Raw genomic sequence first — 72,089 nt, 5'->3', positions numbered from 1 at the left:
CCACATTGTAAAAATGAGTCTGCGTACTTTAAAGAGTACATTAAAAAGTCTTTCATTATCAAGTAAAAAAAACTACTCCCCTCTGGCTAATGTTCGTGCTGCCATTCAAGAGGAGGTAAATGGACCTGGCCAGCATTACGGTTACCGCTCGATGTGTCAGACATTGCGGCAAAAGCACTCCCTTACTGTAAAAAGGGATGAGGTCATGAACTTGACGAGAGAGCTTGATCCCTCTGGAGTTCAACTTCGCAGTCATAGAAGATTTGTACGAAGAACATACAGCTGTGAAGGACCCAACCACGTCTGGCATGTTGATGGCTATGATAAGCTAAAGCCCTATGGTTTGGCCATCAGCGGATGTATTGATGGCTACTCCAGAAAAGTATTGTGGTTGAAGTGTGGAGCAACAAACGTCATTGCTCAAAATTACATACGTTGTGTCACAGAGCATGGAGTCATACCTACAAATGTAGCGATTCATTTCAGACAGTTTGTAACGCGAGGGCCGTGATTGGTACGTGATCTGCTCTCGCTGAAGGGAAAACCTCCAGCTTGACTTGAGACCGCCCCCGTGATAGATAAATGTAATTATAATGAAGCCAGCTGCAATGGATCATTGATCCACCAGGGGGTGCAGTGGGGTTCCACACTGGAGCTCATGTGAAATAAAGTCAGATACAGTATGCTGGATGTACAGCGGAACTTTGTTAAGATCCATATGTCACGGATATCATACTCTGTGCTAAATAAGAGACATGTAATCATTTACAAAACATCACCATGTTGTTATTTAACAGAATAATGTTGTTTAGTCGAAAAAAACGAACGGGAGGAAATGCAGCCCGGCTCTCGATTTGTAATCCTAATTTAATCATCATCTTCAACACGATCATTTATGTTTATGTTCGCCGAATTGACATGAAATCACTGACACATATGAATATACTGTATTCAACTTCATTAAAACGTTATTAACGTGCCTAAACTCAGTAATTCACTAAAAATATTTACATTTTAATGGAGCCTCGTCGGCAGTTCAGGATCCCAACGCGCAGCGGAGGGATCTTGGTCTGCATGACGGGTGTTTTTCCCCATAAGGAACAATTCACTGCAAATTATCCCGCTTATTACATGGCCACATTCTCAACAAAGTAACGACATGACTCCCAATATTAATTTAAATGCTTTTATGGATTTAGAAAATGTTTTTATTGATTTAAAAAATAGTTGTATGTATTGATTTAAATTGACATGCACCTGCTAAGAAAAATAGTCCGTTGTTACCGTTTTTTAAACAGTGTGAATGAAACGGCAGCTCTCAGCTGTGTATTTACACAACTAATGGCCCATCAACCACAGCTCTCTCCCCCCTCCCCCCCTGATCTTTCTTCTCCAGCAGCTAAATTAACTGTAGGTTACTCTGAGTGACCATAGACTGTATGTGACAAGCTTACAGTTAGTGACGTAACAACACCATAAAAGCTGGTGGGTTGAAAGCAATACGGGAGGTAAAAATAACTAGAATAATTGTGATTTATTTATTGTGGCTTTTATGTTTTTAGGTATAAGATGTTATGTAAGTCAGGCTTATAGTTCATCCTTCTCTAAAAACCTTCAACAATGACAATATTCATAGTAATTTAATAAATCCTTCCAACACACATTGTAAAAAATAGCCTACTGTAAGTTAAGAAATCATTCCAATATGTACATCTTCTGATGTAACAACAATAACATTATAAATAGTAACATAGCTGAACATGATATTGCACATTTAGCTTTGAGTGTTACTGATCTGAGATGTTTTTATTACATGAATTAAGGTGACTGAGGCTTTGGGATGCAAACTCATCTGTATGAAAAGGGTGACAAGGATCCGAGCCCCCGGCTCCCCCGCCCCACGGAATATCGACTTTAAAATGAGGAATAACAGAGGATTTCAGCAGTCAGAACAACTAAAGCAGCAGTGTTAATAATAACAGAAACGCCAAAGAGTCACATCTAATAGAAATATATAAAAGCATTTATTTTAATTGTGTAGCAGTCAGTTTATAATTTTGGCAGCACTGTTGAGCATTTGGAAAATGTATTTTCATTCCTCTGTGCAAGGCTTAGTCTTTCTATCTTTATAGCCACATGCTGTAAAGTAACTAAGTTCATAAACTCAACAAGTACTATACTTGGGCACAATTTTGAGATACTTGTACTTTATTTAAGTATTTCAATGTTTTAATACTTTGTTCTTCTACTCCACTACAGTTCAGAGGTACATGGTGTACTTCTACTCCACTCCATGTATTTAATACCTTTAGTTATTTTACAGATGTGGATGAATGATGTGAAATATAATCAAGTGTTAAATCAGACTTTAGTTCCACCTGGAGTAAATCCACAAGCTACCCTGCAGTATACAGTCATTCAAACTAGCTGCACCTTTACCAGCTTTGAGAACACTTTCATGATCAATCATTATAAAACATATCATATCTATTATTCTGAAATGGACCAATCTGCACAAAGACTACTTTTACTGTCGCTACTTTCACTATATTTTGATGAGAATACTTTTCTACTTTCAATTGAGGAACATTTTGAATGCAGGACTTTTACTGTAACAGAGTATTCCTACACTCTGGAACTTCTACTTTTACTCAAGTACAAGATCTGAGTACTTCTACTTTTACTCAAGTACAAGACCTGAGTACTTCTACTTTTAATCAAGAACAAGATCTGAGTACTTCTACTTTTACTCTACAAGATCTGTGTGCTTCTACTTTTACTCAAGTACAAGACCTGAGTGCTGCTACTTTTACTCAAGTACAAGATCTGAGTACTTCTACTTTTATTCTAGTACAAGATCTGAGTTTAAATCAAGTACAATATATATATATATATATATATATATACTTATACCACCTCTGTTTATAGCCTATGAAAAAAACTATTAGAAATAGAAGGCTAAAGCTAACGTTAGCAGATAGTGACAATATATGCTAGCTAGCTAGCTCAACGATTCCTTAAATAATATTGCCACAGAAAAACTTTTCAGTTCACATCACGCTCTGCCGCTCCGACAGGGAGCTCTGCTCTGAACACCTGAACGGCCCGTTCTAACAGCTGTTCACCAGCGGTCCAGTCTGTGCCACAGTGACTCGGGACGCGCAGTTAATATTAACGAACGCACCCGTAGGTAATGTAGCTGCTGAAGCTAGACCATCATCTCGGAGCAGTAGAGTCTTATTATACATCCATGAGCAGAGCCGACAGGCAGGAAGACTCGAGCACACAGCTCGCACTTCATTATAATATATAAAAAAAGAACACCATGCGTGTCATGATGGCACATAACAGCTCACGGGCGCAGATTACTCCGGGTCCCAGACCCCCCCATACCTCAAAAATATTTTTATTGCAGATCTACATGAAATGACATGAAATCCCTGACAAATATGAATATACTGTTTTCAACTTCATTAATACGTTATTAACGTGCCTAAACTCAGTAATTCACTAAAAATATTTATATTTTAATGGAGCCTCGTCAGATCAGGATCCCAAAGCGTAGCGGAGGGATCTTGATCTTGAAAAATAGTCCGTCGTTATCGTTTTTTAAAGAGTCTGAATGAAACGGCAGCTCTCAGCTGTGTATTTACACAACTAATGGCCCATCAACCACAGCTCTCTCCCCCCCTCCCCCCTGATCTTTCTTCTCCAGCAGCTAAATTAACTGTAGGTTACTCTGAGTGACAAGCTTACAATAGACACAACACTGTCATTGCAAGTGACCCTCGGTTAGTTGACTTTTATGTTCAACTGCTAAATTCGTTACTGATAAAAAAGGGCTTCTACTGTACCTAATTACCTTAAAACTAGAACCGCCAGAGGTTTTTGTATAGGCCTACCTAAAACCGTCAAATCCCGCTATTAGAATGCAATTTTTAACAACATAGGGTGCTACATAACACACTTTCAGGAAAAGTCACGGACTGGGAGACTTTAATATTTTATTGAAAAAAAGTTACATTGCACAAACAAAACACACATCACACAAATTGACCCGATTGGTGGTTCTAGTGTTAAATAAACTCACTAATTAATGAAACTAGTTCAATACGCATTATTCTTATTCTTATCATTCTTTATGAGCGCAGAAATAGTCTTAAAATCAGATCTGTTTTTTAAATGAAATCTGACGGCAGGCAGTTAGTTCTGATCACCTATGATAAATGCGCCGCACCTAATCGCTGGACATTCAGCCAGAGACACTGTTCGAAATGGGGGGGAGCTAGGGGGAGCTTGGCTCCCCCGAAGAGGGAGGGAGCTCCCCTGAAGGCTGACTTTGAGATAAATAGGGGGAGCCCAAAACAATCGCTGGCCATTCAGTCAAAGAGCTCCCTCTATACCAGGGGTAGCCAACACGGTGCCCGCGGGCACTTAGTCGCCCGCAGGGGCAACGTGAGTCGCCCGCGGGGCATGTTCTAAATATAGCTCGCCAAGCAAGTCCATGTATAAAATACACAAAACAAAAAAGGAAATGTAATTAAAAGAATCTACCCTATGCATAAACGAAACCTAAATCATAGCGAACTCTATCTACTTAATATAACTCTATATCTATCTAACACCCCTCCTCCCGCCACCCCCACAATGAATATCGACCAATCACGTTCTTGCTTGATTTGCGGGTCCAGAGTTGCAGTCGGGAAGAAAAGCAATGTGGCACCTCAACTGCTGATTTTCCTTCTGGCAGAATCTACATAACACATCAGCCCCATTGAACAGCCTAGTCGTGCCAGCCTACACAGCACATGAGGGGCAGAGATTTACTCTGTGTGTTGCAACTTGCATATATATTTATTGCACTTGACGCACACACACGCATGGCGTAATTTCCACTGGGTACAGGGGGACATGTCCCCCGCTCTTTTCGAAATCCCGTTTGTGTCCCCCCACTTTACAAATATGTGTATTATTATTTTTTAACGCAAGCCGTCATCGCCACGGAGGAGCACACAGCCTCTGTGAGCGAGCGAGACAGAGGGAGAGAGAGAGCGAGCTAGGGAGGGAGGGAGGGGGGAGAGAGAGCGAGCGAGAGAGCTGGGAGAGCACACCTTTATCTATTTAATATAGATAAATTAAGAAATCATTCCAATGTGTACTATAGGACAGTAAAAAAAAAAAAAAACTGTTTAAAAAGGGAGTGATTAGTAAAATATGCATAAATAGAAAGAAAGAATGCTAACTAGGTAACATAAGATAAGAATAAACCAATTTAAATGATTTGTTATTGGTTGTGATCATATTCTAAAGATGATTGGATTATTGAAAGTATAAAGCTCCCTTTAGTATGAGTGTTGAAAGCTGTATCCACAAATTCACCAGAATTTATACACCAGAGTGCACCAGCATTTCACTTCAACATTTTAAAAAACATCTTCCTGGGGGAGCACGCCCCCGGACCCCCCTAGAGGAGCTGAGGCCCGTCCACCCCCAAATAAAGCAGGTTAAAATAATTAGATTGCAAACATGTTCTTTTAGTAAACACTGAAAACGGGTCCCACAGACCCAAACAGCACACAAAGGTTAAAGGTAAGCATATTAACGTTAAAATGTGCTAAATATATACACTGCAAAAAACAAAAAAAGAGGAGTAAAAGTAGCCCCCGACTTGTTTTATTTTTTTTACAGTTTTTCTCAATTGCTAAACCCACTATTTAGAATCAAAATTCATTTCTTCAAAACAAGAACATAGCCATCTAAACAGAAACACACTTGCCATAACTCTGAATATCTTTTGCAAAATGCACTTACATGACCAAAACTGAAAATACTGGTCACAAAAAAGAATAAGTCGATCGAAACAGAACAAATTGTCCTCTAATGAGACAAATGTGTTTTCATAACTGAAACTCCGGTCACCATAATAACCCATTCTACCATAACAATATACATTTCTTGCAAAGTGCTCTAAGGCACTCAAAACTAAAAATACCCCTTCCAAAACCAGATACCTTCTCCAAAAACAAACATTTGTCAGCTCATTAGAAGACTATTTGAATAGTCATTACTAAGTGGCACACTAAATACTGACTACAATCATCAATACACAAACCTCAAGCTATCGATATTGGAAACTGAACGGAAAACTGACAAGTTGGGAGAAACAAACTTACATATAGGAAAAACAGTGTGTTACTGTAACTATGTCATTGTTTGTATGTCTCATTTTCAGTAGAGCACCGTAACAGAAACAAAAGATGAATAGCAATACACTGGAAAAAAAAGATGTAAATCATTAGTAAAGCAGACAATGAGATCTATATAGCTTTACTGATCTGCTCTTTGCCGTCTGTCTGGCCACATAGCCTCATCTACGTCACAGCGTATGTCTTCCCTTGCAAGGCAGCGTGGGAAATATCTCCTTGCGTGTCGACACCACCCTTGAAAAACATCTTACTGAAGTGAGGGAGGTCTTTTATAGGATTCTCACTAATTACAATTACTATAGGAAATGCATTGATGTCAGCTGTGAGCAATTCATTTACATGGAAGTGAAGTACTCAATTCACCCCAATACAAAAAAAAACATTTCTCAATGTGCAAAAAGGAAAAGACCACAATTACTGACTGTAAAAATGTTGGATCAGCTATAGCTAATCCTCCCCATATGAACATCTCAAAGAGCTATGCAAGTCATATCAACACTATTATAGCTTTACCGGCACCATTTAAAAAAATATTTTAAGTACAGTCATGCAAATTCTATCATGTAAATGTTTTCAATGTAACATCATTACTGTAAGGTATACAGTACATTCCATGTAGTTACCTTTTTCAATGGGGTGATTGACTGATAACAAGTGTTAATATTTTGCACATCAAGTGTCAATTAGTGTAGCTATGGTCTAAGTTTATGAGGAAGTGTTATCCACTGTGAGAAGATTATTTTTGTTTTGTAGACATGAGTTACACAAAAGATTTTTGATCTTTGTATAGAGAATTGTAACTTCAGTTAGAGAATTGTGTGATCTGTTATGCAAAACACTGCTTAGCATCTGCATTTTGTGTGATATCAATGATAAATGGTATACTGTTGTAGAGAAATGGTTTACTGTTTCGATGGCTGTGCTGTTGGTTTGATGAAAGGAATTTTGATCCTAAATAGTGGGTTTAGCGATTGAGAAAAACTGTAAGTAGCCCTCACCCTAAAAAAGGTTGGTGACCCCTGCTCTATACAAATCAAACTGTAGACGGTGTGAAAGCACCTATTGTTTTAAATAATGGTCGGAATGTCACCTGTGAGCCTTCTGAATTACCGTGGGACAGACAGCACATTCTAAACTAAAATGTTCAATCAATAAAGTAACATCTTATCTTATCTTAATAATATCTTCATATTAATAATAATAATAAATCATACAGTATGTGTCCGAAAGGGAGCAGGAGGAAGCAAACACAAAAATATACAAAAAATATACTGCATATTAAAGCAAACGATTGTAAAGGTAAAAGTATGAGCATAACAAATAAAGAAGTGTAATGTAAACATTTACATTATTATTATGATTATTTATTATATAGACTATATGTTATTGAATTACAAGATTAGATATACTTTAGTATAGTATCTAAAATATTGATGTGTTCAAATGCTCTTCAAAACACAACTGAAAGTCCATGAAACGTGTCTTTCTGTATTTGTGATTGAAGCGCCATCTCCTGGTTAAAACCTGAAATTGAAAATCTGGCAACGCCCTCTTGGAAAATATTGGGAGGGCTTAACATTCCTCTATACTGGTCTTAGGCAGGTCGTAGGCAGGAAGCTGTAAGCTGGAGTCTGAAATGAAGTGCTACATCGGTATGAGGCTGCGTACAGACTGCGGCACTGAAAAGGGCACAATGGCAGCCATCCAGTGTGCTTTAAGATCAAGACACACTGACCATTTTGCTGGGGCTGCCAGTCACATGTATGGCTCTTCAACAGCAAATCAAATAATTGAAAGCTGGTGGTCGTACTTCAGAAAACAGAGGTGTGGTGCTTCTTTCTTTTTATTTTACATCCTTGACAGTGAACATAGTATATCTATAAAAAGTAATGTAATTATATTTTCAGTGTATTAGTTCCGATCTCCTACAATAGTTGTTTTACAACTAAACTCTGCACCACAGGCACAGCCAAAACATGGTATGCCTAGTGTGGTTGCTGATTTCCTTTTAATTTAATTGATCGGAATCATCAGTTAAAACACAGATTACCCCTTTATCTCTGTTCCTTAATACAGTTCTTATAAATATGACTATTTGATACCACAGGTTTACTGTTATTTGTTATATTTATTTTGAATCCCTTTACATGGAAATCATCAATGTATTAAAAAAAAGCTCTCATTTGAATCTGTTTCTTCAGGTCTCAATTTTGGATGGATCTCATGAATGACCTGAGAGAAAAACATCACTTCAGTGGCAGTCATGCGCACACATGCCTAGTGCGGTTTGTCTTCATGGGTGTGCTACAGAGGGACCTTGACGAATGCAGGGAAAAGTGGAACACGCATATTATCAGACCTGTAAACCAGTCTCGTTGTCCATCCAGGAAACCAGATGTCATGTACAACCTGCCACACAGGTTTGTTTCTATCAATTAAACATATTTCTCAATTTTGTTCAGATTTATTTTTAGTAACTGCCTAAAATTCTAAGAAAAAATCAGTTGCCCCAAAGTACATTTTTCACTATAAATTAAGATTGTGTCATAATCTGTTCACCTCAGTCAGTCAGTTATTACTCAAATAATGTCTACTATTTAATTTTCAAAGAAGTTCAACAACAAAACAACATTTCAAGAACAATTTTGTACATGTGAATAATAAACTGTTGAACATATTGCACATCCAGGTACGGTGGAACTGACTGTGGGTTCCCAGTCCCACAAGACGACTTGTCTATGTGGAGACCACCACTTCCAGGAACACTTTGAGAACCTTCAAAGAACAAGTGGTCTAATGCAACCCTTGACCCTTGAGTCTTGTGTTGCGAACTAAATAACTATGAAGAACATGGCTAATTTGTAAATTGTAAGCCCAGCTTTCAATAAATTCCAAAACCAGGCGAATTTTGGATTCCAAAGTCCATGTTGCTTTCAAACTGTTCGTAGGTGCTTGACATTGGTATTCTTATTGTGTTTGAGCAGGTTCTGCCGATTGGAAAGCGAGATGTCCGGTGAAAAAACAATTGGGGTCTAGGCTGGATTCCAGACGGTGGCAGGGTGTTTCATCCTGTTGAGAACATCAGGATGTCACTGAGGAGCAGTCCTGTTCGTTTTTCTGAGAAGAAAAAGTAGTATTACGGTTTTTTGTTTTTTTTAAATATCAAGATTGATAGAACTGCCATTAATTGCTAATTATTTTAAGATGTGAACAGTTTTGGAACTCAAATAAACCTTCTTTTTCAAGGAGATAGTCTCTCCAAAATCCCAGCAACCTGGTATCCTCATGGCGTCTTGAGCTTCCTTTTTCGCTGCTGTGCTGAACCTCAAAGACTTCCTCCAATGTGGCAGAAGTCAGCTCTACCACACTTGAGCACATAAAAGCTCTGAAAACACTTCCATGCTGCTCCAAATCATGAATCACATCCAAGGCTTCAAGTCCGTCTTTGATTCTCGGAAACATTAGACACAAAGACCCATCAATCTACTATCACCAATCGCCAGGTTAGTAACAATATCTGAAAAAAGTATTAGAACCAATTTTAGATCTACTTCATTTCTTAATGACCTCTGGGTAAGTAAATCAATCAATAATCTTTACATATTTCTGTTTCATATTTTACTTTTTGACCAAGACCAATAACATATATTAAATAAAGTCAGAATAACTTCTGTGAAAGTAACTAAACTAATAATAAAATTATCTCCAAATGCAGGATTGTCCAGTGAATCGATAGATGCAACTCTACCCTTGTAAACCCTCAATCGCCTTGGTTTCACAATTGGTCATAGAACGCTTGATTTAGGCTTTTCTTATCTTTAAATGTTTGTTCCGAGCTTCAATACACGTTAAACTGCTTTTAATAATTTTAATGATGTTTTAGATGCAATTTTTGTATTTTCTGAAAGTGTAAAGCACTTGGAATTGCTTTGTGTCTGAATGGTGCTAATATAAATTATAACCTTGCTTTAACATCTAAATGGTGATGTGTTTGACTCGATAATAATTCAAATATATTGAACTTAGGTTAAATAGTGCAGAAACATTGCCTTTGTATGGCAAAATGGTTGCGGTAAATGATGTACCACTTCTTCTTATCGTGTCCACAAGGCAGTCAGTTACAGGGCTTGGTTAGATGTGGTTCAGCCACAGCTGAACACATTGCTGTCCCTTCTCATTAAACTCTACCAAGTCCGATGTTGTGCAGGGTTGCTCCAGCAGGGGGCATATCAGGAGGTGTTGCATGGTTTGCGGTTCAATGCCGCAGTCACACACAACGTCCCCGTCATTTAGGTATCCCCATTTGGCGAGAGTGGCTTTTGCACGTCCAACACCAGATCTTATTCTGTTTAGGCATTTCCACACTGCGTAGTTGGTGTCTGCTCCAGGGGGCAGTGCCTCGCTCGCCTTAAGCTCCATTGTTGTTGCTGATGGGAGGTTGTCAAGTCGTTCTTCCCACCGAGTGACTCTTTCACTGCTTGTGCTCAGTGTTCCGAGGGGTGGGACGCTCTTCAGGAAACTTTTCCTGGATTTAAGGCGGCTTTTGGCTGGCACATGGCCAAAGAGAGGATGTCTTTGGTCAGTAGACTGTTGTTGGCGCTCTTTCTTGCTTGCTGCATTTCGTCGTATCTCTGGTGGGGCTATGCCTGCCAGGATGTACAGACGTTCTGTAGGTGTTGATTTCAGGCAGCCTGTGATAATGCGGCAGCTAGCATTGAGGGCGGGATCCAGCTTCTTGGCATGGGCAGCTCGTTCCCATACTGGGCAGGCATACTCGGCAGCTGAGTAGCAGAGGGCTAGTGCGGTTGACTTCAGAGTCTGTGGGTTTGCACCGCAGGTCGTGCCGGTGAGCTTGCGGATGATGTTATTCCTCGCACTCACTTTACACTTGGTCTTTTCAGTGTGGGTCTTAAAAGAGAGGCATCTGTCCAGGGTTACCCCTAGGTAGACTGGGTGCTCACAGTGTTCAAGGGAGGTTCCTGACCAGCTGACCTTCGGTTGGCGCTTGGCTTCACGGTTTCTCAGGTGGAAGGCGCACACCTGTGTCTTAGATGGGTTTGCACGTAGGTGGTTCTCTTCATAATAAGGTGTTAGCTCTGCCAGAGCGTTAGAGAGTCTTTCTTCCACAGTTTTGAAATCAGTGGCTATGCCAAGATCGTCTGCAAGATCGTCTGAATAGATGAAGCGGCGGGTGTCTACACTTTTTGGTTGGTCGTTGGTGTAGATGTTAAAGAGAAGCGGTGCAAGCACACTTCCCTGTGGAAGGCCATTCCTGAGTCTTCGCCACCTGCTTTTCTTTCCTCCTAGCTCAACGAAGAAGTGCCTATTTTCAAGCATGCTTTCAATCAGCTCTGTCAGGCGGGTGTCTCTTGTGGTCTCCAGGATCTTACTGAGGAGACGTCTGTGGTTGACTGTGTCATAGGCAGCTGAGAGGTCGACAAACACCGCACCAGTTACCATCCCTTCCTCATATCCGTCTTCGATGTACTGGGTGAGGTTGAGTACTTGGCTAGTTGTCGATTTGCCAGGGCGGAAACCTGCTTGTTCAGGGATGAGGTGTTCGTCAACAAAGGCACCAATTCTGTTGAGGATCAGACGTTCAAAGAGTTTGTAGGTGTGGCTCAAAAGTGAGATTGGTCTGAAGTTCTTGGGAGCGGATGGATCTTTCCCAGGTTTCAGCAGTGCTATAATGTGGGCTTTCTTCCAGATGTTAGGGAGCTTGTGTGTTGTTAAGCACTCATTGTAGAGCTGTAGGAGCCACGTCTTTGCCTTGTGACCGAAGTGCTTGATCTGTTCCGTTGCGATATTATCCAGTCCAATTGCCTTTCCTGGTTTGAGGATAGAGATTCCCCCTTCCAGCTCTTCCATAGTGAGCTGTCTTGTAAAAGCAGGGTCCTCGATGTATTTCTTGCGGTTCAGCTTGGTCTTTTTGCCTCTCTTTCTACTCTTTCCATTTTCGAGCAATTGGTTGGCAACTTGGTTGGCCGTGACTTTTGGGTGCTGAGGAGCTGCTTTAGGGTCACCTCGTAGCTTGTGAATAAGTGCCCATGTTTTCTTGCTGTTTTTTGACATGTCTGTGGACTCTATAAGAGCATTCCAGGTCTTGCTTCGCTCTTGGGCAATGCTTTCCATCACCTTCTCGTCTTGGGTAGTTGTTTCATCTGAGAAGGGATCTGCTTCAAACATGCTGACGTAGTTGTTATAGAGTCCTGCACAGTCCTTTGAAAGTCCCGGTATATATTCAACTCTACATCCTCGTGGGATATGTTTCCGAGCAGTTTTCAGCACCAGGTTAGCAAATTGGTCGTAGTTCTTGCTAGCTGGTATTATGTTTGTGATCTTTTCTTCCAGCTCGTTGGTGAAACCTTTCCAGTCTTCTTTCTTGTAGTTGAAGCGCCTTTTAAAGGGCATGATGGTTGAGACTACAGCCGCATTGATTAGGATTCCAATGGGACGGTGTTGGCTTGATGGAATAGGGTCCAGCACCGTCTTTTTACACAGTCCAGCGATGTTACTTGTGACCATGGTGAGATCTGGGTTGTAGCCACGTTTCCAGCGAGCACTGAAAAACGAGTGTGGTAGCTTGGGGTCATGGATCAGACTTAGTTGGTTCGTATCCATCCAGTCCTCTACTGCTTCTCCATCCTTGTTCATTTCAGGGTAGCCCCACTGGATACTGTGGCTGTTGAAGTCACCAATAACGATCTGTGGTTTGCCGTGTATTTTGGGGATTGGCTGGGAAAATACAAAGTCTACAGGTGTTGGTTTGTAGACAGATGTTACTAGAACACTGCTTAGCTCAACAGATAGGACTTCAATATTATGGCCATCTGACATATCTGTATCTTCTATAGCTGAGCCTGTTTTTACAAATATAGCACTGCCGTACTGCCGGTGAGGTTGCTCAATGGCCAGGACCATTCCTGGTACGGTGGGGCGATTGTTTTCACTTCCTCTGTGCGTCTCTTGCAAGCACAGGAGGTCACAGTGTTGCTTGCTGCATAGGTCGGCTAAGATGGTTTGTTTTGCAGAGGAGAACCCTTCAATGTTCACAGATATGACTTTCAATGCCGGTCTTGAGGGGGTCCCTCGTTTACGACATCGACCTTTGTGTCTATCTCCAGGCATGATGTTTTCTCTTGGTGTTCTGGGGCTTACTTACAGCTTCCAGCGTAGCTTGTAGCGTAGCTTGTGCAGACTAGCTTACGGCTAGCGTAGCTTGTGGCTTGTAGCGTAGCTTGTGGCTGTTTTGTAGCTTGTAACTGTTGCTTGTAGTGGTGATAGGATTAGCAGTATCTAGTCGATCTAGTTGATCTTGTCGATCTTGTCAATATCGTCAATACTCCCAGGGCCGCGACGTGGACGCTCCTTTCATGGCCCATGTACCACTGCATGAAATCCTTTATGATTGTGTTTTTGCCATCCACACCATCAGGGTACTGCAAGCAACCTGCAGTCTGCAACAAGCTGGAATTTCTGTCGATTGATGCATGTAGTTCCTCCAATGTAGCTGCGCTGGATATCTAGGGTAGAAAACAATCATAATCCATAAACAAAAATCAATATGCTGTCAAACAGGTAATTTATCAAATTGAAAATATATATTCTCAATAATTGTAACATCTTCTTTCCCTCCTATGGTGTTCGGTTTAAATCTGACTGATTTACTACTCCCATTAAATAGTATCATAAATGTAAGTGTCCTTTGGTTTCTTGAAAGGTAAATAAATCCAAGTTATTCTTCTTCTTCTTATTAAACATTGTGTTTTACACTTAAAGAGCAACTTCCAGGTTAAAGACACCTGTGAATAAATGTGTAGGAAAATTATGAATACACTAGATTTTCAAAAATATATACAGAAATATACACTACAGTGACATCTGGCATCGTTTTTGTAAGACATTTTTCCACTTCCGCATAAAAAAGCCTCGGCACGTGACCTCCCGCGTGTGACGTAACATGGGGGGAAACAAGGGGGAGAGCGGCCGGTGTAACGTATTAATAAACATGGATCCCAATGCTAGTTTCGACACAGAAGAAGTTGAACATGAATATTCTAATGCATATGACGGACCACAACCTTATAATTATGAGCCTGCTAGGCGTCCAAGAGACCAGGAGCAGCCAAGGATTAGAAGAAATAACGGCCATCGGAGATAAATTGAGCTGTGGTGTGAGGAGAACCAGTGGAGAACTGGGCAGCTATCTTGGTGAGTGACCGGCGTTAGCTACAGAATGTTAGCTAACGTCAGATCACAACATTGTGAAGTTAGCTATCATATATCAGGCTATAACTAAAGTAGCATTGATAATATAGTAACGTTACTGGCAGGACTGTTGATACTGATCCATAACAGAAACTAATGCGCAAGTATCAGGCGTATCTCGCGTTACCTAATGCAACTCCACACTACGGTGCTGTGTACCGGAGGGGAGACGCGAGATACGGCTGATACTTGACGATCTGGCGGAGAAAGGTTGTGGAGCCTCCGTTGATATGCCGTTGTAAATGGCTTGATGGAAAGCAGGTGTGTAGTCGGGGAGGGTGCACAGCTGATTGCAGCAGGTGAGTGGAGGTTGAGCCGGGAGCCAGGAGTGACAGCCACCACGCACACACAAACAACACAGACAGGGGGAAACAAACAAACACAAAGGAGACGGCTGGAGCAGTACAGCCACCACAGCGTTACCTAATATAACTCCACACTACGTCTTACGATGCCGTGTACCGGAGGGGAGAAAGAGAGAGAGCAGCGAAGGGGGGGGAGAGAGATGTAATACGGTTTCCTGATAAAGCTGTGGAGAGTATGTGCTGCAGGGAGGTGGATGCACAACGCACCCAGGAACGAACGCTAGCTCCGGTCCTTTTCCCGTGAGGGAAACTGTGGACTCGATGTCCTGACAGGCTGGTATTTGTGCAACCTGCACAAACACAATGCTGCACCATGATTACAAATGGTGAAATACAATGTAAAACTACCGAAAAATACCAGCTCACTAAAACACAAGAGAGAGTAGAGCTCAAAATTGCTCCTTTCCCTCTGAATTCCTGCCCTTATGTCTCGTAAAACATATCAAATCCTACATTCACTTTTTTAATTGTAATTTTCAAGCAAGTTTAAGCATAAATGTAAAAAGAAAAAAAACCTGCAAGATGCTCTTTAATTACCCCAATCATTTTTGACCAGCTGCAGAGGGGAGCAAGAATTATGAATGATACCTAATGTAAGGAGTTGCATTAATCAAAGTGGCAAGATATTAAAGCGTATATAACTATATCCATGTCATGAAAGGAGGAATACATTTTTAATATTGTTCTAAGATGACATAAACTTGTTCTTACTAGTGTACATTTGTTTTCATTAATGATATTTGTAATGACAGTTAGGTATGATAAATAAATACTGCATCATTTCTAATGATTTTCTAATTTCTAATGGTTTGCCATGACAGCTAGCTAAGGTTGTTCGTTATGGTTCCAAAAGAGGCTATAAAAGCCCAATAACAAACTATCGAAGGCCGGACAATATAAAAACCAAATTCTTCACAGGTTATAAGGGAGACAACTTCATGTTCTATGTTGGGCTGTGATAGTAAAACAAAAAATGTTTGCCCTAATATGCCAGCCTACCTCAAGCAGGGAAGCTTTCATAGTGCCATCAGTAATGTCTTCAATGATGGCTTCAATGTTGGTGTTTTTCATTCCAGTGAGGTGCTGGTAGAGTGTCTCTGACAGGAAGCGGGGGCCTGGACCACCATGAACTATAGAAGTTGCAATCATCCTCCCAGCATGAAAGTATTCGTCATCTTTTGCAGCTGTTGATATTTTTTGTCAAATTATTATCACGTTAACCAACAGTTGCCACGTTATCATAAAGATATACAGTATAAGATCATTTAATTGTCACCTAAATCCAGCTGCAAAAGCCATAAGCAGCTCCTATATTTACAGTACAGTATTGAACATAAGACAGATTTGCGAACATCATTACCTGCATTGTCGAACGTGAGGAATTTCCTGTCCTGTGGACCATCAAATATTCTTCTCATTCTCAGGCATTTCATTAGGAGGGTCAGGAACTCCCGCTTGGGACCACCAGTGTCCACTCCATCCTCAGTTTGTCCCTCATCGTCAGTAAACTTAACCTGCATCTGATGAGAGGGGTCGAATGAGGCCCGTTTGAAGCCGCGGATTGCTCCATCCCATACATTGCATCGGTTAATATTAAACCTGCTGCAAGAGGTATTTTTAATTTTTGCAGAGAGTTCTGCAACAACGTCTGGCGCAGTCAGGTATTCAATGCTGGGAAAGACAAAGTGATGTATTGTAATATTAAATGATGAAGCTAGTAATAAGATTTACAGTATAGAATAAAAAAGATGAAGTGGTAATAGTAGCAATTAATACCTTTCCTCTGCAGTTTGCTCCGTTTCCTCTTCTGGCTCAGATTGGCTGTCAATAATGATCGGAGCATACACATTTGTGTAGTTGCTGCACTGAGAAGACAGTTGAATAATTACTTTCAAATACATAATATATGCATGACAGTCATATTTACAAAAGGATGTCGATCCTCTTCCTGTTCTTTTTTTTAATACATTGGGTTCTAAACTGACAACAGCACTTTGTCATACTCCTGCACAATCCTTGTAAACATTTGAAATGGATGCAAGAAAAAATATCTGATCTTTGAAAAATATTTGTGGGTGTTTTTTGTATCGTCTTCACTAAGACGTAAGATGTTGTCGGTGTCCTTTGGAAATGTATGAAAGTATACAGTGGGGGAAAAAAGTATTTACTCAGCCACCAATTGTGCAAGTTCTCCCACTTAAAAAGATGAGAGAGGCCTGTAATTTTCATCCTAGGTACACTTCAACTATGAGAGTCAGAATGGGGGGAAAGAATCCAGGAAATCACATTGTAGGATTTTTAATGAATTAATTGGTAAATTCCTCTGTAAAATAAGTATTTGGTCACCTACAAACAAACAAGATTTCTAGCTCTCACAGACCTGTAACTTCTTCTTTAAGAGCCTCCTCTGTCCTCCACTTGTTAACTGTATTAATGGCACCTGTTTGAACTCGTTATCAGTATAAAAGACACCTGTCCACAACCTCAAACAGTCACACTCCAAACTCCACTATGGCCAAGACCAAATAGCTGTCAAAGGACACCAGAAACAAAATTGTAGACCTGCACCAGGCTGGAAAGACTGAATCTGCAATAGGTAAGCAGCTTGGTGTGAAGAAGTCAACTGTGGGAGCAATTATTAGAAAATGGAAGACATACAAGACCACTGATAATCTCCCTCGATCTGGGGCTCCACGCAAGATCTCACCCCGTGGGGTCAAAATGATCACAAGAACGGTGAGCAAAAATCCCAGAACCACACGGGGAGACCCAGTCAGTGACCTGCAGAGAGCTGGGACCAAAGTAACAAAGGCTACCATCATTAACACACTACGCCGCCAGGGACTGAAATCCTGCAGTACCAGACGTGTCCCCCTGCTTAAGCCAGTACATGTCCAGGCCCGTCTGAAGTTTGCTAGAGAGCATTTAGATGATCCAGAAGAGGATTGGGAGAATGTCATATGGTCAGATGAAACCAAAATATAACTTTTTGGTAAAAACTCAACTAGACGTGTTTGTAGGAGAAAGAATGCTGAGTTGCATCCAAAGAACACCATACCTACTGTGAAACATGGGGGTGGAAACATCATGCTTTGGGGCTGTTTTTCTGCAAAGGGACCAGGACGACTGATCCGTGTAAAGGAAAGAATGAATGGGGCCATGTATCGTGAGAGTGACAACCTACTTCCATCAGCAAGGGCATTGAAGATGAAACGTGGCTGGGTCTTTCAGCATGACAATGATCCCAAACACACCGCCCGGGCAACGAAGGAGTGGCTTCGTAAGAAGCATTTGAAGGTCCTGGAGTGGCCTAGCCAGTCTCCAGATCTCAACCCCATAGAAAATCTTTGGAGGGAGTTGAAAGTCCGTGTTGCCCAGCGACAGCCCCAAAACATCACTGCTCTAGAGGAGATCTGCATGGAGGAATGGGACAAAATACCAGCAACAGTGTGTGAAAACCTTGTGAAGACTTACAGAAAACGTTTGACCTCTGTCATTGCCAACAAAGGGTATATAACAAAGTATTGAGATTAACTTTTGTTATTGACCAATTAATTATTTTCCACCATAATTTGCAAATAAATTCTTTAAAAATCAGACAATGTGATTTTCTGGATTTTTCTCATTTTGGCTCTCATAGTTGAGGTATACCTAGGATGAAAATGACAGGCCTCTCTCATCTTTTTAAGTGGGAGAACTTGCACAATTGGTGGCTGACTCAATACTTTTTTGCCCCGCTGTAGATGCGCACTAGTGGTGGGCATCCCCTCAGGGACTTTGTTAGCCATATCTTTTAGAAATGTGATGTCTCTGCCACAGACACCACAAAAGCCATGCGAAGATGTCACGCTGGAACCACAGAATGGACAGTACATCTGTGGAGAAATAAAATGTAGGACAGCTAGGTTAAGTTAAAAAGAGTGGATATTTTTCGGCTACCTAAATAATAGTATTAAAGAACGGTCTTTCAATTAACTCATCAGAAGCCAACCCCCTGTCTATCCCCACACAAACCAAGCACCGAACCTGGGGGGACAGAGCTTTCTCCATCGCTGCCCCCTCCCTCTGGAACTCACTCCCATTAAACATCAGAGACTGCACCGAGCCCCCCACCTTCAAAACACACCTCTTCAGACTGGCTTTTAATGTGGGAATAATGTTGTGTTGCTGTTTTAATATTTTAATTCAACTTTTTACATTTTATTTTATTTCCTTTTTATCACCGCATCACATTTGCGGCTCAGTTGAGGCCCCCTCCACGAAGTGAGGGCGTGAGACCCCACCCAGTCTGTGTGATCTGCGTGTAGGGAGGGGCGGCCCGGTTCTATACTATATCTATATTATTATTATTATTATTATGAGTTACATTTAGGTGCACAATGCTAGCTACGTAAATATGACGCTCTATGTATAAAAACAAAACAAAACTTACCTTCTTATATCTTTCTCCACTTAAATGAACTTTCTATCCTCTTGTTAGTTCTCTCTATGTCTGGTCATACATCAATCTGTTCCACGTAGCGCACCCCCTAGAGGCCTGGAGCACTTCCAGAATGTTTTTTTTTGTAATGTCTTTTTTTTTTGTAATGTGTTTTTCGGTTGTATGTGCTTTTGACTTTGCATATCGTTTTTGTATTTGCAGCGTTTTGCTGTTGCGTTTGTTTTCGGGGTTTGTGTGGTGTAGGTTTAGCTTCCATCATTCCTGTAAATGCTCCGTTTTTCTGTTGTATTTGTTTTCAGGGTTTGTTGGTTTTTCATTTCATTATTTGCAGGTGTTTCCTGCTTATGTGTGTGTTTTTGGCCGTTGTTTAGCGTTTGCACCTGCCGGCCACCGTACAAAAGTCTGATCATTGAGAAAGAAGAAACAGGAACTGCAAACAAAAACCTATGTTAAAACAAAGAAAAAAGACTTATAGTTTACATGATTACACAAATGATTTGTTTCCAACTTATAGTTTTATTTTTTAAATGTATTTTATTTAGCTTGATTGAGATGTTTCTCTTAAACTCTTAGTTTTGCTTGATTCTGAAAAAGTGTTGCTTTATCTTTATGTCACAGAAATAATTCCATAACAAACAGTCCTACCTGCAGGCTGTGGCAGGACAGGGGAGTGAACACATGGGAGTGAACACAGGGGAGTGAACACAGGGGAGTGAACACAGGGGAGTGAACAGAGGGGAGTGAAGACAAGGGAGTGAACACAGGGGAGTGAACACAGGGAGTGAACAGAGGGGAGTGACCACAGGGGAGTGACCACAGGGGAGTGAACACAGGGGATCGACCACAGGGGAGTGAACACAGGGGAGTGAACAGAGGGGAGTGACCACAGGGGAGTGACAGAGGGCTGTAGATGTTGGTGAACCTCCCCCCAGGCAGCAGCACTGCTGGGAGCACAAGGAGGCAAACATCATACCACACTTTCTGATGGGTCATCACTACATCACAGTACTATTGAGTACTTCTCAGTGAAGGTCAAAATGAATAGATTTAATCAATAACATTACTAAAGTCAAAAATTTTTACACAGCATATGTTATTCTAAATGAAAAAGCAACATATAGGAAGTCTGAAGGTGTGTGTTCCTGTTCTCTGTGTTTACCGTTGCCCCCCCTGCAGCAGGAAGCCCTCGGAGTGTGTGGAGCTGTTCTTCACCTCCACCTCCACTGAGCTTGATTGAAATATTTCTCTTAAACTCTTAGTTTTGCTTGATTCTGAGAAAGTGTTGCTTTATCTTTATGTCACAGAAATAATTCCATAAGAAACAGTCCTACCTGCAGGCTGTGGCAGGACAGGGGAGTGAACACATGGGAGTGAACAAAGGGGAGTGAACACAGGGGAGTGACAGAGGGGAGTGAACACAGGGGAGTGACAGAGGGGATTGAACAGAGGGGAGTGAACACAGGGGAGTGAACACAGGGGAGTGAACACAGGGGAGTGAACAGAGGGGAGTAAACAGAGGGGAGTGACTACAGGGGGGTGAACACAGGGGAGTGAACACAGGGGAGTGAACACAGGGGAGTGAACACAGGGGAGTGAACACAGGGGAGTGACCACAGGGGAGTGATCAGAGGGGAGTGAACACAGGGGAGTGACCACAGGGGAGTGAACAGAGGGGAGTGAAGACAAGGGAGTGAACACAGGGGAGTGAACAGAGGGGAGTGAAGACAAGGGAGTGAACACAGGGGAGTGAACACAGGGAGTGAACAGAGGGGAGTGACCACAGGGGAGTGACCACAGGGGAGTGAACACAGGGGATCGACCACAGGGGAGTGAACACAGGGGAGTGAACAGAGGGGAGTGACCACAGGGGAGTGACAGAGGGCTGTAGATGTTGGTGAACCTTCCCCCAGGCAGCAGCACTGCTGGGAGCACAAGGAGGCAAACATCATACCAAACTTTCTGATGGGTCATCACTACATCACAGTACTATTGAGTACTTCTCAGTGAAGGTCAAAATGAATAGATTTAATCAATAACATTACTAAAGTCAAACTTTTTTACACAGCATATGTTATTCTAAATGACAAAGCAACATATAGGAAGTCTGAAGGTGTGTGTTCCTGTTCTCTGTGTTTACCGTTGCCCCCCCTGCAGCAGGAAGCCCTCGGAGTGTGTGGAGCTGTTCTTCACCTCCACCTCCACTGAGCTTGATTGAGATGTTTCTCTTAAACTCTTAGTTTTGCTTGATTCTGAGAAAGTGTTGCTTTATCTTTATGTCACAGAAATAATTCCATAAGAAACAGTCCTACCTGCAGGCTGTGGCAGGACAGGGGAGTGAACACATGGGAGTGAACACAGGGGAGTGAACACAGGGGAGTGACAGAGGGGAGTGAACACAGGGGAGTGACAGAGGGGATTGAACACAGGGGAGTGAACACAGGGGAGTGAACAGAGGGGAGTGAACACAGGGGAGTGACAGAGGGGAGTGAACACAGGGGAGTGAACACAGGGGAGTGACAGAGGGGAGTAAACAGAGGGGAGTGACCACAGGGGAGTGAACACAGGGGAGTGAACAGAGGGGAGTGAACACAGGGGAGTGACCACAGGGGAGTGAACAGAGGGGAGTGATCACAGGGGAGTGAACACAGGGGAGTGACCACAGGGGAGTGAACAGAGGGGAGTGAACACAGGGGAGTGAACAGAGGGGAGTGACCACAGGGGAGTGAACACAGGGGAGTGAACAGAGGGGAGTGACCACAGGGGAGTGACAGAGGGCTGTAGATGTTGGTGAACCTCCCCACAGGCAGCAGCACTGCTGGGAGCACAAGGAGGCAAACATCATACAACACTTTCTGATGGGTCATCACTACATCACAGTACTATTGAGTACTTCTCAGTGAAGGTCAAAATGAATAGATTTAATCAATAACATTACTAAAGTCAAACTTTTTTACAAAGCATATGTTATTCTAAATGACAAAGCAACATATAGGAAGTCTGAAGGTGTGTGTTCCTGTTCTCTGTGTTTACCGTTGCCCCCCCTGCAGCAGGAAGCCCTCGGAGTGTGTGGAGCTGTTCTTCACCTCCACCTCCACTGAGGGGGAGAAGAGGGGAGAGGGGGAGGCTGTCAGGTTAGCAAGGGTCAGAGAGGCTAGCTTGGGTAAGGGAGAGGAGCAAAGACTCGTGAAATACATTTAAAATTCAAACAAAGTGAATACAAATGTCCCAGAATAATTCTTAGGAATGTGTTCAATGAGACGACTGAGGACAAAGTAAGTTCCTCTAAACATGACCTTTGACCTCTAAGCTGTTACACAGTACCCTCCAGGGATGGAATAAGACTGGGGGATTCTAAAGTGAAGAGAAGGGGGAGCAAGAGGAAGACAAGGAGTGAAGACATGATGATCCTAACAGTATAACAACCTCCAAGAATGCTTTCAAGAGGCCCTATTATGTTGTTTGGGTTTATACAGGTTTGTGTGCATGTAAATGGTCTGCTAAATGTTAAACATAACAGATACATATTTCATCTGATACAGTGTCCCCCGCCCGCAGGGGGTCCCCAGGTGTAGTGCCTGTGAGGAGGCCTCCGGGTTTTTAGGCTGCACTGTCCACAGACACAGTGAAGGGGGGACTGCTGGTGGTGGGGGTGAGAAGGCAGCATGTTGCCACAGGCCGGCAGCACTGAGCCGTCAGGGTAACACACACACTGCTGAACACACCACACACACACCGCTGCTAGGAGCCACAGCATGGCTCTCACCTGAAACACAGGAACATCTCTGACATGTGACATCACATCCACACTTCCTCAGGACTACCACTACCGACTCTTTAAGAACCATCTATGAAACATTCTTAAACAAAACTGTAATACAACAACTTCAAAGATTCACATCCAGAGGCTCAGGGATATGCAACATCTGGATTTTGAAAGGCGATGGTTAAAATTCAACACTGACAAAATCGTGATGTTTGATCGTGCTTCCATTGAGTCCATTCTGTGGTTTTCTTCAGTGTCATGGCTTGGTGCCTTTAAAGAGCAGGAAGTGTCATACTGATGATAAAGGGCTCGAGCAGACTGATTGGTGAGTCACAGCTAAACCTGGGACTTGCCTGTTGTCTGTGTTGTTGTTTTAACATGTGTCACCATGGATCCCTTGTCTTTTAACTGAAAGCCAAATCTACCTACAGGTACAAATAGATTGTTAACAAATAATGGTAGTAATAGAAATCCCAAGCTAAATAAGCATTTTGGCTCCGACAAAGATAATGATTGCTTTGAGTGTTGGAAGACTTAAATCCACTTTATAAATAAATGTGAGATTTATTTTGACATAACTGCTACTTTGCCTTTCATTAACAGTTTGTTGACTGAGGTTCTGTGGCAGATCAGGCTCTGGTACGCACAGTATAATATTAAGAGCAGACATTCACTGTTGGATTGGTCATTTCGTAGAAAAAGTCATAAGATAAGATAAGATAAGATAAGACACTATTTATCCCGAAGGAAATTGTTGTGCCAGAGTAACAAAATACAATAAACACAGCAGCACAACAGCAAAACTGTACACTAAAAGTGCAGCAAAAAGAGCAATTAAAACTGCGGTCACACTTGTGCGCGCAGTGATGAGCGGGCCCTCCCGTCCGTGCGCCTGTCGGGCAGGGCAGCTGGTCGTCCCGGCGTCAAGCAGACGCGCGCGAGTCCTCGGAAATGAGCCGTTTGTCATTTCTCTCATTTTCGCGTCCCAGGTCCTCCGGCATCGACCCGGAAACGGATGTTGGCGCGCCGTCTCGAAGGAAAACACATTTCTCAAAAGGCTCGTCGAGGATCGATTATCGAGGAGGCTGTCTGGAGAAGCCGTGACCGAGGTTACACTGATTTAGAGGAGAGAGGAGTGTCTCTGGAGGAGCTATAACCGAGGGTACACTGAAGTATTCTCCGGAGACGATTTCAGCCAACAGTGATGTTTAAAAGAGGCGTGACGCATGGCTGGATATCAACGAAGCACAGCTCTGCAAACTGTTCCAGTTGTGATTATAAGTTATTCAAGATGATCAAATGTGCATCAGACTTTCTGCCCTTTACCGTTTGTTTGTTTGTTTACTCACTAATCACATCGCCCCTGGATGTTAGGTTATGCTTTTATTGTGAGGCGATGTTTACAGTGAGAACAGCTGCTGAGGTCAGTGCAGAAAGCAGAACAGTGTGTATAATATCGCTCAATAATATATGTAACAGGCCTACATTTCACACTTTATTTGTAGGCTTCAGGAGATATCTACCAATAAACAGTAGATATTGTTCATGAAACCATATAGTGCTTCACATAATAAAATATACAAGGGCTGTAGCCTGATATTTAGTTATGCTTTAGGAGCTGTTTGTGTTTGTTGTACAATATGTAGGTGTGTGTGTGTGCGTGTGCGTGTGCGTGTGTGTGTGCGTGTGTGTGTGTGTGTGTTGAAGGTGCAGACAGGCGGGTCTCAGTAGCTTAAAGGGGACCTATCATGCTATATTTGAATAATATATTGTAGGGCCATACCTATATAAGGTATATTTATAAGTTTTATTTTTCAAAATACCAAACAGATCATGCATTTTAGCCATGCCTCATTTTGCCTCACTCCAGCTCTGTCTTTGCATGAGCTGGAGCTGACCCCCACCCCCCTGCAAAGGAGGGGGCGAGGCACAAGTGTCATGTTACTATGCTGTTGCCATGCTGTTGCTATGCTGTTGCCATGCCACTGCAACCTCTCATTCCCCTGATAGGTGGAGAGTTGACCATACAGTTGGAGTGCACCTCTGTGACATCATAGAGGTGCAAATCAGAATCCGCATGTATCAAATCCGTTGCAGCCCTGTTTTTAGGTCGCCTTTAAGGTAGTATGTGACATATAAATGGTCAAAAATGATACATTCTCCATTAGCTTACGAGCTCCATGTTCAAGCGATCGACTATTCCTTCGCAATTAAGTATCATATTGGATAGGGGCTGAACTTGTCCTGGATTGGAATTTTTCCGATCATTCCCCTAGGAGGAGTTGACAAGAATGTGCTTAAAATGCATGAAAAACGCACATTTTTCAAAATGGCCGACTTTCTGGTAGGCGGGGCTAATGGAAGGCCATTTGAAATATGTGTGCAATCATAATAGTAATGTATATATAGCGTTTCGTGAATATCGGAAAAACTATATGCAAACAGTTTGGAGCAATTTGCGACATGTAAATCGTCAAAAATGGTGTATTCGCTGTTAGCTTACGACCTCCACGAGTTATTTTTCCAAAATGTGCTCCACAATTAAGTATCATATTGGATAGGGGCTGAACTTGTCCTGCATTGGAATTTTTCCGATCATTCCCCAAGGAGGAGTTCGCAAGAATGTGCTTAAAATGCATGAAAAACGCACATCTTTCAAAATTGCCGACTTTCTGGGGGGCGGGGCTAATGGAAAGCAATTTGAAATATGTGTGCAATCATAATAGTAATGTAGATCTAGCGTTTCGTGAATATTGGAACAACTGTATTTGAGTAATTTTGAGTAGTTTGGAGTCATTTGCGACATGTAAATCGTCAAAAAATTGTTTATTCGCTGTTAGCTTACGACCTCCCCGATTGAGCTATCAAAAATGTTCTTCTCAATTTGGCATCATATTGGATAGGGGCTGAACTTGTCCTGGACTGGAATTTTTCCGATTATTCCCCGAGGAGCAGTTTGCAAGAATGTGCTTAAAATGGCTGAAAAACGCACATATTTCCAAATGGCCGACCTTTTGGGGGGCGGGGCTAATGGAATCTATTTACAAATATGTCCGCAATTCCATGAGGAATGTCTGTGCCAAGAATCGTGAAGTTCTAAGAAACTATATGTGACTACCACACAATAGGGGGCGCTAGTGAGCAGCTTTTTTGAAAAATTACGTTTTTCTTTTTATATTCTCGAAAAGGTCCATGCAAAATTATACAACTTTGTCAGCATCCTAAAGGCCTCAAAAACTGGAAAGATGGTGACTAAAAATAATAATAATAATAATAATAATTCCACCAATAACAATAGGTTTCCTCGCACTTCGTGCTCGGACGCCGTTGGGTCCTAGCACATCGTGCTCGGGACCTAATAATAATAATACTAATAATAATTATAATAATTAAAACTGCGGTCGCACTTCTGCGCGCAGTGATGAGCGGGCCCTCGTGTCCGTGCGCCTGTCGGGTAGGTCGGCCGGTCGTCCTGGCGTCAAGCAGACGCGCGTGAGTACTCGGAAATGAGCCATTTGTCATTTCTCTAATTTCGCGTCCCAGACTCCCAGGTCATCCTGCAGCAACCCGGAAACGGATGTCGGCGCGCCGTCTGGAAGGAAAACTAATTTCTCTAAAGGCTCGTCGAGGACCGATTATCGAGGAGGCTGTCTGGAGAAGCCGTGACCGAGGATACACTGATTTAGAGGAGAGAGGAGTGTCTCTGGAGGAGCTATAACCGAGGGTACTGTTAGAAATTAAAATCAATGTTTTAATGGGGAAATGTAGTTTAAACATGCCGTCAGTTTTAATGCTCTTTTATACTGAAAAACCAGAAATTCTTGTGCACAAGCAGTTAAGCTTTTATTCTGAAAATCCTTCATCTACGGTTAGCATTTAGCATGTGGCTAATATACGATTTCTTAAAGAGGTGAATTTAGTAGTGAAATGATATGGAGTGGTGCAAACCGAAGCCTACTGATTTAACACTACAACTATAGATGTCGAGATACTACCATGCTGAATATTAAATGAAGGTACAGTTTATTTGAATACATTATTGTTTACAGACGAGAGTAGCATGTGACAACATCCGGAATGACCAGAAACCAAACGAGCCGAGAAGTATTTTTTAGAGTATTGATTACAGCGTTTAGAATGTGTTAAATGAAAAGTGATGAAAGAGAATATGAGGAGAAAAGGCGTGTTAAGCATATATTGAATGTGAAAAGAACCAATCCTCTGTTTAAATGCAATAACGGACATTGGAGACGAGGCGAGCCGGCTGGCGGGGAGGAGCCAGCAGAGGATATATAACAGCACCGGAGGAGAGATTGGCTCTTCTCTTCCCTAACGAGGAGCGGATCACAGCTGTTTGTCTGACTGAACAATATCATGCTTGTGACCAACCCGCGCCTTTTTTAATTAAAGTACCAAATTGAACTTTCACAGAGACTCCATTTAGTCTCCTTTTAAAGCTTCTCTCCTGGACGGGAGAATAACGAACACAGTTTACAGTACACTGAAGTATTCTCCGGAGACGATTTCAGCCAACAGTGATGTTTAAAAGAGGCATGACGCATGGCTGGATGTCAACGAAGCACAGCTCTGCAAACTGTTCCAGTTGTGATTATAAATTATTCAAGATGGTCAAATGTGCATCAGACTTTCTGCCCTTTACCGTTTGTTTGTTTACTCACTAATCACATCGCCCCTGGATGTTAGGTTATGCTTTCATTGTGAGGCGATGTTTACAGTGAGAACAACTGCTGAGGTCAGTGCAGAAAGCAGAACAGTGTGTATAATATATATCGCTCAATAATATATGTAACAGGCCTACATTTCACACTTTATTTGTAGGCTTCAGGAGATATCTACCAATAAACAGTAGATATTTTTCATGAAACCATATAGTGCTTCACATAATAAAATATACAAGGGCTGTAGCCTGATATTTAGTTATGCTTTAGGAGCTGTTTGTGTTTGTTGTACGATGTGTAGGTGTGTGTGTGTGTGTGTGTGTGTGTGTGTGTGTGTGTGTGTGTGTGTGTGTGTGTGTGCCTGTCTGTCTGTCTGTCTGTCTGTCTGTCTGTCTGTCTGTCTGTCTGTCTGTCTATGTGTGTGTGTGTGTGAGAGTTGAAGGTGCAGGCAGACAGGCGGGTCTCAGTAGCATAAAGGGGACCTATCATGCTATATTTGAATAATATATTGTAGGGCCATACCTATATTAGGTATATTTATACGTTTTATTTTTCAAAATACCAAACCGATCATGCATTTTAGCCATGCCTCATTTTGCCTCACTCCAGCTCTGTCTTTGCATGAGCTGGAGCTGACCCCCCCCCCCCCCCCCCCTGCAAAGGAGGGGGCGAGGCACAAGCGTCATATTACTATGCTGTTGCCATGCTGTTGCTATGCTGTTGCCATGCCACTGCAACCTCTCATTCCCCTGATAGGTCGAGAGTTGACCATACAGGTGGAGTGACATCATAGAGGTGCAAATCAGAATCCATATGTATCAAATCCGTTGCAGCCCTGTTTTTAGGTCCCCTTTAAGGTAGTATGTGACATATAAATGGTCAAAAATTGTACATTCTCCATTGGCTTACGAGCTCCATGTTCAAACGATCAACTATTCCTTCGCAATATTGCATCACATTGGATATCCGCTTAAATTGCCCTAGATTGGAATTTTTCCGATCATTTCCCTATGACGAATTAGCACAAATGTGCTTAAAATGCATGAAAAACGCCCATTTGTCAAAATGGCCAGCTTTCTGGGGGGCGGGGCTAATGAAAAGCAATTTGAAATATGTGTGCAATCATAATAGTAATGTGTATACAGCGTTTTGTGAATATCGGAAAAACTATATGCGAGCAGTTTGGAGCAATTTGCGCCATGTAAATCGTCAAAAATGGTGTATTCGCTGTTAGCTTACGACCTCCACGAGTGATTTTTCAAAGATGTGCTCCGCAATTAAGTATCATATTGGATAGGGGCTGAGCTTGTCCTGCATTGGAATTTTTCCGATCATTCCCTTAGGAGGAGTTCGCAAGAATGTGCTTAAAATGCATGAAAAACGCACATATTTCAAAATGGCCGACTTCCTTGGGGGCGGGGCTAATGGAGTCTATTTACAAATATGTCCGGAATTCCGTGAGGAATGTCTGTGCCAAAATCCGTGAAGTTCTGAGAAACTATATGTGACTACCACACATTAGGGGGCGCTAGTGAGTAGTTTTTTTGGAAAAATTACGTTGTTTTTTTCACATTCTTGAAAAGGTCGTGGGCTCTGACGTGTGTCCCAAGTTTTGCGTCCGAAGCTCATTTTATGCTATCGCAATTAAAAAGAAATGTATAGGCCACGCCCACATTCTGAATTCGTTTTTGCGACAATTTAAATCTGAGTTCGTAATCACCCTGAGAGTATGTCTAAAAAAAATTAAAATAATTAGTCCATCCACTGTTGAGTTATAAATTGGTGGCGTTTTTGGCGCCCCCTATAGACCAAAATGAAAATGCTTTGTTATGCCTATTCCCAGGGGCGTAGCTGGGGGGGGGGAGGTTAGGATGATTCCAAGGGCCCAGCACTGGGGGGGGGGCCCAGAGAACACTATTATTATCTTTTTATTAATATGGTTTTATTATTATCCTAAAGTAAGTTAATGTAAATGACTCAAAAGTATAATTGCCTGTATTAAAAAAAAACGTCCCAAAAGAAACAAACAGGTGCTTGTTACTCTGTTTGACAGAATGAGCACCCCTCCCTTCATTCATTGCATGGTATGGGCGCCTGAGCAATGGAGCAAGCGGAGCAGGTGCATCCCCACAATTGACCTTGGGGGAGCAAACGTGTGCTTTTGCACCCCCACTTTTTGATCATATGAAAAATATGACATTTCCCCCCCAATATATCACTGTAAACATAAGTGTGTAATTTCAATCGAATTAATAATACGCAATGAAAGAACTTGTGCTGATTATAGACACTTAATAGCGAGTTTTTAAGTTTCCAAAGATTGTGACCCCCCCCCGCATTTCGCTCACAATGGTTTGATCAACTGCCTCCCACCCACAGCAGTCCTGATGCAGGTAGGCTGAGTGTAAATCACCGCGAACAGTCTGTCATTGGTGGCAGACCTTTTCAGTAAGTTGTTCAAACAAAGAATATGTTAGACATGTCTTTACTTCTACCACTCAATACAATAAAACACATTTATAATCATCACCTTCTCTTCATTTTCGCTGCATTGAATTACAGGTCACTCTTTATGTTAGCTAGCGGTTAGCTGACGTTTGCTAGCTAGCTAGTAACATCAACCAGTGTGTGTGTTTGACTAGCTAGCTACCTGGTAGATTGAAGCCCATTAGAGTTTGAGTTTATTAGGATCCCCATTAGCTGTTGCATGACAACAACTAGTCTTCCTGGGGTCCACACAAAACATAAAACATTGCATTCGACAAGACTTTTACAGAACAGTAAATACAAAATAAAAAACTTTTCCGAAGTCCATTTTCCTTCAAGCATTGACTTTCATATTTTCCATCATATACCACTTATTTTCTGATTTCATTTCATTGGAAAGAAAATAATGATAATAAAATAAGAATAAAGTACTTATATCTATCTGCATTTACAGATGCCAGCCTTCAATTCTCTTAAGGTACAACTACCTGAAATGAAAATAAAAGAAGAATGAATTATAGAATGATAGAAGATAATATGATAGAAGCCCATCTCCTACTGTAACTAACCTGCACACTGTGTGTGTGTGTGTGTGTGTGTGTGTGTGTGTGTGTGTGTGTGTGTGTGTGTGTGTGTGTGTGTGTGTGTGTGTGTGTGTGTGTGTGTGTGTGTGTGTGTGTGTGTGTGTGTGTGTGTGTGTGTGTGTGTGTGTGTGTGTGTGTGTGTGTGTGTGTGTGTGTGTGTGTGTGTGTAGCCAGCCAGCCAACCAGGTAGAACATGGCAGAAAAAATAAAAAATCATGTATTCAACCCAGTTCAGTGTATTCATACGTGTATTGCTCTCCTGTGTAGAATGATGTGGTGGTGACAGTGCAGACTCAGGGAGGAGGCAGAGAAGGAGAGAAAGAGACACAAGAGTTACAGGTAATGGAAATATCAGTCAGCTTAAAGTGTAGGATAACATAACAAATTAAGACACAAATACTTGGATAATATATTCCCCCCTCTCTCCCTTTCTTTACAGAGTAGCATAAAGATTGTGTATTCAAACCAGTTCAGTGTACTCATAAGTGTATTGCTCTCCTTAATGTAGAATGATGTGGTGACTGTGCAGACTCAGGGAGGAGGCAGAGGAAGTGAGAAAGAGACCTAGGATAACATCCCTAGTCAAAAAATGCTATAGGAATCTCTATACGTTTTTGGAACCCTATAGGAATCCTTTAGGATCCCATAGGATTTTGAGACAGTTCTGTGCTCTATATTGCAGGAAATTGCACGTACAGGTGTTCATTAAATTAAAACAATTCTGCCATGGAGGTGGTCGTGCCTGACCCACTCCAAACCACCCCTTGCCTGCCAGTTACTAATCTTGCACCCCCACTTTCAACTATAACTAGGCGGCACAGCAGTGCACCAGCAGCTTGCAGCTTGAACAGACTGACAGGAAATGTCCTCTACAGCTCATGAATCAGGAGCTCAGAAACGAAAGAAAAAACGTCAGCAAGAGGAAAATAATAAAAGAGGTCGACAGATAGTCACCAAGTATTTTCACAAGAAAGGTATTTATTCACAGAACTGGTTTTGAAGCCCATAACAGCTTAGCCAACATTTTGTGGCTGACGTTAGCTACCTGTTGCTATCAAAAATTAGATGAGTGTCGATGAGCCCAGTGAATTTGTATCCAGCAGCTATGCCCTTTTGCTATGGCTAGCTAACCTAACCTGTATAATGTTACATGCTAATCACATCTGCTCTAATGCACAGATGCGGCTTCAGGATCAGTACCCCTTCCCTCAGGCCGGTTCCCAGTTGAAGGAGAGGGAGGTAAAGCAGCAGGGCTTGGGGTTAACAAACAGATTTTAAATATGCTTACCATGCATTGAATACAACTTTAGGTAATATTCACATTTAGTTACTCTAGTTCTTCCAGTAATTGCAATACCATTGACCACTGGCACATTAAATTGAGGTTGTTACAGTAGCTATAGCTAGATTTGAGCAATTGAAAAATATCTATACAAATGATTATTATTATTATTATTATTATTATTATAACAATTAAGAGATAGCTCGAGCTGTACTGTGTTATTACTATTATAGGGCATTTTATAAATTATGTACACTATGGATACTCTAGAGCCAGGGCCTTCGAGCAAGGCAGCCAACGAGGAGAGCAGAGGTGAAGAGGCAGAGGTACCAGTACAAGAAGAGGTCGAGGACCATGAAAGCAGCACAGATGAGGAGGAAGCAGCTATGGACAGTCAATGTCAGGGACAAAGTGAGGCTCCGACACAGGATGCCACAGATACTGAGCCACCTGTAGTGGTGTCTGAGGTAGAAGATCTGCTATCACTTGACCCAGGGTTGTTCCCAGCTAGGATGAGTGACAAGGACAGGGCAACTATTGTAAAGAAATTAGCAATGCGAGAAACAGATCAAGAAATTCCACATGATTCAAAGGGAAAGAGATTTCCAGATTACTTGAAATACACCAAAGCAGATAAGGGTAGGGGAAAAGTGAAAAGGGACTGGTTGATTCACAGTGAAAGTGCAAATGCACTGTTCTGCATACCATGTGTTCTTTTCTCCAAGGAGCAAAAAATACCCTCTCTTAGTGCTTTGAGTAGTGACCAGGGATACAAGATGTGTGACGTCGAGTGGGGTCGCATGTATGATAAATTCCCAAGCCATGAAACAAGTAGGAATCACAGGGACTGTTATTTGCGATGGAAACACCTACAGTGTTCGGTTATGACTGCATGTGGCGTTGATCATCAGTTGCAGAGAGAGCTACAGTCTGAAATTGAGAAAAAACAAAGCTATCTTGCAGAGACTCCTTGATGTCACTCTGCACTTGGCAACGAGGAATTTAGCTTTCCGAGATAAAACGCATGCTTTGGGCGATGTCCACAATGGAAATTTTGTAGGTACGCTAGAACTTTTGTCACGATATGATCCACTCTTGAAAGACCACTTAGACAAAATCAGGACATCCAAAAAAGGAAGCCAGCTAACTCATTATCTGAGCCCAGACATCCAGAACGAGTTTATTGAATTGTGTGGGGGAAAGGTTTTAAAAACCATTCTGACGGAAAGGGAGGATGCCATATACTATGGAATCATTTGTGATGCAACGCCTGACATTTCCCACACCGAGCAAAATGTTGTGCTCATAAGATATGTACATTATAATGAAGACACAGGCGAATGGGAGATCACTGAAAGATTTATTGAATTCAAAGATTTCAACGGAAAAACAGGATGTGAAATAGCAGGCATGATGGAGAGTGTGCTTCTGGATCTAGGGATAGACATTAGTGATTGCAGGGGGCAAGGGTATGATAATGGGGCGAATATGTCAGGGAAAATCAAGGGAGTCCAAGCACAAATACTGAAAAAGAATAATCTTGCTACTTTCTCACCTTGTGCCTCCCACACGTTGAATCTGGTAGGCGTGCATGCTGCAGAATCGAGCCCTGAAGTATCCAACTTTTTTGGTTACATTAACCGCCTCTACACATTTGTAAGTGCCAGTCCATCTCGTTGGTCTATATACAAAAAGAAAACAGGTTGCTCTGTACATAGGCTATCTGACACTCGCTGGAGTGCGAGAATTGATGCTGTGAAACCTGTAGCAAAGCACCTACCTGGTGTCATTGAAGCCCTTGCTACCATACTGAGCTCATGCAGTCTCACAGGTGAGGCCAGATCTGAAGCTGTTGGTCTGAGGAACTACCTCATGTCATTTGATGCCATTGTCCTTCTCACCATTTGGGTGAAAGTATTGCAATCTATTGATGACAGAAATGTGATACTCCAGTCAGGGAAAATCTCAATAGAGGTGGAGGCAGGTAATGTTGTTGCACTAAGAGATGAGATGCAGACTCTCAGAAATGGATGGGATGCTATTCTGTCTGAGGCATCAATGGTAGCTAAGGAAATGGAGGTTCCACCTCATTTCAAAAAAGAACTTTGCCGTGAGAGGAGGAGGAAGAGGTTTCATGATGAAACTGCTGAAGGAACAGGTCAGGAGGATAGGCCAGAAACAACATTCCGTAACACTGTGTTTCTCACTGCCATGGACCAGATCATAAGTGACTTGGACACTCGGTTCCAAACAACAGCAAATATTGTTGAAGAATTTGCTGCCATACTTAAAATTGGGAAGTTGAGTGACAGTGTCATGGCTTCTGTGTGTCAGCCACTGAGGGAGAAATACTCACAGGATCTCACAGATCAGTTTGAGAGTGAGATAAGGCATCTCAATAAAATATTTTCTGCCACTTTCCCCCCTGATTGTAGCTCTCTTGATCTACTGAATGCAATATACAAGATGGAACTCCAGAGCATTTTTGGAGACGTTTGCATTGCCCTCAGAATTTTCTTGACGCTCCCAGTTACCGTAGCTGGTGGTGAAAGATCATTTAGTAAGTTGAAACTTATCAAGAGCTATTTAAGATCTACCATGTCGCAAGAGAGGTTGAACAGCCTTGCAATGTTATCGATTGAAAGCAAGCTGGCTCTGTCACTTGATTTCAAAGAGCTCGTAAAAGATTTTGCCACCAAGAAGGTCCGGCGATTGGCGTTCGGGATTTAGGAATAAAAATCCAGTCTATGACAGGATTGTGGGATGTTTCCCTATAGTAAGCTGACAGGCTACAGCCCACATTGTGAACAATTACTATCTGATGCATAGTCCTCTCGCACTACATTTTTCATTGTTTGCTGTAAGTGTGTTCATGTCCTGAGAGTTTATTGTTTTATAATTATGTTCAAATCTTCAGTTAATTTATACTTTTGTCCTTGTGTTGTTCAAATCTTAATTTAATAAGTCAAAGAATGTTGAGATTTTTTGTTTGTTCATTCCTGTATTGGGTGTAATTTTCAATTAAATAGACAGAAGATAAAGTTGATAGTCAGTGCATGTTGATTTCTTGCAGTCCATTACAGTTCATTAACTTCAACAGGCTTTTCGAGGTTGGGTTTCATCGTGTCGTTTTGGGGGTGGACGCAAGGTTCTGACCCCACCAGTATCCAAGAATCCTGAATTGTCCCCACCAAAAACTCAACACTTGTCACTCGCGCCTCCTCGAATTACTTGCGCGTGTAACAGGTAGGGCTTTAGCACTCTGCTGAGAAAGGCAGCAACCCGGCCGCTACAGCAAAAAAGCTAGTGCTCTGCCCGCGACAGTTCAAAATCTGCTTCGTAAAAGGTATATCCAAGCAGGGAACGATTGTATACTTCAGAGCACATCAAAATGTAAGTGTCTGTCAACCTAATAGTGTGCTTGAGTAGACTATTTGTGTTGGAGATGGGATTACAGAGAGACAGGACAAGTAACAGCTTTTGTATGTTGAGTATCAGAAAACATTGTCACAAGAATAGGGGAAAATATGCCTAGCTAGTGCAACTCAAGGTTGTTTGGTAGACTATTGCATTGGTCCATTCATTGAAGATGAACGCAATGCGACATCCTGAACTGGTGCTGAACTGCTGATCCGAATGTATAGGTAAAAACCATATTATGCGTTTTCATCAATAAATAAATGGCCACATTTTTTTTAGCGTGCGCGCTAATGCGCACTCGCATGGATTGGGGGCCCACAAATAGATTCTTTCATGGGGCCCAGAATTTCCAGCTACGCCCCTGCCTATTCCCCAAGACAGTCTGAACCTATCTACCAAAATCTGTGTTGTTTGAATACATTGTTGATGAGTTATGAGCATTTCTTTCTAAGCCCCGCCTTTTTGCGAGTACGTTTGGATTGACGGCGGCAACATTTATCGTCCTAACATGCTCATTTTCTACGGTAATGTGTTTGACCCTCCACCAATGCTGGATATGAAGTTTGGTGTTGGAAAATTGAAAATTGAAATTTAAGTGAATATTTAACTGTTTTGAACATTATGCTAATTTAGAAGAACAAAAATGTTGGCGGAGCTTAGGGTTCCAAGAGGATTATTTGTAGAACCGGTCCACCCGGATATGTGTGCAAAGTTTCAGGTCATTCTGAGTTACGGTGCGACTTTGTAAATGTATTCCGAAATGGGATTTTGATAGGTGGCGCTATTGAGCACGTTGGAATATTTTAACCAATTGACTCCAGAATGTTGCAATTTTTACGGGTCCTGGCGTCCGTGCAAAATTATACAACTTTGTCAGCATCCTAAAGGCCTCAAAAACAGGAAAGATGGTGACTAAAAATAATAATAATAATAATTCCACCAATAACAATAGGTTTCCTCACACTTCGTGCTAGGACGCCGCCGGGTCCTAGCACATCCGTCCTCGGGCCCTAATAATAATAATAATAATAATAATAATAATAATAATAATAATTCCACCAATAACAATAGGTTTCCTCGCACTTCGTGCTAGGACGCCGTTGGGTCCTAGCACATCGTGCTCGGGCCCTATTAATAATAATAATTCCACCAATAACAATAGGTTTCCTAGCACATCGTGCTCGGGCCCTAATAATTCCACCAATAACAATAGGTTTCCTCGCACTTCCTGCTAGGACGCCGTTGGGTCCTAGCACATCGTGCTCGGGCCCTAATAATAATAATAATTCCACCAATAACAATAGGTTTCCTCGCACTTCGTGCTAGGACGCCGTTGGGTCCTAGCACATCGTGCTCGGGCCCTAATAATAATAATGATAATAATTCCACCAATAACAATAGGTTTCCTCGCACTTCGTGCTAGGACGCCGTTGGGTCCTGGCACATCGTGCTCGGGCCCTAATAATAATAATAATTCCACCAATAACAATAGGTTTCCTCGCACTTCGTGCTAGGACGCCATTGGGTCCTAGCACATCGTGCTCGGGCCCTAATAATTCCACCAATAACAATAGGTTTCCTCGCACTTCGTGCTAGGACGCCGTTGGGTCCTAGCACATCGTGCTCGGGCCCTAAAAATTCCACCAATAACAACAGGTTTCCTCGCACTTCGTGCTAGGACACCGTTGGGTCCTAGCACATCGTGCTCGGGCCCTAATAATAATAATAATTCCACCAATAACAATAGGTTTCCTCGCACTTTGTGCTAGGACGCCGTTGGGTCCTAGCACATCGTGCTCGGGCCCTAATAATAATAATAATAATTCCAACAATAACAATAGGTTTCCTCGCACTTCGTGCTAGGACGCCATTGGGTCCTAGCACATCGTGCTCGGGCCCTAATTAAACATCTACAGACAACATGAAACATAGAAACATAGAAACATAGATGGTCACACAATCAATGCAATTAATAGCAGTAGTTAGTGGTGCAAAAAATAAAACGTAGTGGCAGTTACGTAATTGAATCTTTATCATAGCATTATTAATAATAATAATAATAATAATATAATATTGCACATAGTTATATATAGCAGTGAGTGCATTGCAATGATGGTAATTATATTGATATGTATATTGCACATAGTGTTGGTGTGGAAGTTCTCAGTGCCCTTTACTTAAGGGTGAAGAGTGGGTTTGCTATCCTGGCTCCAAAATGGTGGAATGAGCTCCCCATTGAAATCAGGACAGCAGAAAGCTTACACATCTTCCGGCGCAAACTGAAAACTCATCTCTTTAGACTCCACTTCGAGCGATAGAATTACTAACAAAGCACTTATATACTAATAAAGGGCTGGCTTATCTAAAGCCAGTTGAGTAGCACTTGAAATGTTTGGCTCTATGAAACCTGATGTACTTATATGATTCTATTTTCTTCAAGGTTGTATCTTCCTGCTCGAATGCACTTATTGTAAGTTGCTTTGGATAAAAGCGTCAGCTAAATGCAATGTAATGTAATGTAATGTAAAAGAGTTAAAGAGTTTGATTGCCACTGGGAGGAAAGACCTCCTGTGGCGCTGTGTGGGGGTTATCGGTGATCTCAGTCTGTGGCTGAAAGTGCTCCGGTAGGAAACCAGTGTGGCATGCAGGGGGAGAGACCCGTTGTCCAGAATGCTGAGAAGTTTCCTCAGCATTCTCCCCTCCGACACCACTGCCAACAACTCCTGATCCACTCCCAGGACAGAGCCTGCTCTCCTAATGAGCTTGTTGAGTCTGTTGGCATCAGCTGTCTTCACCCCGCTACCCCAACACACTACAGCAAAGAAGTTCACACTGGAGACCACCGAGTCATAAAACATCTGCAACATAGTGCTGCAGACGTTAAAGGACCTGAGTCTCCTACAGGCACAATGTCCACATCCATACCCACGGTGGTAATTGGGGTGGGGGCGGTACTCCACTTCCTGAAGTCAACCACTAGCTCCTTAGTTTTTGTGACGTTGAGCTGCAGATGGTTCGGACCGCACCACTCCACAAAACTGTCCACCACACTCCTGTACTCAGCTTCCTGATCTCTGATGATACAGCCCACAATGGCAGAGTCATCTGAGAACTTCTGCAGATGGCAGGACTGTGAGCAGTGTCTGAAGTCTGATGTATAGACTGTGAACAGGAAGGGAGAGAGGACCGTGCCCTGAGGAGCGCCCGTGCTGCTCAATATAATGTCAGAGGTGTTATTCTGCAGCTTCACGTACTGTGGCCGAGCTGTGAGATAGTTGGTTATCCAGCTCACCATTATCGGCATTATATTTATGAAATAGCAAAGCTTCCACAGATATGTTCCTTAATGAAAATACGTTTTAAACTATTGTGAATGCAATTGTCATACGGGTTGGTGTTTACCGTAATTTTCGGACTATAAGCCGCGCCTTTTCCCCCATTTTTCGACCCTGCGGCTTATATAACGGTGCGGCTCATCTATGGATTTTAACAGCTAATGGCCACTAGGGGACCTCCTAAATCTATGGATTTTACAGGTTACAGTCCACCACCTTTAACTCTATGAGCTCTATGGCCGCTCCGCGCCCCCCACCTTTAAGCGGCGGGCTCCAGCAGGAAAAGCTGGAGGCCAGAAAAGAGTGAGACAGGAAGCGCGCAAAAGTAAAAGTGGAACCGAGAGTGGTACGAGAGACAGAACGAGAGCAAGACAGACAGACATTACGAGAGCGAGACAGTTTGTCCCCGTACCACTGGTTGAAAACCACTGCTGTAGATCACTGCCGGTACGTGCGCTGGGAGCGCACCGTTTAAGTTTGAAAAGTTTGTGTGTCTGAAACGCTATGTGATACAGTACAGTTTACACAGCACAGTACATGTTCTGTAGCTACTATTGCACTAAATGGAAACACTTGAATACGTTATGCTAATATGCAACTTGTTTGTTGAAATGTTAATAAATGGGAGCTTCCTCAAACAGCCATCTCTTTCCCGACAATCCCCTCTGTGCACGAATCCTTACATATGGTAATTAAACATTAAAACACCTGCGGCTTATAGTCCAGTGCGGCTTATATATGTACACATCATTCAATTTAGGTGCTGCGGCTTATATTCAGGTGCGCCTTATAGTCCGAAAATTACGGTACTTTGAATAGAAGTCGCTGTGCCAGGAAAAAACTTTGAGAAAAACGTATAGACCTAATAATTCATAACATGTTTGCTTTTAATTCCTCTGCGATATGTAAATATTAGCAAAATGCCACTTGTCAAACCTTCATTGGGTTCATTACACATGAACAACTGTTTATATTCATCAAAGTGTTGACACGCATGCTGCCAACAAGCTGTCAGCATCCTCTGAGTATACATCATTCAGTATAAATCAAACTTTCTCTCTAACATTTCATATGATAAGTGAAGCGTTACGATTTATCTCTGCAAACGTCTCAACATCTGTACTCATCTGGTCACTGAGCTGAAGGTCTTCCTCTGGACACACACACACACACACACACACACACACACACACACACACACACACACACACACACACACACACACACACACACACACACACACACACACACACACACACACACACACACACACACACACACACACACACACACACACACACACACACACACACACACACACACACACACACACACACACACACACACACACACACACACACAGCTTCAGCAGAGTTTTGAGATGCTGGATCTTCTGCTGAATGTGTGTGTCCTCAGAGTGTGTGGAGCTCTTCAGAGGAGGACCTGTCAAGCAGGTTTGTAATCCGCTCTCACCCCAGAGACTTCCCCTGGTATCTCTTGTAACCGTGACAAAAATCACAGGACACGGTAAATAACACGGGGGTCAATTATGAGTCTCACACACAGCAGAGGAAACGGATCATGTTCCACATCAATGCTCTTCTGTGACAGCCTCCTTCACTTAAACAACATAACACCTTACATCTCGGTTCAAGACCATTTGTACTGTGGGGGGGCCTCCTGGGGCCAGTTATTCAGGGGCCAAGTTACTGGGGGACAAAGGTAGTGTTTGAAATGTCAATACTTTTAGTCCAGTATAAAATCATAGCACACAACAATACCATTATTGGAATTTGTTTTAATATCAGAATTTGTGTCCATGACTTAGTTAGACTTTTTATTTAGTTACTTAATATTGTACCCAGGTTACAGCAGTCTTTGTGGCTAAGGTGTCCGACTGGTGTATAGACATTACAACGGCCCAAAACATATTTTGAATCGATGCAAATATAAAAACACACAAATGTGCCAAAACACAGGTGTTGTGATATTCACAAACATCACAACACCTGCTTTACTAAAAGTGCTGCATAAATGAAACGCTCCAAGAAGCTCAAAACCAAGTTGACCAACTGTCACCGTCTGCATGTGTCGTCAGGTTGGGGAAGATGTGTGTTGCATGTGTTCTAGTACATTTATGTTTTTACATGAACGTTTAACATCCTTTCTGAAACTGAGCGCGTTTATTTATTCATGCATTATTTATGCAGCCAAACTTTGTTTTTATTGTATTTCTTAATATTTTTGGGGGTTTTGTTTCTGTATCAGAATTTGTTTCACTAACTTTATTTAAATTATATAATTGTAAAAAACAAACATACCTGTTAACTTCGGCCCTGGTAACAGCCGTCTTTGATACAACACTATTACAAATTGTATTATTACAGATTTTTCTTTTTAGAGGGGGGTCCAGATCAGTGTAACAGGGGGACTGTCCCCTGTTGGCCTCCCCCTAGAACCCCCCATGGCCCTCCATATTCTTTAAATGAGCGCCTGAAGATTTCTTTGTTGTCTTTTTGTCCCTCACCAAGAAGAGCAGCAAGCAGGAGTCCCACACAGCTCATCGTTTATTCTTGATGTGATACAGTGAGCACAATGAGCAGCAGCTCTGTGACATCATCAGGTACAGAGCATTAGATCACACAGCGCTCCGCAGCTCTCTGCTTCCTTTTCTACTCGTTTCCATTGACATGCTTTCATTTGATCTGAAGTGTCAACCCGGAGAGGTCTAGCAGGTGTTACTGCACCCGCTACTTTTCACAGCAACTTTCATCTTTACATTCAAACTGTATCACTTTTTCCACATCCAAGTGTGTTTCCAGGTGGGGCGAACTGGTGGCCGACAGGTGGAAACGCGCTACAACGGCCCAAAACACTTACATTAGGAGAAACGCTGCAGTTAACAAACAATGCAAAAAACCCACAAATGTGCCAGAACATGCATAAACAAAACAATGTAAAATATAAACGGTGCAAATAAAAAAAACGCTGCAAGCTCAAAACAGAACGGCAACAGGGGACAATGACAAGTGACGTACAGAGATGGGACCCGAGCGTTTGTTGATGGGTTTTATAAAGTTGGCCGACTGTCACTGTTGTTTGAAACGTAAATTGTATGTTTTAATGGCTTATTTTAACAACATGATCGCATGACTCCTTCTGATATTATTTCTAGCTGGCTAAAACAGCTAACTTAGTCATTTCAAATATACTGACTGATAAAACACTTACAGTTATGAAACAGACTAAGTCTGCCAACAGAGACATTTGGCCAATTTTATTATTCCCGAATGTCAACAAGTGCATATTTTGAATCGTTTCTAAAGTTGCACCAGGTTTTGGGATGTTGTAGTACGTTTGCACCTGCTGGCCTCCGTAGAGTACTGCTGCATGTGTGAAGATGTAGGCACTGAGACAAGGATCTGGTACACAAAGTTGGAGTAACTCTGTGACATTAAGCTGTGTCTCTTGTATATGTTTAGGAGGCAGAAAAAAAAAAGCATAGTTCCACAACGGCATGGCACCAGTGGGTGCTACATCGATGATGGATACAGGATGGATGGATCAAGTGTTTTTAGTCCTTAAGTTGTAGAGAGAGACAGCAAGAGGAACAGGGATGAAGAAGAAATTGAAAAGTGTGGTTTGCTCTTTCTGTTTCAGATAACGTAAGTCAATGATCGCAATGCTGAGTGTGTCTATTTTCACATTGTCTGGACAGGAGGAGGTCAGGGAACAGATTTAGTATTACATCACCTCCGTCAGGCTTAGCAGGAACTTTTTTCAGTACTTGAGACTAACTTCCTGTTACACAACAGGAAGTGTACCGTAGTACTGGTGACAACAATTAGTACAACAACCATCAAAAGCGTGAAACAGGCTTAAGTGTAACAGGTGTAACATTGACAGGTTGCAGGTGAAGAACACAGGTTGGCATAAGTGACAGTTAAATGCATGTGGGAAGTCCTTTCATTGCTAGCAGCAGGCTTTTGTGTAGCACCAGTGTGAGTGTAATGTGATCTCTGGTGTGAGTGGTTAGAAGGGAGAGGGTACAGTCAGACCTCAGGGTCGGGGGGCCCTGCAGGACTGGCAGCAGGCCTTTCTGTAGTACCAATGGGAGCACAGCTTCACCTTCAGCACCAGGGCACAGTTGGCTGTTGGCTTGTCGTGGCAGGAGTCTTCTACTGCTGCTGCTGCTGCTGCTGCTGCTGCTGCTGCTGCTGCTGCTGCGGGGGCCGCCACTGCAGAAACACACAGGAGACACAGCTGCTCTGGTGAAAAGGAAACGGTGTAACTCACCAGAGCTCTGCAGGAAAACACTTTCCTTTTTTGGAATGGAAAGCTTGTTGCATCAGCTACACTAAGTGTGTGTGTGTGTGTGTGTGTGTGTGTGTGTGTGTGTGTGTGTGTGTGTGTGTGTGTGTGTGTGTGTGTGTGTGTGTGTGTGTGTGTGTGTGTGTGTGTGTGTGTGTGTGTGTGCGTGTGCGCGCGTACCTGGAGCCTCCGTCAGACAGCTCTGGATCTCACAGCTCTGCCTGGCCTCCGGCTTGAGGGCCGAGTCGCAGCTGTGGCCCCTGGTTACAAGCTCCTCCCCCTGGTAACACTTTACTTCACGAACCTGGACGCCACTCCCACAAGTCTTACTACACTGAGGGGTGGAGGGGACAAGATTTTGGATGTATCTCCACATTTTGTTCATGATTAAACTTCAGTTTAAATACAGATGGACTTACTTTAATAATAATAATATTAAGAAGAAGAAGAAGGAGGAGAAGAACAACAACAACAACAATAACAACAATAACAACAACAACAACAACAACAACAACAACAACAACAGGAAGACATGCTTAATTGATCCCAATGGGGAAATTCAGTTTTTATCCTGTTAGTATACAAAGTACAAATACACAGATGCAAACAGTATATATACACATCAGGCCCAAAATACAAAGACATTCTTTGTTCTTTTATGGAAAGGTGTCAGCAGAAAAAAGTAAATGGTCTGCAAAGTTTAGGAAATGGTGGTTCAGTGCCTTGCTCAAGGAACTCTGAAGCTGTGGACATTTTTAAACGGCAGCTGAACACATCTTTTAGATTAGCTTTTTGTTGGCTATAGCTAAAGTGCTATACAAATAAAGCGTTATTATTATTATTTCCATACATTCAGTGTGTTTTATGAGAATCAAACCAGTGGAACTCCGGTTCCCAAGCTAAGTCCCTACAGCCTGAATTACTGCACTCAAAATACATAGCAATAACAAACCTCACACGGACACTTTGTCAATATGTATGAGGGTGAGGAATCTGGCCTGAGACGGACAGCTGGACAGTTACCTGGGACCAGGACGTGGTGAACCACTTGGAGCAGGGTCTCTGGAAGCAGGAGGAGCTGCTCTCTGGTCTGCTGCCCTGCTCACAGCTGCTGTCTGGAGACTCTTTGAACACACCGGCCTCCAGCCCGGCACACACCACCTGCCGCTGCCTCACCCCGCGCCCACATGTAGCATTACACTGACACACACAGAAACCGTTTTGCTGATTAAATTAATTTTCATTTAGCTGACACTTTTATCCAAAGCTAATTACAATAGATGCGATAAATGACAAGCATAACAAACTCAGAACAGCAAGATAAACGCAAATAGATTAGTTTCATATGACCGTAATCTTTTAAAAACAACATTTTCTTTTTTTTGGTGAAGTTGCAGTAGAAACAGGTTTACGGAATTTTGTACCTGTTGCCATTCTTGTTCCACCCAGTGGGGGGCGCAGTCTCTGTCTCCACAGGGGTAGATGGCCAGCGGGCGCAGTGATTGGTCACACTGCTCCTCTGTCATCACCACCCCCCCCGATGATCGACACGTCACCGCACGCACCATCCTCCCCTCGCCACACACACCAGAGCACTGGCACAGTGACATACCATTTTGATCAAACATTTGTAACGTGCACTTAATATTAATGGAGAGTGTGTGGCGTGTGTGTGTTCAGTGTGAGTGTGTTGTTAAACTCACAGGCCCCCAGTCAGAGAAAGTCCATCTTCTGTCGCAGGGCGGAGCTTCACATTCCTCACTTTCTATTGGCTGAGAGGACTTGTTACACAGTCTCATCTCCATGGAGCAGCGCACCTCCCGAGTGCGAACGGCCCGAGAGCCACAGCGCGCCGAGCACTAACACACACACACACACACACACACACACACACACACACACACACACACACACACACACACACACACACACACACACACACACACACACACACACACACACACACACACACACACACACACACACACACACACACACACACACACACACACACACACACACACACACACACACACACACACACACAGGTGCAGAGATCAATACTGCTAAGTCCCTCAGCTGTCTGCATTATGTTACAGCAGTCTAAACTCAGCATTCAATCTTCAGCAGCTGTCTGTTAATTATAGCACTGTACCGACTCTTACTGTCATAGTCGCAACGTTTATAAGCGTTCAGGATGCTAACAGGAGAATACAGTAATCAGAGATGGATACATGCAGAATACTATTGCTCAAATATTGTGGTTTAGTGAAGGTTTGAAAGCAGCACAGGGTGAGGCTGCCTCCCTGTGTGGAGATCCTGTAGAGCCTGTGTGCAAACATTTGAACCGTATGTGGCTCTCCCAATGACTTAAGATTAATAAATGGATGGATGCCATGAATATAATGTTGTTCTTTTAATTGTAGGTCTTAGATTTCAAGATTTATTTAGGGCTACCAGTGGCTTTCTTTGAGAGACATAGTTGAAAGACAGAGACAGGGGAAGAGGCGTGTCATTGGTCCCCGGCGGTACTGAACCTGATCCAGCTACATGGGCTGCCTCCTCTACTAAGTTATACGGCGGCCCAATAATATCTCCCTTTGTGTCAAGCACTCTGACTTCTTATGTTTATATCATATTTTATTATTTTTATGATTTATTAGACATTTGACTTTACTTATTTTATCTTTAATAGCACATTCTTAATTATTATGTTTTAGCAGCAAACAGGATTAAGGTAGAAACATTTAAAAAACTTTTTTTAAATTTGAATCTATACTGTCTCTTGATTTTGATTTGTTATTCTAATTGTCCTTGTGTGAACTCCGACCTGTCCTATGGTGTGTTTTTATCTTCTTTATTTCTGATCCTGATAGAAGACACCATAGTTCATAACGGTATCAGTGGCTGGGGGTGTTACCTCTGACCACTCGGACACCTCCCACTGGGGGCCGCAGCTCTGGCCGTGGCAGACCTTTCTCTTGGCCGGTTTGTGAAGGTCATGTGTCAAACACAGGGAGTCATAGACTGACGAGTCGAGTCCAGGCGACAGCATCTTCCAGCAGCGCACCGTACGATACTGAACGCCCTCCCCACACGTCCGGGAGCACTCACTCCACCCACTGGTCTCCCACCTGAGGGGAGGGGAGGGGCACAGGTCAGATCTGATGTTTAACACAGTGAATAAAACCACATCAAGAGAGGTCCTTGCTAATTCAGCTGACACTGATTGTGTGTGATATCCTTGTTTGATTCTTTAAGGACATTTGTAAGCCACAATGTGTAGAATGCCAGCTAAATGACTAGTCTACATACAGTATGTTATATAGGCTCAGATCCCTGTCCTAATCAATATATTAACGTAATGTAAAAAATCCAAATAGGCTTGTTGTATAAAATGAATGGATGCCTGTATTCTATTAAGCGTCAAACTATTTTGCAGCATTCCTCCATGTCTGTGCTGTTGTGAATTGTCGGGGGGAACACTGTGTGTCATGGAGCATTACACTTGATCAATAATGATGTATTTTGTACCCATCATTGTCCTCTGTATCAAACCTTATTACAGACAAGGAGTACAAAAAAGTGCTCCTTACAAAGCTGACTTATTTCAATTTTTCTGCAGTTTCTATACATTGGTTTAAGTCTTACTTATCGAACAGAAAACAGTGTGTTTTGGTCAACGGTGCCAAATCCCCCTACCTTGTCAACCCTGTTGGGGTTCCACAAGGTTTCATTCTTGGACCATTAATGTTTTCACTGTACATAAATGACTTGCCTAATGTATGTCCTGAGTTGAATTTGCAAATATATGCCGACGATGGGGTCATCTTTGTACACGGGAAGAACATTGAAATAATCTCATCCTGTCTCTCAAAAGCTTTGGACAAGGTTCAACACTGGCTGAACAACATTTGCTTACAGTTAAACGTAAAAAAAACAGTATGCATGATGTTCAGTAAACGACCAGTCAAAATCAAAGGATCCAATGGAGTAGAAATAGAACTAGTCTCCCAGTTCAAGTATCTTGGAGTCATATTGGACTCAAACTTGACTTTTAAGAAACATATTAAGAAAGTATCAAATACCATTAAATTCAACTTGCAACATTTTAAACAAATTAGACCTTTCTGAAGTGTCAATGCTGCAAAGTCATACCTCCACTGCAGTGGAGGCGCTAGGGGGTGGCTACTTGGGCTCAAGCCCCGGATGTTTTCTGAAAAGCCCCGGATGTTTCACTTAAAAAAACGTCTCGGGAGTAATGTGCAGTACCGGAGTCCACCAGAGAGGCAGCCGCTGCGGGACAGTAGCCTGCGTACTGCGTAGCCTTCCCTGCCCTGAAGAAGAAGTGATCCTTCCTAGTGTCCAGCGCCAAATGGCTCTCCTAGTGCCTGACGAGTTTTAAGCTAATAGCCTATAAAGTTGTGGATATTAGAAAGTTATTTTCATTGAAGCAGGCGCCACAAGCTGCAGCAGCAGCAGTATCAGCAGCTGACAACAATGTCATCACCAGTAGTGAAAAAATGGATGATGTTTCAGGTTTGTGAATCTAATGGTGATATCTGCAGTCTGGCTGACTGAGTAAGAAGTGAAAAAGAGTGATGTAACGTTAATGTTATAGCTAGTAAACATGGAGTAACCACACTAAGTATACCCTTATATGTTAGTATGTATACAGAACATGACTAAAAATTATCCTAAGATGTAACGTTAACCCTTCTCAGTCTACCTTTAAGACACTAAAATAACGTATTCCAATTGTTATATTGTTTTGGAATTATACCGGCTATCGTTTCAGTACACTTAACAACGGAACCATAGCAACGGAACTGACAGGCAACGGAACTGACAGGCAACCCTCTGAATCAGACTCCGATTGGCTGTGACTGCATCCACTCAGAGTGTCCGATTCAGAAACGTGACTCTTACACTCTTTACGTCACAAACAAAGATGGTGGATGAGAATAGATCTATAAAACGATAAGCAATGCGCCAGAATCAAGGTGAGACTATCCGCATCCTTTAAAACTCTACACACATTTGTTTCACCGAAATAAGTAAACGACTGTATTTGTATTTTGTTTTGTTTGCTTGCTTCATTAAAGGATGTTAATGAATAAGTGTTCTCCAGTGCCTTTTATCCACTTTAAGGTATTATTAAGGTAAGGTTAATGTTGCTCTCAAAGTGCACCAGATTGATGCTTTTAACTTCAATATCTAAAAAACATCTTCCCGGGGGAGCATGCCCCCGGACCCTGTAAAGGAGGCGACGACCCCCATAAAGGATGTTTGGTCCACCCCCCAGTTGTAAAAAAATAGCACTTTATCCCTGCACCCCCCAACAACTCCTGGGCTAAGCCCCGGATCTCCTACAATCCTAAATCCGCCACTGCTCCACTGTATGATTCTATCCCACATTGAATACTGTTTGACAAACTGGTCGTTTGATTGTGCCAAAGACCTGAAACCCATAGAACAGCTGTACAAGAGAGCTATCAAGGTGTTTGACAGAAAGCCACATTCATACCACCACTGTGCCATCCTTGAGAAACACAATTTCTTAAGTTTTGACAATTTTAAGTCTTTTAAAATTATGTGTTTTTTTTATAAATGTTTACATGGCATGAAGACCTTGTGCTAAATGCACTTTAATACAGGGGTATCTCCCCTTGCACTTTAGGTAGCTCCTGCATCTTCTCTGGCACTTTACATGTCGTTGCTGCTATATTGTATTACCATGTCATAAATACTTTGTTTATGCTGCTCTTGCTCTTTTGCACTTTTTGCATATCATGTATTCTGTTTTTACTATGTTTGTAAAATGTAATCTTCTTAAATGTTTTATGTGAGGGACTGCGGATGGAAATGAGCTCAAAGCTAAATCTAAATCTGGCACTGTTACCTTTTTATGTTTTAAGTGTTCATTACTGTGCATTGTTCCTGCCAAATAAACGATTCAATAAATAAATAGCCATGTCATTTTATTGTTTTATAAATCTCCAAACTATCCTACATGTTATCTATATTTTGAATCAAGTAGCTACATTACATCATCCAGTAACAAGTAACACATGAACACGATCTAATGTTTTGTACTCGCTTTTGATAGTTATCGTGTATAAATGTTGTTTCTGTTCTTGCAAATGTTTCTTTTTCTTTTATCATGCTGAACAAAGTTGATATCTAAATCAGACTACTTGAATAAATTAAGATTACATAAAGAAAGTAGATAACGTCTCCAGGTCTAAGGAAAGACAGACAGACAGACAGACAGACAGACAGACAGACAGACAGACAGACAGACAGACAGACAGACAGACGGTACCTTGGAGGACACTCCTTCCCAGTGCAGAACTCATGTGTTGGCTCAGGTCTGGTCAGAGAGTCACAGTAAGTGTCGTCCACCTCACTGCCATCATACCGCACACACAGGGCATAACTGGTGGTGATACCTAGAAATATACACACACAGACTGTTTACACATTCAAGGAGCTACACTGTTTACATGTACTTTATCTATAGCTGATTCAACTAAAGCTTGGTAAAACATTTTAGTAGAAACCCAAAATAATATTATTAACTAGGGGTGCACCGAATGGGAAATTCTTGGCCGAAACCGATACCGAAAATAGGAAACAGTTGGCCGAAAACCGAATGCCGAAAGGCCGAAAATGATTAATAGAAATATCTATATATATAATGTATACATTTTTTACCAATGTTGTTCAGCTACCTGATTATGGAAAAAGACATGATTATGGCAAAACTTAACTTAAATAATAATCACTATTATGGGTCCATAAAACATTTATTCAGCACTTTTGAATGCATACAGTACATTAATTCCAAGTCAAGTGCATTTTCTTTTCTCTGTAGGATAACTACAACAAAGTGCATTCAGAACAAAGCCAAGGTGCTTTAAAACTACATAAACATCTAGGCCAGTAGGCCTACAACAAAATAGTGTAAATAAAGACTGTAACAGCCAGGCCTTCAACAACAACAAATGCACCTATAAGTGCATGCATACAAATGTGCAAACTGGATAAATCCACATGAATGTAACTATTTACAAATTAAATTACAATTCAATTTCAAGAATCTGTAAATAAGGCTGTCTGTCCTCATAAACAAAGTAGTAAACATTGTATAAAGATACATAAAGTAAAAACTGGATACAAAATCCACAATCAATTACAAATTAAATTACAATTTCATGAGCAATGTAAACAACATTGTATCATTTAGATACCGAAAGTACAATATATTGAGCACTGTGCTGCTGTCATTTCCCCCTAATGATAACCTGAGATGGTGAATTATAACTCACAATGAAAATTGTTCAGGAAAGTGGGTATAGAGTAGACATGTAGAAATAGATAAGCTTATGATAAGCCAGCCTTGTCTACTTATTAAGGAAAAGTGGGAGGTTCTTTTTAATGAACATTAGCTTCTCTGCTTTATCAGCCATAAATCTGTTCCTCTTCTCATCAAGCACATGAGAGGCAGCGCTGAACAGTCTCTCGCTGTCAGTGCTTGTGATTTGATCTTACTCCGCATATTTGTCCGGGTGTTTTGATTTCAAGTGGTGGAGTAATCCCGAAGTGGTGAAAGTCTTTGCAGTTACACGCCCTCGAGAAATGTCAGCTGAACACGTTTTACAAATCGCAATCCGCGCCTCTTTCTCTGATATTTTTAAATATCTCCAAGCGCCAGACATGTTGGCTGTGAGCCAGCCGCGAGCATGGTCGCGCTCCGTGTTTGTCGCCGCGTTTTGATTACGTCATCACAACAACACGTTAGCTTACCAACGTAACCCTGTTCCCTGACATTCGGTGATATTTTTTCGGTGCCAAAACCATTTCGGCCGAAAGCCGAAAGGGCCTTTTTAACCATTTTCGGCCGATAATTTTCGGCGGCCGAATATTCGGTGCATCCCTATTATTAACCATAGGCAGAATCTGTCCCCGTTCACATGAAATAAGTCAAATTGATTAACAAAGTGCTTTTCACAGACAAAGTCACAAAGTGCTTGACAAAACATTAAAACATCATAAGAATCATAAAATAATAAATGACCACAAACGCCACGTGTTAAGAAGTGCTAAAAACACAAAACACAATAAAACAAAAGCACACAGATGACATTAGTCATCCCTTTCACTGCAGAGAGTAATGCAGTGTGAAGTATATCCATGGTTACCTGTAAATTAAATGATCATGTGTTAAGAATAATGTTTAAACTGGGCTCTGTCTCTGTTTTCTGATGTGCAATATAAAACATCCAGTCCATCCGATCAAATACTGATATTTTCTTTAACTAATTTTTGAATCTGCATTATCAAAACACGGAATAAGTGTGTGTGTAGTTACATGTTGTGAGTGTGAGTACCTGTTGTGCAGGTGGAGCTGCAGGGAGCATACGCAGAAACCTTCCAGCGGTACATGTCCGCCAGACTGATGTCGGGCTCCAGACCCACATCAAAGTCATTACTGCAGGGACACAGACAGGCACATCTTTCACATTCACACTTGATTCAATCCAAATGATCATGCTGTGAGTTCATTCAGTTATGTAACAGTGAGGGAAACAACTGGAGCATAAGTAGGGTCACACTATTGGGAAAAAATAAGTAATTGCAATCATTTTGAGGTAGAATATGATTTGTGGGCCAGTATATCTCTGCAGCTCCACGAAATTCAAATACAAATTGTATCTACACATATAAAGCCTTTAAAACATATTGTGTGTCCTGCAATTTGAACATTGCACCAGGACATATAATCATTTCTATTATGTCAATTACTTCTGAAACCCTGCAGGCAAACTTGTACAACAGCCACTAAGATACAAGATCATAGAAAGGACTGATCTTAATGACTTACACAATTAGATATAATATCTTTCCTATCTTATATTGACCTATTAAAAGCTATAATAACATGTTGTGTCTTATCTATTAGCACGGACAGCAGTTAGCTCGTACCTCTCAGTGTTTGCAGCCTGGACGGAGGGCCCCTGCTGCAGCTGTACCAGGACCCCAGTGTGTGTGCCACTCTCTCTTTCGGTGTGTGTAGCAGAGTGTGTGTCTGTGAGCATGTCTGAATGTGTTTCTGTTTGTGCTAGTGAGAGTGGACCAGGGAGTGTGTGTTCAACAGAGTGTGTGTTTGACTGAGTGAGGGAGTGTGTGTGTAAGTGTGTCTGGTTGTAGTGCAAGTCCTCCAGCAGCAGATAGGGGGCGTCTTCTGGCAGTGCTACAGAGAGGACACACAAATGGAGGTTATTATTCAGATGTATCATATTCTATAAAAAAATGTTTTTATTTAAATGTTCTTCTACATTTTGTAATGTTTGCTTCTTTCTTTAATTAATGTCATTATTTTTGACATTTTTGCTTTACTTGGCTGAATTCTACGTCTTTCAATAAAAAAGTGTCAAAGGTATAATGGAAAATATAAAAATATTTCCAGTAAAGATGTCCCTTGTATCGGAACAGGATATTTCAGTTATCATCGTTTTAATTTGTATTTTCCTAAAGGTGATTACTATACTGGAGCTCAGTCTCTGCTTTGATTTCAGCCTGCGGTCCCTTTGTCAGACCCTCCAGAAAAACGCGGGCAAAAATCCTTGATTATGCGGGCTAAAATCCTTGATTATGCGGGCTAAAATCCTTGATTATGCGGGCTAAAATCCTTGATTATGCGATTAAACATGCAGGGTTTTTATGTGATTTTATGCGGTGAAATTGCGGGAATTTGCAAAATATGCGGAAAGTTGCGAAAAAGAATAGATTTTTTTTTAAATATTGGGCTGTCTTATTTATTCTCTCTCACACAAAACCTGCCACTAACGTTAAACCCCTTTCCTATTCAATTAAACACATTCAATGTTTATTTATTGTAGAAGCAATGGGGCTATTTTAATCAAACTCTCTCTCTCTCACACACATACACACACACACACACACACACACACACACACACACACACACACACACACACACACACACACACACACACACACACACACACACACACACACACACACACACACACACACACACACACACACACACACACACACACACACACACTTCCCCGCCTCATTCTGTTTTCATTTACTCGTTCGTTATCGGACCAGCTTGAATCTTCTCTCACTTCGTTTCTTGTAGCCCTCGAAAGGGTTTTGGAGGTTGATGCCTTGGTGAACGTGAGTTGTTTGGCTTTCTTGTCCGCAGCAGCAGAAAGCATTTTCGAATGTTTGAATGAATCAAAGTGGGTCGTCACCGTCGATTTTCTCTAAGACGTATGCTCCAACACACAGTTGCACGGGGTGCAGAATAGTTTCCCCCCACTTTTGTGAAAGACATCGGGGTACTGCTTTGCCCGGTCTTTAGCAGAAATGTTCGTCGTGTGAGTTCCACACGTTCACTCTACGGTGTTGTTTACCTTCTGTGATCCGCGAGCTGATGATGTCACGTCATCATCATCATCACTACTTCACGTCAAGACGAGTTAACTTTTTTTTTCTCTCAACTTTGTGTGGAAAAATGCGGGGATTATGCAGCCTTTTGATAAATATGCGGCCTTTTAAAAATCTGCGCCAATTTGCTGATTATGCGGTAAATTCTGCGATCGCAGGATCGCGTTTTTCTGGAGGGTCTACTTTGTGGTCTAATTAAGGCTAAGCTGGCCCACAAGTATTCCTGTAATATATATATATATAGAAAAAGCTTCATCAGTGTCTCCTACCAGGGAAAGGCAGCACCAGAGTGTTGTCATCTGCAGCGGGCTCGTCAATTGAGTTGGAGGAACTTCCTAAATGAACAGAAAAAAAAGACCTGATAAATAAATCAAACACCTAGAGAACAATAATGTCCGACAGACAAAACAGACAGACTTCAACATGAACAGGTTACTGCCAGAGTACTCCATGGTAGGGATTGTGTGTGTCATGTTTTGCATTTTGTTTATGTATGTCTGTAAGTTGTTGCTATTGTCGGGACCCCCTTGAAAACGAGATGGTGCATCTCAAGGGGTTTATCCCAATGAATAAAAATGTCTATATTTGTTTCTTAAAGCATGAAGGAGGCTAACTATAAGTTTCCAAATCGGTCAAAAATGTGCTTTCCATTTCTCTCTCTGTGTCATTGGCCAGGTGTGCATTAGAGCTAAAAGAAACATTGGCCAGGATGGTAGTAGCCATATACGCTTATCCTCATTTTCGCTCTTATGTCAACCAATAGGTATCGAGAGTAAGCAGTACACAGAATGAAACAGTTTGTCCGCCAAAGAGTTTGCTTTGAACTCAACAATTAAAAAAGAAACGCATGGTCACAAACATATCAAAAAAGTGTTTACAAAATAAAATAAAATATCAATCTGGCCACGTTCAAGTGTGGAAGAAACTCCTTCAATACGTTTTTTACTTTACTTCTTATTTCTTATTTCTATAAATAAGTTTTATTTTTACTTTACTTCCAATTTCCCCAGGGATATAATTAAAGTATTCAGATTCTGATTGTCCCATACAATCAGACCTGGAAACATGAAGCCCCTGGCTGTTTGTGGCGCAGAGGCAATACAAAAATAAAAGGCCTAACTGAAGACAATGTGTGACTCACGGTATCCAGAGGGTCCTGGGGGTCCTGGCTCCTCCACATCATTATGGCTGAACACATGACTGGTGACATCAGCAGCTCTGTACAGCAGGATGGCAGCAGGAGGAGGGGGGCTGGGGGTCCTTATCTCCCACATTTCCTCCTCCTCCTCTTCCTGCAGCTGGACATCTGATTGGTGATTGACAGATGTTGATGATCTGCTGTGATTGGTCGCTATCATGTCCCCGTTCACCCCATTATAAGTTAGGTTCACATGTCCAGTAGTGATGATTTCCGCAGCGCTGATGTCATGAGGTGTGCGGGGGGTGGTATATTCAAAGGTGATGTGGGGGAGCTTCCCATTCAGGTTGTAGTACTTTGTGACCAGAGAGAAAATCAAAAGGTAAAATACTTCATACTCATTCCTGCACGAGACACACATGTTCTTGTGCAAGTGTGTATGTGTGTGTGTCCGTTCGTGTGTGTGTGTGTGTGTGTGCGTGTGTGTATGTGTGTGTGTGTGTGTGTGTGTGTGTGTGTGTGTGTGTGTGTGTGTGTGTGTGTGTGTGTGTGTGTGTGTGTGTGTGTGTGTGTGTGTGTGTGTGTGTGTGTGTGTGTGTGTGTGTGTGTACCATAACATTGAGGCCCTGTAGTGTGGGTCCCTGGGCGATGATGTACTCCAGCCCATCAGAGAACACATTGCCTGGACGTCGGTATTTAAACACTGTTCCTGCCACATGGAAGTTTTGTGGGTTGTCAAACACTGTGTTTCCGTTGAAGAAGAAATGACCAGCTTCATCTGACAGAGCTGGATAGAAGGGAATCAAACAGTGCTATTCAGAACTGGGTCAGAACCCACAGACAATTATGTCATTTTCAAGAACTTGTTTTGGAAAGTCCCGTTAGGGTTATGGCTAGGGTTAGTGAAATCTGCAGTCAATGTTTAGCTAGCTAACCTTTAGCTAATATGCAACCATTGTTAACATCGTAAAAGCACTCTGTTGATATATACTCAGTTTAATGACCTTAAAGGTTAAAGGTTCTTACCAAGGATGTTCTCGGTCTTGTGTCTCTCTATGATCTGAATGTCTGAAGCTCCAGCTGGGATGTTGGTGATGAACACATAGCCTGATGAAAGAAACACCTTTACACACAGGCACCATTTTTCAGGTTATGAACTTATCATCCGGGAGCAGGGTAAAACACACTGTGTACCGAGTAAAACAAGAGACAGACATATGGCTAAAACGTCCCAAACCCGTGTTTCTCTTGGGTCACAACCAGGATACCGAGATCTATAGCAGCTCCAGGGTCAGTTCTACTAAACCACAAAAACCTTTGTCTCCTCTCACTAGTGCTATATCGCCATGCAGATACTTTAGTTTGTATACTGTGTGTTCATGTTTTTGAGGCTTTGGCTGGCTACCAAATAGGATGGAAACTTTATCATGTGTTTTTTATGTGGTCAGAGCATTAAAAAAAACATGTTAAAAAACTAAAAACACTGTTAATGAAGATAATCTAGCGTTTTGCTTTCTATATCAAAACAATAAAAAAATGTAATTGTGTTTATCAATGTTAGAAACTGTTGTGAATGTACAAGACATTAGTTTTTGTTGTGATTTAAACCATAGTGCTAATAACATGAATGAAAATGGTGACTAGATATTTAACAACCAAACTTTCCATGATGAAGACAGGACATTAATAATAATAATAATAATAATAATGCATTACATTTTTTATTAGAGTGCTTTTACAGGTGCTCAAAGCGCTTTACAATTACACATTACACATATTACATGTAAGAGTCATTACTGTGGACATTACCCACAGGAGCAAATGCAGGTAAAGTGTTTTGCGCAAGGACACAACGGCCTGACGCAGTGCCGGCCGTGGCGGGATTCAAACCAGAGTTCACCAACGCTCCTTGATCAGATGACCAACGCTCTAACCACTGCACCAAAACCACCAGAGACCCATTAAAGAGATACAAATCATATAATTAAACAATAACTGTGAAAATATCTCAATACAGTATTGTTGATGCAAAAGGGGGGGCTAAAATGAACATTCAATACATTTGATAAAGTTTGACATCTCTCTATATATTCATTGAGAACATACAAAATGAAATGACATAGATGTAATCCAAATGTACATATTGGCATTGACTGGCTGAATGTTTCTCTTGCACTTGTTCTACTCCAAACAAAGCACCTTGGTGAGATACAGTCTGCAGTAAGAAGCCCTGCAGTTATTCAAAAGCTCTTCCCTTTAACAGCTTCATGCTTCCACAGGCTACGATTATGGAAATAACAAATGAAGCTACCTAACTATCGTGGAATCTGACCTGAATTGTAGTCACAATGACACAGTCAGCTTACTATCACCTTAAGAATATATAAGATTAAAGGATGTTTCAGCAGACTGTGTCTTCAGTAGACTCTACTACTGTAATGGTGTCTTTACCAACAAATCGATCAGAAAGCTGCAGCTGATTCAGAACGCTGCCGCTCGAGTCCTCACTAACACTAAGAAAGTGGATCAGTCCAGTTCTGAAGTCTTTACACTGGCTTCCTGTGTGTCAAACACATCGAAATACTGCTGCTGGTTTATGAAGCACTGAGGAGTTTATTCTGATCTCCTGCTACATTATGAACCATTCAGAACGTTCAGGTCTTCTGGGACAGGTCTGTTGCTAATATGTAGAAGCAGTGTTTGTTATGCAGTTATTGTGCTCCATATTTCTGGAATGAATCCCAGAGAACTGCAGGTACATTGCAACTATCACTTTTTTTTTTTAAATCCAAGTTTAAGACTTTTCTGGTTGCTTCTGCCTTTTATTAGATCAAAGAATGATAAACATCTGTACATCTGTCTGCATGTGTGTTTGTATGTGTGTTACCTAACTGTGTGAGTGCCTTCCTGTATGATCCAGAGATGCGCTGGCAGGACGTCCCGTTGCCTCCACACATTCCACACCTGTCTACTGTCCTACTGCTGTACAGCTCCCCATCACAACCCACAGCCTGGAGATAAAGAACAACATTAACAACACTTTAGTGCTCACTACCATTAGGCTGCTAGTTATTTAGAGTAGGGGTCGATATTCCGCATTTGACCGATTATCGGTATCGGCCTTTTTTTTAATCAAATTGCCGATACAACTTTGGCTCTGATGCGGCCGTTTCTCTGGCTGCAGTCACCACTCTCTGTACACGAGCAATGTCCCGCCCACAGCGCTATCTGATAGGCTATTACTGAAGTGTCAATCAACACTGAAGATTTTCCGGGCGGGAGCCAGCCAGAGAGGCGGGACCTTCTCAGATTACAGGCAGGTGCGAAGAATGCAGACTAGTGATGGGAATTCCGGCTCTTCTTGGTGAGCCGGATCATTTGGCTCGGCTCACCAAGAAGAGCCGGCTCTTTCGGCTCCCAAACGGCTCTTCAGTTTACCACATATTATTATACCTTTTAATTAAATCAAATGTAGCCCTGTTTTGACTAATGAATGATGTATATGTGTACACATATCACCTAAATTATTCAATACATCCTTTGAGTAGTAGTAGCAGTAGATCCTGCATTTTAGCCATGCCTCATTTCGCTCTATTTGCTCTTTCCAGCGCTGTTTTTGCAGGGGGCTGATTCTGTGAGCTACAGCTGACCACGCCCCCCTTGCAGGAGAGGGGAGCGTGCTCTGAGATCAGCTGCCGGGCTGTCAGAAGAGGGGGAGAAAAAGAGATCTCCGTCCTCCGTGTTTTATTCTTATAGAAGTAAGAAGAGAAGTAACGGGGCAGAAACCCTCCTTTTTACGCAGCGGTCCAGACATAGACATCAAACCTGCGGCTGCGACACATATTCAGTGTGCAGTTACTTTGGCATTAGGGCAGGGATATCTAGATACTTTCCAAGACATCATGAATTGTGCTACTTTTAAAGCAAGCAACGATGTTTTCAAATCTGTAATAAAAAATCTCCTCAAAAACACTATCGAAGCAGTTCCTGCCGTTGCTACGTTGAACAAAAGTTGAACAATGTTCAACTTTTGATGCCGATAGATGCTCGTCGGTACGTCTACACTACAGGCATCAAAAAATGCTTTCAACGCTTCGCCCATTCACTTGAATGGAGTGACGTAGAATATTTTGAATCTTCGCCGAACTGCATTGTGGGGAGCATGGCATGGCTTTGCAAGCATCACGAGCATCTATCGGCATCAAAAGTTGAACAATGTTCAACTTTTGAGGCTCGATGCTTGGCATCAGCCAATCAAATTCCGTTTATGCAAATCCCGCCAGTGCAAGCTCAGCCAATCAAACCGCGTGCAAGCTGGGAGAGCCAGACCGCAGTTCATTTCCTCATATTCCAAACGAGATATTACGGTAGCAAATCACCCGGTTCTTTACGACCGGAACTATTTACCGGGATACAAACCGGAGGAACCAGGCATGGAGGGAGGTGGCAGAGACAGTGGGTGAAACTGATAGTTTTTTCGCCTGTTTGGAGAGTTTATATCCAGTTTACTTCGTTTTAATATTGCTATTGCTTTGTATGTCGGGGGCGGGAGATTCATGTGATTGGTTGCTCGCAAAAAATCGCCAAGCTTCAGACACGCCCAGCTTCAAGATTTTTTCATGCCTGTAGTGTAGACGGCCGTAATGCTTGCAAAGCCATGCCATGCTCCCCACAATGCAGTTCGGCGAAGATTTAAAATCTTCTACGTCACCCCATTCAAGTGAATGGGCGAAGCGTTGAAAGCATTTTTTGATGCCTGTAGTGTAGACGTACCGCAGACACAGACAGAGGCAAGTAGCAGCGCTGAGCGGCAGAGCCATACATGTGTTTCGAAGGTAAATCAGTTGAAAGCCGAAGTTGCAAAAACGCCATGATCATATGATCCAATTCTATCAGTTTCCCAGTTACACAGGGACGCGGAAGTCAGTCAGAGTTGGGGGTGCGTGCAACGTCTCGCAGCGGAGTAACTGGTGCGGAGGGGGGCTGCGAGTGGAGCCTCGCAGTTTTTCAGGTTGATATAAGCTCATTAGATAGCCAACAACATGTATCTAGCAAATGTTTAGCAAAATATTAGAAGTGAGGCTACTAGACTAACGTTAGGTCTACTGTAATAGCCTCACTTTTAATATTTTGCAAAACATTAGCTAGCACTAGTGTTTTACAGTTGCTAGCAGCTTATTGGCCTTTTATGCTAGATAGACAGGCATTGTTTGATATAATAAATTAAGCATTATTGTTAGTTAAGCCTGCAGCCCCACTTTTAACTCTATGTCTCTCACTAACTCATTGCAGATGGCTGCACTAAAGAAAAGGGCACAGAGAGGAAACCAGTTGTAAGATGTTTAAAAGTTCATTAAACATAATATATGCTTAAATGCATTTCAAAGAGGTTGTGTCGGAGTTTGTGTTATTCTACATTTTGACACCAAGATTTTCTGATTTTACTGCAAATGTATATTGGTTCCAAATATCGGTTATCGGTCTCCTTGATTACTAATAATCGGTATCGGCCTAGAAAAAGCCATATCGGTCGATCCCTAATTTAGAGGATTCACTCATCCAGCCAATAATCATTTGCTATAATGAGTGTAAAGACTACATCATTCATAGTAGAAATTCAGACAGAAAAATAAAATCCCATCTTTTCCATGTTGGGTTACCTGACATTTCCCCTCTATACAGACTCCGTGGTATTTGGTATCGCGGCAGAATGTACCATCATGTGCAGGAACTAGCAGCTGTCGCTCACCACTCATGGTGGTACACTGCAGGTCACATGGCTTATTGGAGATGCTGATGTAGTCAGCTACACAGGAAATTGAATATTAAAAAATATATTTATTTGAGTGATGTCACATTACAAAGAGACTAACAGATTGAAGTGTACCCGGGTAGAGAGGGATCCACTGGTAGCATCTTCTTCCAAAGGCTTTAGAATTGAATTGGGAACACTGGTGCTGTTTGAAGCTTACACTGGGGCTGGGACAGGGCTGAACACACAACAAAACACACATCAACATATAGGAAATACACCTGCAGCATAATGTTTGTTCTACAGTGAGTGTCTCAATAAAGAATGCATTTATTCATTCTTTATTGAGACACTCACCCAGTGTCTAAATCAGTGTAGAGCCATACCTGGTGTGGACAGAGTTGGTACTGTTTAGGAGACCCGACACAGTATGAACTGTTTATGTTCTGGGTGGTGGACAGCCTGAGGCAGAGACACAATGTCATGAACATACTGTATTACATGGACACACACAAGATGCATACAAAATGAGAGTAAATGGACATCCAACACTGTTATCCCAGCATCATCAGAGGGGGATGATGGCCTAGTGTAGCAGGAGTATTCAACAACAACTTCAGTTACTGTTGAATGGTTATTCCTTTATAATCAAACGCGGAAGAATTTAAGAAAGAATGTTTCTCAAATGGTTTCTTCATTCATTGGTAGGATGAATGAAAGGGGCCTTTTATGTTCATTTTCTGGATTATATTTCTACTGCCTGTGCTGCAGCACCTCTTTTCACCCTCTGTCTGAAACCAGAGCCCAGCATGCTCTGATTGGTTAACTAGCCGGCTCTGTTGTGATTGGCCAACTGATTAAAGATGTCGGAAAAGTCCAACCTACTAGCCTATAGTTACAATGTGTTGAAGCGCTAGCCAATATAATCGTGAGTGTTACATAGAGATGTTACTATGTTACAGAAGTAAACAAAGGAGTCCAATGGAGGCGTTTCAGGCAGGGGTGCGGGGGGCAGTGTGGCAGACAAACTGCCTCTGGAGGGAACACAGGGACTTTAAACTTTGCAGACCATTTACATGCACAACACCTATAGAACGCACTACAGGAGAGGGAAAAGCCCCCAAAGAGCACAATTGGGCCTCTTTGAATTACTTGTCGGCGTGTTACATTCTGAATGGTCAAAGTTGGGTAAATGTCATTTGAGCTATAACTAATGTGATTCCATTTGTATGTGTAGTGGTTGTAAGTCAGAGGAAACATGACACACGATCAACATAAGCTGACTCTGAAGAACAGTAACAACTTGAATGTGTTTTTGATAGTAAAGGAGTCATGATCTTATTATTCTCTTCATGCTAGATGAAGGGAACACATCCAAAGGGTCTCAGGACTTTCAAAATATAGCAACATTTCGCAACTTGTAACATGTGTCTAACAGTGCTGTAGTTTATAGTTAACATGAACAAGTAATGAAGGACAGATAGGGCCCAATGTATCTGTCTCCCATTACCATGCATGCACTGCACCCCCCACACACCTCCTCTGTCTATCTATCCGTGTCTTTCTTTCTTCAGCCCATCCTTCTACGCTGTTTAGGCACTAAAGTAGGAGAGACTACAGGAAGAGGTGAGCTGGAGGTCACTATGTGAGAGTGTCACATCTAATTGGTAGAAGGTGATGAGGGTAAGACAGGAGAGGAAGAGGAGGGAGAAAAAAGGCGAAAAGGGGAGGAAATGAAGGACAAAGATGAGAAGAGTGTGGGAAAAAGAGGTGAAGAGGAAAGAAAAAGAGTAAAAAATAGGAGTAGAAAGAGGGGCAAACGTGAGAGAAGGAGAAGAACAAAGAGAGGAGGAAGAAAGGGGGAGGAGGGGGAAGAAGGCCAGCAGTGAGGGCAGGGTGGCGTTAATCTTGGTTGACAGACATTTCCGCAAGTCTGACAGGGAGAGGTCAAAGGTAACAAGATGGCTACAAACACACATTCTATCAACGCTCTACCTAACTTCCCTCTGCCATGTCTCGACTCACTCTCCCCCATGTGTAATTGCTGTGTGCATTTCTTTACATATTTTTCCTCTGGATCTATACATACATTGTTTGTACAAGACACATAATTAAAAAGCCAAATTAGCATCAAATGGGGTCTTATATTCTGAAGATTTGGGCTCTGATTTCCTGACAGCTGCCTAAACTCCATTGCAATACAAACCAGTGGTTGTCCACTTACGCTTGTTTGGTACTCTCCTGGCTCCAAACAAACCCACTTGTGCTCTGATGCGGGATTGGTGCAGTTTAGGGTCTGTTTATTCAAAAGCATGGTGTTATTTGTGCGGTTGTATATTTCGATCTGCTTCACTGGCATTAGATGTGCTCTCAGAAATCACAAAATAATGACCCTATAAATATGTTGAGTTGGTCTTTTCCAGTTGGCTATACACAATGTTCTGCTTAAAACAAGCACGTTTCAAAGTAGAGTTTGATACAGGCTGATTCTGATCAATTATGTTGTTTCTCTCCCACTCCCCCTCCCCTGCCCCAAAACCATATCTGTATACCCTCGTACAGTACACCCTTTTAATCGCTTGAATAAAACAAAAACAGATAGTAAGAGAAGAAAATTTTTGCCTTTTAACAACATTACAGTCATAAACTCAACATTAACTCTACAGCTGACAGTAAATAGGGGCTGATATTTTATCTAGCACGATGTACAGCTTCTGGTCTGTTTGCTACTTTTGATGGGACTGAGTGAAAGGTTATAGAAGTTCAGCCCATCTCCACCTGTTACTTTATGCTTACTTCTTATATTTCCTCCAAGCTGTGCCTGGTTTGAACTGCCACAGGTGCTTGAATTGATTGCTCACGTTCACATGCGTTTGCACACTGAGACTGTGCTGTTTTTTTAGCTTGCACTTAGTTTGGCCCTTAGTGCACACAATATAGAAGTAATAATCCCTCTATAAAAGTGTGTATTCATTTTTTGGACATACTACCTCTGTATGAGACAGTGTCTATCCTGACTCCTCACTCCTCCTCCACAGCTCCTGGAACAGGAGGACCAACTGGACCACTCTCCCCACCACTGAAACACCTCCTCCTGCCACAAAATATACAAAACAGTGAGAAACAACAGTTACTGCCTGATGTTTGTATGCCTCCGCCAACCTGTCCTGTTGCAGTTTACATACATGTCTGTCCAAAAAGACGTTTTATCCTAATAGACATTTGGGAGAGATTGTGATAATTAACATATATATTATTAAGTTATGGCCAAAAAACGTTTTGTGAGGTCACAGCGACATTCAACATTAAAATCAGATTCCAATCCGTCGTTAAGTCCGTGTGGATGTGTGCAACACATTTGAAGATTCAGTGTCACTGGATTGCATGAAGCACCCAGTCGTAGTTATTAAAGACCAGCACATCTCCACTCTCATTCAGTGTCACAATGATGAGCACTGAGGAAGAAATCCCCTGCTTTCAAGACAACATTTGAAAGCAGGGGATTACTTGTGGGAAGCTTGGTAAACAAACAAATTGTAGATTTGTCTAAAGAAAGAATTCAACATTCTCCCACCATTGACAAAGTGGATGTTGACAACATTGGTCATTTTGAAACCAAAGCACAGTCTATGGAGCAGTGGATACCAGAGTTGGGGTCGAGTGTTTTTTTTTGCTTTTTTTTGTTGGAACAGAATGAAATGACTGAAAGTGCTGAAGTGTCAGCCATTATAAAAGCTGTTTGAATTAGATGATAGGAAGTACCATATTTACCAAAGGGAAGGAGGTAATGCTGTACGACAGTACCGCAGCCCCAACATTTAAAATGACTCACAAAGTGACAAACAGATCATGGAAGTTGTGCTGCTTCTTATGCCATAGATTCCAGAGTATTTATATGTTTTGGAAGTTTCAACAATATATTAAACCAAAAGTGGAAATATGAACGTCATGCCAATTACTGTCAAATGGTCGATGAAGTTAAAATGTCACTGTTTACTGACTTGGATGGGCTTATTTCCACATGTTAGAATGGCGATATGCACAGCACACACGGTTATCCATATAAGATATCCATATATTGGTTTAATATAATTTATTTAAATAATTTCATACAATCATTCTAATAAGGATTTTTGTTGATAAATACGAGGGGAAAGGAGGGTGAGTAACCATTTCTTTTAACTTTCCATTTATTATTTTATGTCAAACTTTGGTAATTAAGTTATATATATTTCACTGTTTTACACTTTTATATGAAACTACACAATTAGAATGCACAGGGCAAAGTATCCAGATGCGCAATTACTAGTCCATCAGAGGAGAAATTATATTTCAACACGGCAGATGCATTTCAATAACATCAGCTAGCGCATCATTATTACGTCTCCCAGTGTCCGTGGAGTCTCTTTTCCTAAGTCCTGATGAATCCTCTTACACATCTTCCCTTAGCCCAAATAAGTTTTTCACAGAGGTTTAGGAAAATAGTTTAGGAAAAGACAAAGCCTCTGAGTATCTCACATCGGATCAGACAACCAAAGCAAATTTGTGGGAGCAGAATGTTAATTGAGAGAAGTTTATATCGGCTTTTAACCGAATATAAACTCATTACTTCAGTCTGTAGTGACATGGAGCTTCAACACGCTGCATCACATCATGGGAAAGAATCATTCACAACTCAGAAAGGCGCTGAACTTCATCAACAGAAGGTGGATGATGAAAGATTGTAAACTCATGTGGGAAGTGGAAGCCTTGTGGAATGACAGTCCAATAACAAAAACACGAGCAGGACAAGAGAAGCATTGTCACAGAGGGATCCTGGTGTATGGGCTATATGTAGTGTGTGTTAAGTTACAGGTATGTAAATATTGCTGTTAATACTTCACCTGTGCACCCCCGGGTAATCCCAGTGGTCACATTACGTAGTTTACATAGAGTAAGTGGTGAACAGCTGGGGGGAATTAGGAACATGGATGTTTTTTACCGACTGGGTATGTGCATGTCTGTGCCGATTATTGGTTGTACGATATTTTGACAAGCTTGTTTCTTTGTATCCATTCAATGCATCAAGTTTTGTATATTAGTCAGCCTATATGGCCTCACATTACAGTCACACAAACTTTACATCACACCTTTCTTAGAAGAGGAAGCAGATTTGTTGTGAGTGTGTGAGTGTTATTACCTTGTTGCCCGTCTGTTTGACATGCTGACTTCCAGAGCTGTGTGACTGCAGATGGGTGTTACGTTGCTCCACCCTCCCTTCACTTCTGTCCTGGCAGACACACAACACATACACACACACGCATATACAGTACATGATCATAGAACATACATACCCTGTGACCCCACATGTATCAGTTAGCTAGCTGCAGTTATTTTACCTGTTGTCCTTTTCATGTAAGCTCAGCCGTAATACATTCTACGTGGGCCAAATTACGGAAAGGTAAAGCTGCGGCTTGATAGAACCATTCATTTTCAACACGGTGAGAAGAAGAAACTTTCACTTTTTCTATGTGATAATCTCATGAATAAATAGCATAGGCCTCCTCTTTCTTCTACTTTTCTTACAGAAATGTGAAAGACAGTCCTGGCCAATCAATATAACTGAATTTAGTAGGGTGTAGGTTATTGATCACAGACATACATTTATTATTCCTTTTAACCATTTTCACCTAGATAAATGTTCAATACTTACTAGTATCTTAATATAGTTACAGCTACATTCAAAATGTATAATCAGATTACTGGCACATTTAAAAAAAGATTAGGATAACTATTATTATAGGTATAGTATCTGAATTTAGTTTTTGGTTTCATTTTGACTTTCATTCTTCTTTATTTTAAAAACCTTTATTTAAATACAGAAGGTAAACAGCTGATGTATTCAACTAAAATACTGAATTTGACTTTAATTTAATCTGAACACTTTTGATCCTAAATATCTTGGTTTCTCCTTTTCTACGGACAAGTTGATCTGTTGTCTCACATAATACACTCAAGAAAGAAACATCTTATTGATATTTATTTTCTCTTGTATTTATTTGCATTTCAACTTGATAGGGTATTCCAAAATTAACGTAAAGTAATCAGGTTACATTACTTTAATATTTTGATACTCAGATTAGGTTACTGATAAAAGAATGTTTCAAGGTAACTATATAGGAACAAAATGAGTAACCCTTTCAACCCTTCACAAAGGTTGGGCTCTTTACAACTATCTGTACACCCAGGGTCAAATGTAGTCTGTAATGGTAAATTCTCAATTGAGCAAGTATTGATTTGGTTTGCTGTGTGTCAGAAGGATGTGACACATTCCAAGTCCAGTCTCAGTAACACACACACACACACACACACACACACACACACACACACACACACACACACACACACACACACACACACACACACACACACACACACACACACACACACACACACACACACACACACACACACACACACACACACACACACACTCAATCCCACACACACACACACACACACAAACACACACACACACACACACACACAAACACACACACACACTCAATCCCACACACACACACACACACACACACACAAACACACACACACACACACACACACACACACACTCAATCCCACACACACACACACACACACACACACACACACACACACACACACACACACACACTCAATCCCCCCCCCCCCACACACACACACACACACACACCACACACACACACACACACACACATACACACACACACACACAAACACACACACACACACACACACACACACACACACAATCAATCCCACCACTATGTTGTCTAAACAGGGCCTTAAACAAGCCCTCACAGGCTCCTTCCCTCTGGCCAATTCAACATAGAAACACACAAATGAAGCATTTTGGAGCTAAATACACAGTAATAGTTGCTCGCTATTACTATTATGGCGATAAAAGTGTCTGACATGGAAAAAATACACAACTTAATGTTTGGTAGGGTGACACAGATGCATTCTAATGGTTCAGTGACTTCATTATACATATTCCAAGTGTAGAGAGTTTTTTCAATTGAAAACATCTTTGTAAAAAATATGTACAAAGAGCATGGTTAACATCTTCCTGAGCAAGGTTTTGGGTGTTGAGATCGATTTAAGATGTGGGGAAGTAGAATGGCTCAAAACACTCTTATATGATAATAACCTTTAATCAGTGGGTAAAGTTAATAATTAGATGTACTCAGGTACTGTACTTAAGTGCGAGTTTGAGGAACTTGTACTTGAGTATTTCATTTGTCAACATCAATGAAAAAAGACTTCAGTTACAACATTTACAAGCTACCCTGCAGTATACAAAGTAATTCAAACTAGATGCACCTTTACCAAGACATTAATGCATTAATAATTGTAAACAGCATTCACACTAATGAGTACTTTTACTGTTGGTACTTTAATTATATTTTGGTGCTTATACTTTTATCCTTTAACTTGAATCTTTGAATGAGGGAATTCTACTTGTCAGAGAGTATTACAATCTCATCTTTTACTTAAGAACAAGTTTTAAAACAGCTTTCTCCTGCTGGAATAGGTTACAGTGCTGACCTACACTGCTGGACAGCCTTTCATGTGGACAGCCTTTCATGTTAACATTTATGGTAGAAATCAACTTAGAAATGGCCATTTATAGCATGGTTTATGACTTAACTATCCACAACGTTGCAAAGTTCAAACAGAAAATGTTAATTCCAAGGGCTGGGTTTTTAACAAGTAGAAAATATGAGCATACATTATTATATAGTACGTTACCCAATAAACCTTTGAGTGCACACAGCTGTTACCTGCAGAGTGAGCATGCGGTTGAACCATCAAATCCTCTTTACACAATACATTCAAACCTTTAAATAAAAGCGTTACCTCACTGTGGCGATGGTGCATTATGTTTTTGTGTAAGTATTTGCAAAGAAGTGCTTTAGCAGCGTTGGATCACAATGTATTCTTCTTTGCCAACAATTATATTTTAGATGTCCTGCCAGTGGTTGTAAGCTTTACTTTTCAACTGTTGCCATCCATTTTGTGTGTAGTCAATTGTTTGTTTACACGAAGACCTCTTAAACTACAGTATTTATTTTTCTTTAATTGGCAAGTATTCAAATACTGGATGACAAAGGCGGTGCTTAACAGACAAACAATAAATTAATGTTCGGTTCCTTCATGTGCACAACTCGTGTTTATGTGTGAGAAGAAGGATTGCTAATAAAAATCGTCTGCAAACAATTGTTGTCTCCGTTACTCTCATGCAGTCAAACTGTGTGAGCCTTTTGGTCAGGCAGAGGATCAATGGTGCTTATTTAGTAACGTGTTGTAAAGTGCTGCCAAATGGTAAGTAAGTGATGTTATTTTCCTCTAATGTTTATTCAGAGTCGATCCTGCAGTCTACGAGAATGGTTCACATATTTGCTTCTTACACTAAATGTTCATATCACTAGATACTTTGACACTAGAATAAATAACATTTTATTATGAATCCATGTAAGATTTATGTAGTAGGAAATATTGCGTTTCGCAGTAAATTAATGTTAGATGCACGCTGGATGAGTAATGGATTAACTGTAACAGGATTACGAAAACCTGATGCAAATACATCAAACATAAACATGACTGTATTCATTTACAGTTACATTTTAAAAAGACGTATTCAGATTACTGTCACATTTCTAAATATTTGGGATAACTAGAGAGAGTTACTCAAAGCTAAACAGAGCATATAGTGTTTTTTGTAAAGGATCAGATGTTCTCTCTTCTCTGTAAACTGTACTGTTCTGTAGGGTAATACTCTGAGAGTGAATCTATATTTCTATTCCCTGAATCTGCTTTATGGTTTTCACTTTCTTTGCTTCATTTGTTCTGTTTTAATTCAGCAGGTGAACCTATTTGTTCATAAAATAGTGTGTGAGCTTAACTGTGTGTATTAAACTAAAACTGAGCATTTTCTGTCAGCTCAGATTGTATTTCTGCTTTTTTAAACTGTAGGATGTGCTCATGTGTTTCGGTGTTGATGTATAGGCTGCTGCCTGAATCTGCTGAGTGAAAGACAGGTTTCCCTATCAATACAATCATTTCTGATCCTAAATATCTTGGTTTCTTCTTTGCTAAGGTCACATTGTTCTGTTGTCTTACATAATACACAGAAGTAAAACACATTGAATTTATTTGCATTGCATTTGATATTGATGCAATCCAAAAGTAATCAGGTTAAATTACTTGCATTTGTTTTTACAGGTAACTATAGTAGTAAGAAATTCATTTTTAAAGTAACCCACCTAATCATGTTTAGAAGTAACTTAGTAACCATATGTATATCTTTGCAGATAAGATAGACAAAAGAAGACACAAATAACACATTTTATAATCAACCTGTTATTAACATGATTACATAAGTAACTATCTTTCGAAAACATGCAGAGTTGCATGCATTGTTTCTGTCACACCCAAAGAATGAAGCGGTATTGTGAACAAAGCTTCTGTTTTTAGCTACAGCACCATAAACAGACAGCCCAGTTGAATCGGGGGAAGAATGACAGTCAAAACATGGACCCCCCAACTCAGAAAGTATTTATACACAGTTTGGCGTAGCCACATGAAATAAAAGTAATGTGAAAGGTCATGTTTATTTCATGTGAAGGCTACGCCAAATCCCATTTATACATGGAAAATGCATTGATTACTATTTTCTACATTACACCCATATTAGACATTAATACACCATGTTACACCACCATTACACCCTTATTTTACCCATGTCACAGCCATGTGACAATGTTATTAGTCATAAAAGAGTCAAAGTATTTTCCAAAAAGTCAGTCAGAAGAACGTTGTTTGTGTTTACAACAGTAAAATGCTATTTGATGCAACCATACTATCTATAATTATATAAATATAATTATATACAGACATGAAGGCCATTTTTCTGCACAATGATTACTTTTAGTTTACATTTTACAACTACATTTAGCTGATAATGCTTTTACTTACAGGTAAAAAGTAAGATTTTGTAAGATTTTGAATGCAGAACTTTTACTTGTAATGAAGTATTTTGGCAATAATGTAATGGTGCTTCTACTCAAGTAAAGCATCTGAATACTTCCTCCACCTCTGCCTTCAAGACGTAATGAAACCACAGCTCGCACAGTCCTTGCTGCTCATTCCCTGCTGCTGCATGACTCCAGCATCCCAGCAGCGTTCGTAATAGAAACTTTTCTAGGAGCTTCGCCGAAGGGAACAGTGACATTCCCGCATTTGGGAACAGTTAGCCTGCCTTCACATACACAATGACACTTATATGTTTTTCGAAGTTTATCTCAGGCATTATTGTTACTGTGTTAATTAAATATGAGATGAATGGAATTACTTCACAGTTAAAACTACACAGTGCCCTTGACAATAAGCAAGACAGAATCAAAGTGACAGACTGAGATTAACTAGCAAACTCCCCAGTCCCCCTTTATAAGGTTTTTGCAAATGGACACCGCTTCAAAGGGGGGAACAAACAGCTCTTATTTACCTTAACGGGCCAGTTGCTGCTGAGCGCGAGAACCGGGAGGTGTAGTAGGAGAAAGGAGCAAACCGGGAGAGCTAAGCCTCCGTTACCGAACATGGTTCATTCATGTCATGGAGCGACTACAGTACCCCTCCCCTTACCTCCGCTCGCCTCCAGTCCTCACTCCTCTCATTCTCCACTCCTTCCTCCTCCCCCTTTGATGTAGCCACGCCCTCGGGTCGGAATCGCTCGCGCCTGTGATACGCACGCGCCAAACTACACTCCTACTTCGGCTTTACTCCGACATCCACATTGGGTGTGGACTGTTTGGGAGCAGTTTTGTGAGTTTGTGTTCTTAACTTATTACGTTTTTCTAGTTGTGTAACAGTGTAGGACTCACAGGACATGAGATGCTGTATAGGCCATAAGGCCAACCTAATTAAGCACAAATGAATTCACTTAAAGAGATACGAAAAAGTAATGTGATTTACAAATAGGCTATGCAAAGGTTTTTCTATTTGATCTTTATTTTAAACTGTGGTATGATTTCCAAAGCGTGTATCGATTTTTGATTTCAGATTTTTATTGTCATCTTTTTTAAATATATATAGCCTATAGAGTGCCACAGTGACGCGTCCTAAAACCCGGAAGTAAACTTCTTCCGGTTCCTTCGACAAAACGAATTTCAAAAAAATCAACTCTATCAACTTATTTTAATCTGTTTTTATGAGCCAATTCATTCAATTAAGTGCTATTTTACCTCTATATTATGTTCGCTACTCAGAACTGCAGAACCTATGTTAGCTTTCATCAAACTCGACAAGACCCCAGTTTTATCGACTCACAAACTTATAATGCAAATAATAGCCTATATGTTGTTTACATTTTGTTAATTGTGGGCTGGCCCAAGCAAAGTACACTGACTTCAATTATATATGTTAATCTGTATATTAATATTGTATTCATCTAGGTATACATTGCAAATGTACTGTTCTATTTTCATTATTTGTTTATTTTATATTGCTTATACATAGATATTTGCTGTTTAGGAT

The 72,089-nt window shown here is 41.5% G+C and overlaps 1 protein-coding gene across 3 annotated transcripts; it reads right to left on the bottom strand.

Annotated features, from left to right (window-relative positions):
- Positions 1–41,379: 41,379 nt before the first annotated feature.
- On the bottom strand, positions 41,380–71,222 carry LOC307018887 (ADAMTS-like protein 2). 3 transcript variants are annotated; one of them, XM_079649377.1, is made up of 20 exons: positions 71,062–71,222; positions 65,695–65,784; positions 63,506–63,609; positions 60,902–60,977; positions 60,651–60,753; positions 60,424–60,569; positions 57,651–57,774; positions 55,790–55,870; positions 55,375–55,550; positions 54,767–55,118; positions 53,895–53,960; positions 52,130–52,397; positions 51,535–51,635; positions 49,467–49,593; positions 46,062–46,275; positions 44,845–45,000; positions 44,566–44,736; positions 44,165–44,341; positions 43,322–43,475; positions 41,380–43,068 (listed from the first exon to the last, which is right to left on the bottom strand). In XM_079649377.1, exons 1-20 carry the CDS (start codon positions 71,152–71,154, stop codon positions 42,890–42,892), a joined length of 2,958 nt encoding a protein of 985 aa, XP_079505503.1. In that variant the 5' UTR covers positions 71,155–71,222; the 3' UTR covers positions 41,380–42,889. The 3 variants fall into 3 exon arrangements, with proteins under 3 accessions (XP_079505503.1, XP_079505504.1, XP_079505505.1); XM_079649378.1 differs by lacking the exon at positions 60,424–60,569 and having other exon boundaries at positions 60,637–60,753; XM_079649379.1 differs by lacking the exon at positions 41,380–43,068 and having other exon boundaries at positions 43,337–43,470.
- Between the last annotated feature and the right edge of the window lie 867 nt (positions 71,223–72,089).

This window comes from Notothenia rossii (genome assembly GCF_949606895.1).
Source record: "Notothenia rossii genome assembly, chromosome: 9".
Classification (NCBI taxonomy): Eukaryota; Metazoa; Chordata; class Actinopteri; order Perciformes; family Nototheniidae; genus Notothenia; species Notothenia rossii.
This window is presented reverse-complemented; position numbering and strand designations above follow the sequence as displayed.

What these genes read in the sequence shown, in the direction of transcription:
- LOC307018887 (XM_079649377.1), bottom strand. Translation starts at nt 71,154, where the DNA reads ATGTTCGGTAACGGAGGCTTAGCTCTCCCGGTTTGCTCCTTTCTCCTA. An exon ending in CCCAGGACCCTCTGGATACC is followed by an intron (nt 53,961 to 54,766) that starts GTGAGTCACACA and finishes CTGTTCATTTAG; the next exon opens with GAAGTTCCTCCAACTCAATT. An exon ending in TCTGGTGCTGCCTTTCCCTG is followed by an intron (nt 52,398 to 53,894) that starts GTAGGAGACACT and finishes TCCTCTCTGTAG; the next exon opens with CACTGCCAGAAGACGCCCCC.